We start from the raw sequence: 72,089 nt of genomic DNA on the forward strand, positions 1-72,089 counted from the left end.
AATGATTCTGCACATCTAAGCCAAGATTTCTATTTTAAGTTGACAGAGGAAGATTCTGAGAAAAGCAAATTGGAGTGCATTTTCCCAACTTTCCTTCCCCGTAGAATTAGCTACTACTTCACAAGTGCCCTCCAGGCCAAATATTATTTTGGGGAATGTATCATCACACATGAAGCCTTACTGGACCATGGTGTAAAACTCTTGCTAGCTCGATACTTAAGGGTGAGTGAACCTGTTGGCAAGAATGGATGAGGGCAGGAAAAGGGTCATATGATATCCAGGGTATCAATATTTTTCAAACGGTCCTCTGAAATAAAAACAAAACAACCCAAAACAAATGGTCCTCTTTTGTATTATGAATATCCCACTCAGAAAAAATAATGAGAATTAACTTTCCCTTCTCTGGTTGATAACAGAAACTTCCACTCAGTGGTAAAATTTGGGAGAGAAGGAGGAGAAGGAGTCACTCAGGGAGATAAAATGTCTTTCAGTTACCTTCTTGAATGAAGAAGTGCAGTTACTGAAAGGAGCATTATGTGATTGTGAATTACCTGATATTTTATGCAACATCTCTCCCTGAATGATATCATGCCACCCATGGATTTATCTTACCTATGTAAGTTGATTATTTCCTCAAACTCTAAAATCTTCTACCCAGACCTGTGTCCCCAGCTCCAGAACTCAACTGCAATAATTAGTTAAGGTATCACAAACTCAGAGTGTCCAAAACTGCAATAGTTTTTCCAAGTCACCTGCAAATATTCCCTTCTTCCTGTACACCTAGGTGACCATTACATTTAAAATTGAAACTGGAACACTATTGAGAATTAAAGGATGTTCTCAAAAGTGTCCTTTATACTATTTCTACCCTTTTAATTTACAGCATGCATTCTGAATTTTCTAAGTAAAATAATTGATAGTTCTCACTCCCCAAAGAAAGGACTTTAGGTCATTTTAATTCCTTTAACCTTACAATTTTCATGCTAATTACTCAGTTTAGGGTTTCTATCTCCTATGTTTACAGGCATGGGGAACAAAATTTCATAGGTGATTTTCTTCACCCATTCTCAATGCCTAATTCACAATGCCATTGTTTTCTTGTACCTGAATTTTACATATACTTTGAACACCACGATATCATTTTAATTATTATTATAGAGTCAATATCCATTTATATTTACTCACGAGATTATCTTAATAGACTTCTGAGAATTAATTTGTTTCAAAGCTGAAATGCAGTTCCCTCAAGTTTCATCCTTACTCATAAGGCATGCAAGATTTTGGAATTGTTACTCAAAAAATAAGAGAGTTCACCATGGCACTCTCACTCCTACTTTGTAGATATTGAGCACCAATTCTTAGTCACCTTAGCCCTGTGAAGCTGTTAGAAGTGTAACTTAAGCTCTTGTCTCTCAATTTCCCCCTCTACCCAAATGGAAAAGGAGATGCCAGCTGCCAAGTTCAGCCTCCCTGTTACCCTGGTTTTTCTGAATTAACTGTTCAACCATTGCCAGAAGCAGAAGAACCATTTCTTTATGTTTTAAATTGCTTTCTGTGGTAGCTTTAAAGATTTTATTTTTATACTATAGTTTTAAGTAAATTTGCTGGATAGGAGATTTGTTTTTATTTATTTTTCTCAGTATTTTGTGTATGATATTTGCATTTCTTCGTGTTTTATAAGTTTTTGGGAATCACCTCTCAGTGTCCCTCTTCAATTCTCAATATCTTCTTCTGGAACTCATATTAGACACATGCTGGAGATGTTTGTTTGAGCTTCTTTATCTGTCAACTCTTTCGTTAACTGTGCTGAATTTTGCATGATATTCTCTTAACTATATATTCCTATATACTAACTCTCTCTTTGGTTTTGTCTTATAAACGGTTGAATTGCTCTATTGATATATATATCCAGTAAAATATTTTTTATTTCTAGAATCTTTGTGTATTTTACAAATGTAGATGTCTTTTTCCATAACATTCAATGTTTGCTTTATAGTTCATATTGCTTCATTCATCTATTTGAACTTTTTTGACAAACATTTCAATCGCTTTCAGGTTTCTTTAATTTTCTAAGTTGTGTGATCATAATTTTCCTGTTGATTTCATTCATACTTTCTCCTGACATTTAATTATCCTTGAATGCTTTTAATCCCAGGCAGGGACCTTATCAAAATGAGTCGTTTTTCACATGAATGTGTGTACCCTGAGTTATGAAAGTTCCACACATGGCTGCTTTGCATTTGATCTACATATTTAACTAAATCGGGGCCAATTTTCTTGGTAATTATTCAGCTTATGGTTTCTAACTCCTAGTTTACAGGCATGGGGAACAAAATTTCATAGGTGATTTTCTTCATCCCTTGTCAAGGACTATTTGTGCTCCACTTGGGCTAGTGAGAGGAATATTTTTGGTTCCTCATTTCATTGAAGGTTTCCCAGTTGGTGTTCAGAGCTTTGTTCTAGTTTCACACATTTATGGAACCTGTGGCCTCAACTTCAGTTCCAGTATGGGTGTTAACACTTGAATCCCTTAGGTGCATTCTGTTCTGGTATATTATGGGACATTTTTCTAATTTACCATTCATTGCTATGGCTTATTTTTCCCTCCTACTTCTATTACCACCATCCTGATTTATCTTCCTTGCTTTCAAATTTTTCTATGTAAAAAACATTTGGGATGGAATGCAGTAAGAATTGGACTAGATTTTAAGCACTTTTGTTTGGTGTGAGTTGAGAGAAGGTTTTCCTATGCTTTCTCCCTGTTCTTGACAAATCTTTATTCCTGTGCAATGTTTTCCTAACCAGGATGACATCTCTATCTTCTCTTTGCCTCAGACCTTATCTTAGCCATTTCCATTATTTTATCTGGTGAAGTTAGATACAGTTCTTCCTGAAGGGTGCTTGCAAGTTTTTAGTTACCAACCAGGGGAATGAATAAGAATCCTCCAAGATCCCCCAAATCTAACTGGGTTTTCCTTAAAATACCCTTCTCCACAGAGCTTTGCCTATGAGAATAGAAGTTCTACATTCAATCCTGTCCCACAGAATCTAGAATAATGACTGATAACAGATAGGCATTGAATATATATTATTGAAAAAAGAAATCAATAAATGAGAGAATAATTGAGGGAACCCATATCCAATTCTATATTTCTTTTCTTTTCTAATCTTTTTTTAGCCCCCTTCTCTGCCCTTAGGAAGGGATTCATTCTACTTACTGTCAACTGATCACTTCCCTCCCATTATATCATGAGTTCTCTCTACCATAGTTTACATGAAAACTGCTTTGTTAGTCAGAGTTGCTTTGAAATATAGAAGAGAGGCTTGAGAACATAGCAAACTCTTGTTGATGCCTGGTTTCAAAACTATCTTCTGTGTTTTAAATCTGTTCTGTGACATTTGTTCTAAGTAATTGATTCTACTTGGCCTCTGGGACAGTAAACTTTATTTTTTAATCTTAATGCTACAAGGACCTCCAGAACTGGGGAGGATGTTATGATTTACTTACCAGTGAAAAGTCCACAGTTAAATATTTTTGAAACATTATTTCTATTTCAATGAAATTAAGAAATTGTCCAAAGTTAATATAATGAGGGTACCTACTCCACAAATCATGATAATCTTGAAGACGTTAGAAACTAAACTGGATTTTTTAGCCTTCAAGGTGGAATTCACCATGTGTCCTAACAACTTCTAGTAAAATCTAACCCATTCTCCTTCACTAGTTTTTCTTAACTTTCATGCATTCTGCATACTTCTCTCTGAGCACTAATGACAATATGTTACAATTATTTGCTTAAAGGCCTTTCTCCTCTTTTTGAGTTGAGTTCTTTAAGGTTCTAGTTCATCAGAATTTTGAGCAATCCTTGCAACACAGCAGTGTTTAATTATGTTTGAATAGGTAAGATACTAGCTCACCATCTTTCTCTCCTTTCCTCCTCCCGAGCCATCTCCAAGCCCTGTCTTCTCACTTTTCCTTATCCACTGTATTAAGCAATAAGCACTGATGTGAATGATCACAGAGCTTGCATCCCCTAAAAGAATCCCCTAGCCTTTAGTGAATCCCCATTTGATAGAATGAGTGGAACAGAATGCTCGATGGGCTAATAGATTCTTGCATAGTCAGTCTCTGATGTGCATTGCTATTTCTTGGCCCTGTTCCTGTCCCCCCACATACAGACTCTTCTGACAAGTAACAGGAATATAGAACAAATATCATTTTTAAAACGTGCAGTTGTTCCCCATTAACCAACTCTTCCTCTTTGTTGCAAGATGCATTGCATCCCTTGGGGCTGAGTAAAAACAAAAATCCATTGTTTTGTGCTAGAAAGGGAGCATGTTTTGGCAGGCCAAGAATACACAAACAATGAAGAGCCCTCTGAATCATCAAAGTTTAAATTATGGTAAAGTTGAGTTTCAGGGTTGAATGTATTTTATCGCACTGCACTTTGAAAGTCAGTCATCTGTGGATGGCATATGCATCCTTGAATTACCCACAATTTTCAATTAAGCAAAGCATGGCATTCCCCAGACATTACAAATAAACACAGGTTATTGTATTTTTAAAATTATGCCACTTTAAAACATTTTTCTACCTTCATCCTTGTAGCATCAAATCTCTTTTCATTTTCAATTTGTCTCCTTCAAACTAGTGCCCCTTAGGATGTGCTGTCCAAAAATGGAAAGCTTCTCTGTATTTCTGCCAAGCCTAATTTAATACCACTAAAACTTCCAGCAAGCATATGTGGGAGAATGAAAATGAAAGGAATTTTTAAAGCAAAATGTTTTTTATGTGCAGCTGTTTGAGGAAAGGATAAAGGATATTATGAACTTAACTTCCACTAAACCAAAAATAAAAATAATGCTAAAAATATGCAATAATCTTGAATGGTGAAAGAGTTTTGAACTGTTATCTAAAATCTATAGGTTAATTGAAAAACTATGTTTCTTTCTGAATGCAATATGGACTTGAGTTAATGAACCACAACATCCGTGATATGGCATTTTGTTCTGTAGGGTATATTTTAAATGAAGGTTAAACAAATAAGGACTCCCCATACTGCCTCAAGCAAAACTAAATTGTTATTAGGTTTTGCACAGCAGGAGGTAAACATTCTTGAAATAATTGGATATGATAGGATATTATTCCTCTTTTACAAACAGTCACACAAAAAATATCTTATTTCTTCTAAATTGGTTTAGATTTGAAAAAGGACTATGATCAGATCTGTCCCATGGAACAGAGCCACCTCTTTATAAAGAAAATTATAACATTGTAAAGTAGTACTGATGTAGAAGCTGAGGAAATTGCAGTAGATTTCTACATGATAAATGTAGGAATTTCTTTTTTAATTAATCCTGAGTAACAGCTTTGACTAATCAGTAGATATGATTATGAATGTAAAGGTATAAGAAAAACATTTTTAAATTAAAAAAAAAAAATCTTATACTCCTAAACCAAACCATCATTGTCATGAATTGTTTTTGTTTTTTTTTTTTCTTTTATGGGGGGAAATAGGCATGGAAGGGGGGCAGGACTGGTTAATGACAGGTAGCGTCCTTGATTAGAGGTTGAGTAAATTGTCATATGTTGATCATCTAAAAAAATTAGGGTCCTTAGAATTCATTTTGTCTAATCTTTTATACTACAGATAAAAAAAAAAAAAACTGAGATCCAGATAGTTAAAATGATTAGTCTAAGTTATAAAAACCATCAGACAATCACTTTTTCAAGAGCAGGACCTCATGTTCATAAATAGAAACCAACTTTAACTTTTAAAAAAATTCATATAAAAATTTAATGAAATAAAGCTTAATCGATATTTCAAAGAGATACCATGAAAGTACTTTTGGATCTTGCAGAATACAAGATGTTGTTTGGTTTATATTGATCTATCCACACTGGTGCTTAGGTCATCGTATCTCCAGAGCAAGCTTCTTTTTACATTAAGAGAAAGCAAACATCTAAGAACAGATTGTATTTAACAGATTGCCTATATTCTGGACCCATAGGATCAGATGAAAAATAACTAATCAAACTCAGAAACGCTTATAACCCTCCCAATAACCTTCCTCCTAGATCCCTAGGATAGCTTTTGGTGTCACATTGGTACTAGGGGATAACAGTAACCCTCTAACATTTCATTCCCTGACAACAAGGAAGATAGGCTAGGTGTGGAAATGGGCAGTGCAGAATTAAGGATTTGTAAGTGGCAGGAAACCAAGACCACAGAGCACTAGTAGGGCAAAAGATGTACTTTGGGAAGGAGTGAAGGCAGTGATGAAGTCCAGAGAAGACCACGGAAAATTCAGCTCAGTCTTAAGCAGCTTAGTGATCAAAGTAGAGAACCAATATGTCTTGAATGGAGAATATTTGGGAATGGCTTCCAAAATTCAGCATGGTGAAAAGTGGATTGAGATTACTAGATAAAATCTGTAAAAAACAAACACAAACAATGCTTGAGGGAGGGAGATAGGATGCAGCCCTTGAGAAACAAAAACAGATGGAATGAATCAGGGCAACAGACTAAGGAGTAGAGTGGTTGTGGAAACTTGGGAAAGGGAAAAAGATTTTACGAATATGAAAGCCATAGACAAAGGTGACCCAAATAGGAAGTCTGGCTTTTTCCTAGAACTTTTCATGGTCACTCCCTTTCCATTAAATGAGGTTCTTTTATCCTGGATACAGCTACCGCCATGCTATACTTCTGGTCCACTGTGCTTCCCAGGAGAGATGGTGGATGAGGGGGAGCTCATTAGAGTCACCCCTATTAGTTCTTTCTCAACTGTTAGATCTAATCAGGTGTTACGTTCCAATGATTTTAAACCCACAAATTTTTTTTTGCATCTTTGGCTCCTTTCCATTCAATAATTTCTTATTACCTTTTCTCTTTTCTTCCAAACTGATCTCCATTCCTCTACCATCTTTTCTTCTAATCCACTCTGCATGGCTTCATCAGAATTACCTTCCTGAAATGGAGATCTGACGAACTCATTTTATTGGTCAAACTCATTTGATGACTGTTCGGTTTGCTAATGTTGGCTTTTCGCAAAACACCAGAAATGGATTGGCTTTTATAAAGCGGGTTTATTTGGTTACAAACTTACAGTCTTAAGGCCACAAAATGTCCAGCATAAGTCATCAACAATCAGGCACCTTCACTGAAGGATGGCCAATGATGTCCAGAAAACCTCTGTTAGCTGGGAAGGTGCATGGCTGCTGTCTACTCCAGAGTTCTGGTTTCAAAATGGCTTTCTCCCAGGATGTTCCTCACTAGGCTGCAGCTCCTCAAAAATGTCACTCTTGGAGTGTGTTCTTGGGGCACTTGTCCTCTCTTAGCTTCTCAGGAGCAAAAAGCTGCTTTCAAAGGCTGTCTCCAAAATGTCTCTATAAGTTGAAGCTCCTCTCTCAGCTCTTGTCATTCTTCAAAGTGTCCCTCTTGGCTGTAGCAAGCTTGGTCCTTCTGTCTGAGCTTATATAGTGCCCCAGTAAAGTAATCAAAGCCCACACTGAGTGGGTGGGGCCATGCTTCTGTGGAAATTATCCAATCAGAGTTATCACCTACAGCTGGGTGGGTAGCATCTTCATGGAAACACTTAATCCAAGACTTACAATCTAATCAAAGATAATGGCATTTTGGGTGACATAATATGTCCAAACCAGCATGATGACTAACCACTGCAGAAAGAATAAAAACAAGGTCTTCAACCTGGAAATCGAAATATTCCACTTAACTGTCTCTACTTACATTTTATAATCCATCTCTCAAACAATCTGCCATGTGCTTAGGTTATACTGTTCCCTCACCATCTCTCTACTGTTTACAATTGATAACATTTTGTAAAATGTTATCCATTCTCTTGAGAGCCTTGTTGAATATTTCCATCTTTAATCAGGACTCTCAGATCACCTGACAGTGATAATAATGGTCATTAATAAAGGTTATGATATTCTCTCCTCCTGCCCCAGAGCACACTACTCAGATCTCTACCATACTAGGTATTACAACAGCTTACCACATATTAATATTATTTCTCTTCCCCTCCAGATGAAAAACTAGCTGGAAAATGAGTAGCCGGAGGTTTAGATCTATGCCAATTCCTAGGCAAAAGGCTAATGAGCTGATAAGATGGATGGGAACTTTGAAGAAGCAAGAATGAAATAGTGAGGACAATATAGTTTGAGGAGAGATACATGGATAAACTTTTAAAAATGGATCTAGGTGAAGAGAATAGATTGTGTTTCATTTGAATGCTCATGGAAAAGTTCCCTAATGTAGAAAAGGCTCTTCGTAAAGCAGATAAGATGACCTGCCCTACAGAGGTTAATCAGTCTCTATCTCTAAGCAGATTGTTGCTTTGCAAAATGGATTCTTGAACAAAGTGGCCCTAGTGGTAAGCGATGAAGGTTATTTACATTTTGGCTCCCCCTTATGAAGACAAATTGGGCTTCCATGCCCAGTTTTCATCTGCTAAAACCAAGCATGAACCTCTAGTGTGGTTCCATAACCCAAAGAGTGCAACCAATTATGTGGCAACTGATTTATAGCACTGAACCCCTTCCATTATGAAGAAAAATGCAGCTCTTTCAAAATTGGTTTTGCTTTCCCTGACCTTTATGCGTTAGTCAGTATTGCAGGCTTAGCTGTGTTGTGTTTTATATAACCCGGGTATAGATCTCACACCATTGTTACTGGCTTGTTTTCCTAGAGCAGCCATTACCAAGAACCACAAACGGAGTGGCTTAAAACAATAGAAATCTCTTGTCTCACAGATCTGTAGGTTACAAGTCTGAAATCTATAGGGGAGAATCTTTCCTTGTCCCTTCAGAGTTTCTGGTGGCATCCTTAGGTTTCTATGTCTGCCTCAGTTCATCGCATGGTATTCCCCCTGGTGTCTTTATCTATGTTTCCTTTTCTTATAAGGACAACAGTCATAATGGATCAAGAACCAACCCTACTCCAGTAAGACCTCATTTCAACTGAATTCCATTTGCAATGACCCCATTTCCAAATAAGGTCACAGTCACTGGTACCAGAGGTTAGGATTTAAACATACCTTTTGGGGGACACAATTCAAGCTATAACAGTATAACGGTTACTAACTAGTACACTCCCTTCATATCAAAATTGAATGGTAGATTCCCATAAGACTAACTGATATTATCTTCAACCCTGAAATGGTTTTTTCCTACAAAACAGTGAATTGTCCATTTAAGGCTAACTTTCTAAGAAATTAACTTTTCTGCATCTTGCATATTATAAAAAGCAACCAATTTATGGTGCTCCTTCACTAAAACCTCATAGCAAAAATTCACTGGTCAATTTAGAAGCCAAAATAGAAAGTATATGTGTAATATATGGGGTAGGGAAAAGGGTAGTTGATACCACAACTCTAATGAATATACCTAATGTCTTGAAATGTTGGCTTTTCACCTTTATGTCTCTGCTTTCTGCTAATATGAAGGTTTTATTACACTTAATCATGGATTCACTGAATTGGAATCTGAGACTAGCTCCTGAAGATTTTTAGTTTCTCATGGCACTAAACAGTAAAGGTAAAGGGATGAATTCCAGCACTGGTTGAAGTGATGGTTAGGGTGATGTCTGCTGCCATTAAATAGGAACAGGGAGAAGACTGGAATTGCATCCGTGGAAAGAAGGGGATACACTTTACTGAATATTCAAGGAATGCAACATAATGGACACATATTTCATTGTATGCTCAAATTCTCTTCTCCTTTCCTTTTCTTTGTAGTTTATACATTTTTTGTTGAAATATAATTTACATACAGTGAAATACACAGATCAAAACTGTCCAGCTTTGATGAGTTTTGACAATTGTATACACCTGTGTAACCACCACCCAAATCAATATACGGAACATTCCCATTACTCCAGAGGTTTCTCTCATGCTCTTTTTGATAAATCTGTCCATCTTCCACACTTATTACTGCCAAGCAAGCACTATCTAATTTCTAAAAACATATTTTAGTTTTTAGTATTTCTGGACTTTATAGAAATGGAACCATGCAGTAGATGGTTTTTGTGCATGTTTGGATTCTTTTGTTGAACATAAGGATTTTGAGACCCCTCCATTTATCAGTAAATTTATGTGTTTTTTTTTTTTTTTTGCTTCACTGAGTTTTAGTTCACTGTATAAATATACTACAACTTGTTTATCAGTTCTCCTGGTGATGGACATCTGAGTTGTTTCCAGTTTTAGGCTATTACGAATAAAGCTGCTATATACAACATATGCTTTCTTTTCTCTTGGGTAAATACCTAGAAGTGGAACTCATATAAACACCTGACTCCTCTTTGAGGACCGATCCATCTCCTAAATCATGTACTCATTTCAAGATATCTCAAAGCGTTAGCATTTGAATCTCTCTCCAAGGAATGCATCACTTGAGTAAAATGTCCCAAGGACAGAAAGCTGTTGGCAATGAGTTATTCTAATGACATGCCATGAAAAGACAGTGTTTTAGGTACTATAGCTTCATAATCTAGCAATGTTAGTCCCATGTCAATGCTCTATTTTTTTGGTAGCGTTTTTTAAAAATATATTTTTGCTTGCTTTTTCCACATAAGCTTTATAATCAGCTAGTGTAGTTAAAATAGAAATCTTCTTGGCATATTAGAAGAATTGCTTTGAATTTGTACTTAAAATTTGGGAGAATTGACATAATATTGGGTCTTCCTATCCAAAAATAGGCAAGTTGTCTTTTCTGGCTTTCATTACCATTTTTGATTTGGTAGATTACTGCAGATAATGTCCATTACTTTTTTTTCATTAAAGAAGTTGTGGGTTACAGAAAAATCATACATAAAACATATATCATCCTATTAATAACACCTTGCATTGGTGTGGTACATTTGTTACAACTGATAAAAACACATTTTTATAATTGTGCTGTTAAGTATAGTCCCAGGTTTACCTTAGAATTCATTGCTTGTGTAGTGCAATTTCATGGATTTTTTTGTAAAATTTTTATTCTATTACCGTATACATGAGCTAACATTGCCACTTTTAACCACATTCAGATATATATATTTCAGTGTCATTAATTACATTCACAATGCTGTGCTACCATCACCACCATCCATTACCAAAACATTTCCATCATTCCAGATAAGAACTCTGAACATTTTAAGACTTAACTCTCCATTCCCTATCCCCATCCTGTCCCCTGGTAAACTATATTGTAGATTCTGAATCTATGAGTTTGCGTATTCTAATTATTTCATATCACTGATATCGTACAATATTTATCCTTCTGTATCTGGTTTATTTCCCTCAACATGATTTCTTCATGGTTCATCCATGTTGTTGTGTGTATCAGAACTTTATTCCTTTTTTGACTGAATAATATTCCATTGTATGTATATCCCACATTTTGTTAATCCATTCTTTATTCGATGGACACTTATGTTGCTTCCATCTTTTGGTAATTGTGAATAATGCCACTATGAACATTAGTGTGCAAATATCTGTTCAAATCCCTAGCAGTTGGATTGCTGGATCATAAGGTGATTCTATACTCAACTTTCTGAGGAGCCACCAAACTGTTTTCCACAGTAGCTGCATCATTTTCCATTCCCACCTGCAATGAATGAGTGTTCTTATTTTCTCTGCATCCTTTCCAACACATGTAATTTTCTGTTTTTTAAATAGTTGCCATTAATAATGGGTGTGAAATGGTATCTCATTGTGGTTTTGATTTGCATTTCCCTGATGGATGATGATGTTGAGCACCTTTTCATGTGCTTTTTGGTCATTTGTATATCTTCTTTAGAGAGATGTCTATTCAAATATTTTGTCCATTTTTTAATTGGGTTGCTTGTCATTTGCTTGTTAAGTTGAAGGATTTATTTACATATTCTGGATATTAATCCATTATCAAATATGTGGTTTCCAAATATTTTCTCCCATTGTGTAGGTTTTTCTTTCACCATAAAGTAAATCCTTTGAGGTGCAAAAGTTTTTAATCTTTCATGATAAAATCCTTCAAGGTACAAAAGGTTTCAATCTTGATGAGGTCCCATTTATCTACTTTTTTCTTTTGTTGCTGGTGCTTTGGGTGTAAAATCTAAGAAACCACTGCCTAACACAATGTCCTAAAGATGCTTCCCTACCTTTTCTTCTGGGAGTTTGATAGTTTTAGCTCTTATATTTAGCTCTTTGATCCATTTTGATTTGATTTTTGTATATGGTGTGAAGAGGTAGGAGTTATGCTTCATTCTTTTGCAAAGGGAAATCCAGTTTTCTCAGCTCATTTGTTGAAGAGACTATTCTTTCCCAATTGAGTGGTATTTACCCCTTGACAAAATCAGTCAGTCATAAATTTGTGGATTGATTTCTGAGCTCTCAATTCAATTCCATTGGCCTATATGTCTATCCTTGTGCCAGTACCAAGCTGTTTTGATTACTCTCACTTTGTAATAAGTTTTAAGATTGGGAAGTGTGAATTCTCCAACTTCATTCTTATTTTTCAAGATGTCTTTCGCTATTTGGGGCCCCATACCCTTCCATATAAATTTGATAATTGGCCTTTCCATTTCTGCAAAGAAAGTTGTTGGAATTTTGTTTGGGATTATGTTGAATCAAATATTTAGTCTCCCATTCCATGAACACAGAACATCATTTCATTTATTTAGATCTTTTTTTATTTCTTTTAGTAATGTTTTGTAGTTTTCTGTGTACAAGTCCTTTACATACTTAGTAAGATCTACTTCTAGATATTTGATTCTTTTAGTTGCTATTGTAAATGGAATTTTTAAATGTCTCTTTCTAATTGTTCATTGCTTATGTATAGAAACACTACTGATTTTGTCCTGTGCCACTTTGCTGAATTCATTTATTAGCTCAAGGAGCTTTGGTGTGTATTTTTCAGGATTTTCTTTATATAAGATCATGTCATCTGCACATAGGGAAATTTTACTTCTTCTTTTCCAAATTGGATGCCTTTTATTTCTTTTCTTTTCTTTTCTTTTCTTTTTTTCTTTTTTTCTTTTTTTTTTGTCCAATTGCTCTGGCAAGAACTTACAGTGTTGACTATCAATGGTGATAGAGGGACTCCTTGTCTTGTTCCTGATATCAGAGGGAGAGCTTTCAGTCTTTCACTATTAAGTATGATGTTTGCTGTGGGTTGTTCATATATGCTCTTCATTATGTTGAGGAAGTTTCCTTCTATTCCTAGTTTTCCAAGTGTTTTTTTGTTTCTTCAAGAAGGGGTGCTGGATTTTATCAAATGCCTTTTCTGCATCAAATGAGATGATGATGTGTGCTTTTTCCCCTTCATTCTGTTAATTTGGTGTATTACATTAGTGGTCTTTCTTATGTTGAACCACTCTTGCATTCAAGGGATAAATCCCACTGGATCAGAGTATATAACTCTTTTGATGTGCTATTCGATTCAGTTTGCTAGTATTTCATTGCAGATTTTTGCTTCTATATTGATAAGAGATATTGGTCTATAATTTTCTTTTCTTGTTGTATCTTTACCTGGCTTTGGTATGAGGGTAATGTTGGCCTCACAGAATGAGTTAGGGAAGAATTCCTTCCTCTTCCAGCTTTTGTAAGAGTTTGACAGGATTGGTGTTAAATATTTTTGGAAACTCTGGTAAAATTCCCATGAAGCCATCTGGTCCTGGACTTTTCTTTGTTGGGAATTTTTAATTACTGAGTTCAGTCTCTTTACTAGTAATTGGTTTGTTGAGATCTTTTATTTCTTCTTGAGTCAGTGCAGGTAGTTTTTTTTTTTTTTTTTTTTTTTTTTCTCAGAATTTGTCCATTTCATCTAAGTTATTTAATTTTTGGGCATACAGTTTTCATAGTATCCTCTTACAGTCTTTTTTATTTCAGTGGGCTCAGTAGTAATGTCCCCCTTCTCTTTTCTGATTTTCATTATTTGTGTTCTCTCTTTTTTTCATTGTCATTCTAGCTACAGGTTTGTCAGTTTTACTGATCTTTTCAAAGAACCAATTTTTGGTTTTGTTGATAGCCTCTATTGCTTATTTGTTCTCTATTTCATTTATTTCCACTCTAATCTTTGTTATTTCCTTCTTTCTCCTTGCTTTGTGCTTTTATAGTTCTTCCAGTTTTGAGGTAAGTCTCTGATTTGAAATCTTTTTTATTTTTTTAATATAAGCACTTAGAGCTATAAAGTTACCTCTCAGCACTGCTTTTGCTGCATCCCATAAGTTTTGTTGTGTTGTATTTTCATTTTCATTCACCTCAAAATATTTCCTAATTTCCCTTGTGATTTCCCTTTTAACTCATTGCTTACTTAAGAGTGGGTGGTTTTATTTCCACATACTCATGAATGCTCCATTTCTCCATATGAAAGAAGCTATTGATTTCTAACTCCATTATATGGTTCATAATGATACACTGTATGATTTCAATATTTTTAAATTTATTGAGAACTGTTTCGTGACCTAAGATATGGTCTATTTCTAGAGACTGATCCATGTGCACTTCAGAAGAATATGTATTCTGCTGTTATTGGTTGGAAGAGTTCTATATATGTCTGCTAAGGTCTAGTTAGTTTAGGGTATCATTCATGGCTTGTATTTCCTTATTGATCTTCTGACTAGGTGTTCTATTCATTATTGAAAGTGGCATAATAAAGTCTCCTATTATTACTATAGAATCATCAGTTTCTCTCTTCAAATCTGTTAGTATTTGCTTCATATATTTTGGGACTCTGCTGTTATATGCATATATATTTATAATTGTTACATCTTCTTGTTCAGTTTACCCAGTAATCAGTATATAATGTCTGATTTTACCTGATATTAGTGTAGCTACTATAGCTGTTTCAGTCACCACTTGCATGGTATATTTTTTTCCATCCTTTCCCTTTCAATGTACTTTTGTCTTTGAATGTTAAGTGAATCTCTTGCAGACCACATACCATTGGGTCATGCTTTTTTATTCATTCTGGAAATCTCTGCTTTTTGACTCGAAAGTTTAATCCATTTACATTTAAAGTCACTACTGATAATGCAGAACTTTCTTCTACCATCTTGCTATTTAGTCTTTGTAAGCCATACTTTTTTGTCTCTCAGTTCTTCCATTAATGCCTCCCTTAATATTTATTTGAATTTTTGTGTTGTGCCGTATTGAGAGGCTTCTCATTTCTATCTAGATATGTTTTTTCATATATTTTCCTTGTGGTTACCGCAGGGCTAAATTTGACATCCTAAATATATAACAATTATAATTAGTTTTATACCAACTTGACTTCAATAATATACACATACACTTTTCCTATACCTTCCTATTCCCCCACCTTTTTTAAATACTTGTTACCATTTATATCTTTGTACATTGTATGTCCAAAACCATAGATTTATCATTACTTTTTTTTAATCATCATTTTATTGAGATATATTCACATACCACGCAGTCATACAAAACAAATTGTACTTTCGATTGTTTACAGTACCATTACATAGTTGTACATTCATCACCTAAATCAATCCCTGACACCTTCATTAGCACACACACAAAAATAACAAGAATAATAATTAGAGTGAAAAAGAGCAATTGAAGTAAAAAAGAACACTGGGTACCTTTGTCTGTTTGTTTCCTTCCCCTACTTTTCTACACATCCATCCATAAACTAGACAAAGTGGAGTTTGGTCCTTATGGCATTCCCAATCCCACTGTCACCCCTCATAAGCTACATTTTTATACAACTGTCTTTGAGATTCATGGGTTCTGGGTTGTAGTTTAATAGTTTCAGGTATCCACCACCAGCTACCCCAATTCTTTAGAACCTAAAAAGGGTTGTCTAAAGTGTGCATAAGAGTGCCCACCAGAGTGATCTCTCGGCTCGTTTTGGAATCTCTCTGCCACTGAAGCTTATTTCATTTCCTTTCACATCCCCCTTTTGGTCAAGAAGATGTTCTCCATCCCACGATGCCGGGTCTACATTCCTCCCCGGGAGTCATATTCCACGTTGCCAGGGAGATTCACTTCCCTGTGTGTCTGATCCCATGTAGGGGGGAGGGCAGTATCATTACTTTTTAAACATTCACATTTTTAGTACCTGTAGGAAGCAAGAAGAGGAGTTACATACCAAACAAAACAATAGTACCGGCATTTGTATTTAACCAAATGGTTACTTTACAGGAGGTCTTTATTTCTTTATGCCACTTTGAGACACTGTCTAGTGTCCTTTTCTTTCAGGCTAAAGAACACCCTTTAGCATTGCTTGTAGGATAGGTCTAATGGTGATGAACTCCCTCAGCTTTTGTTTATCTGGGAATGTCTTAATCTTGCCTTCATTTTGAAAGAAAGTCTCCAAAGATATAAAATATTGGTTGGCAGTTGTTTTCTTTCAGTACTTTTAGCATTTTACACACTGTCTTCTTGCCTCCGTGGTTTCTGATGAGAAACTGGAACTCAATCTAGTTGGGACTCCCTTTCTCCTCATCCTTTGAATTTGACGGTTTAATCAGTATATGGTGGGTTCTGATTTATTTCATGTTTATCCTTTTTGGCATTCTCTGGGTTTCTTGGATGTGCATAGTCACATCTTTTGCTAAATTAGGAAGTTGTCTGTCATTATTTCTTTGAATATTCCTTCTGCCCCTTCTCTCTTACTTCTGCTTCTGGAGCTTCCATAATGCATACATTCATAGACTTGAGGGTGTCCCAGAGATGTCTTAGTTTTCATTTTCTATAATTTTTTTTTTTTTCTGCTCCTCATCCTGCTCATTTCAAATGTCTTGTCTTTGAGTTTGCTGATTCTTTCTTCTGCTAGCTCCAATCTCCTATTGAAATCCTCTTGAGAATTTTTCATTTTTGTTATTGTGGTCTTCAACTCCAGTTCTGTTTGGTTTCTTTTTAAAATTTCTATCTCTTTACTAAGATTTTCATATTGCTCACTTATACTTTTCCTGTTATCTTTTAGTTCTGTGTCTGTATTTTTCTTCATCTCCTTGAGCATTTTTAAGATAATTTATTTTTAAGTCTTTGTTATGTCCACAGTCTCATCTTCATTGATGTTTTCTGGATTTTTATCCTTTGCCTTTGAATGGGCCATCATCTCCTGTTTCTTTGTCTTGTACTCTTTGTTGTTCACTATACATTTTAATATTTTAAAATATTACTCTGGAATATATTCCCTGAGATGTTGGTTTCTTGATTTTGTAACCAGCTGGTGATACAACAGATATTTTCTTGATTGTCAGCCATCCTATTAGGAAAGTCTGCCCACAGGGAAAGCAAAATGCAGGGTCTGCCTTGAATTTTCTGATCCTGTGTCTTGTCCTGGGCTTGTTTGTTGCTTTGGGGTTCCCGTTTCCAGGAGTTTGAATGCCCTCTCCTTTTCCCAGGAGACAGAATTTCTCCCTCTTCAGGGTGTTTAAAACAGGCAATCCTTTGCCCCAGGACATCAGCTCCAATATTTTCTTTCACAGCTTTTGTTTTCTTCTTAAGCTGCTTTTGCCCGGAGGGCAAATTCTGGGAGGGGAGGGGCACAAAGAGGAGTTTCCCTAGTCAATCTTTCCCTGCTGGAACAAAGCCAGGGACACAGGGCATTGGCAGGGTGCAGACTGGCTCTGAACTGCCCTAGGGAGAGGAACAGGAAGGCAGCCAGGAGCTTCTTTTATGGCTTCCCAAAGCAGTGCTTTCTTGAACTGTCTGGCAAATGTAGGCCTTGAATTTGTACCCTGCAGCATCTTTAAGTCTCCTCAGCCACCTTTTTCGGGGGCGGGTAGGAACAATGGCCGCCCTCAGAGCCAGGCCCCCAGCAATCCATAGTAGCTAATCAAAAGCTGTAGTCAGTGATAAGCTGTGTCCATCCCTAATCTTGGGTAAGTGGACTTCTGTGTCCTTTTCTGTCACCAGTGAGTTAGCCAGTGGCTATACCACACAGCAGCCTGCCATCTGTGGGGGATGGGCACTGCTAACTGCCCCACCCAGAGAGCAGTTTGCTAGAAGTTGGTACTTCACCAACCTCTTCTTGGCGTAACATCCCTGGGTTCTCCAAGCAGGTCCCCTCTCCCAGCTGCAAACCTTCAGGAGCTCAGCTGAGGGAATGCTGTGCTACGTCACCAGTGCGTGCCGTCCCTCAAGGGAAGCCCTGGGCCACCGGGCCGTGCCACGGTGCTCTCTCAGCTCATTTCAGAATGCAGAATGTCTGAGGCTGTCTTTACTGCAATGCCTTGCGGGCTGAGAACAGCTGAGGTTTTCTCCACAGAGAGAGAGAGAGACAGACAGACAGAAAACTCCCAGGTTCACCCGTCAGCCAGAGATAGCACCCGATCCTCTGGGCTCCCTATCCTGAGACAGATATGTCCCCCGACTCTCTCAAGGTCAGTTGTCACCAAAAGCCTCTGTCTGCTTGTTGAGGATTCACTGTCTGTATTGAGCAGTTAATATTAAAACCTCACTTGGGTCTGGGCTGAGAAAGTGCACGGCGCAGCTTCCGTGAGGGAGGGGCTCTCGGCTCTAGGCTCTCGGCTCTCAGCGCGGGTCCGCAGTTTTACTTACAGATTTTATGCTGTGATCTCAGACATTCCTCCCAATTCAGGTTGGTGGATGATGAGTGAACAGTCACGTTTGTCTCCCCGCTGTTATTCCAGGTTATTTACTGGGTTTTTGGTCATTTATGAATTGTTCTGGGGGGGACTAAGTCTTCCACTCTTCTCTATTCTGCCATATTCCCAGAATCCCTAAGCTGCTTTTCTTTTGATATTCAATATTAGATAGTTCAGAATTTGGGAATCCCTGACTTAGATATCAGACAGAGGGTCCAGGTGTTGAGAGAAGAAATTCATCACAAGGAACAAGGTGTTTATGCTGGTGATCTGGGATCAGTGCCAAGACCACAGTTATTTTAGGGCTGGACTAGTGCCAGAGAAGTGGAAGATAGTGGAACTCTTTCTCAACTAGCTCCTTGTCACAGTATATGCCACTGGGAGGATATTGGGAATGTGAGTGGGTATCTATGTGTGTCTGTGAAAATCCTTTCTGCTTAACTCCTTCTCCAATCTTGGCTTGTACTGAAATGGTGACTGGGTTGGTTACATCCTCACACTGGGTTATAGCTTCTGGGGTTTCACCCCCTGGAAGCCCAGAGATTTTCAGGCTATCAGTTTCTGGTTTCTTTGAAACTAAGAGTTCATTTCTCAGCTTATCTTTGTCCTCTTGAATTTACTATAAGCTGCAAGTAAAAGCCAGGCTACTTCTTCTATATTTTGCTTGGAGATCTCATCAGCTAAATATTCCAGGTCACCCTTTCAAATTCTGCCTTCTATCCAACACCAGGACTCAATTTTACCAAATTCTCTGCCACTTTCAAACAAGAATCACCTTCCTTCCAGTTTGCAACAACATATCTATCGTTTCTGCTCAAGGCCTCATCAGAAGTATCTTTAGAGTCCATATTTCCACAAACAGTCCCTTCAAAATAGTTTAGGCCTTTTCTATCAAGCTCCTGACAATTCTTCCAGAATCTTCCCCTTATCCATTTAAAAAACCATTCCAACATGTTTGGTATTTGCAAATTCAGCAGCACGAGCACCCCACTTCTCTGGTACCAAAATCTGTTCCGATTTGCTAATGCTGCCAGAATGCAAAACACCAGAGATGGATTGACTTTTATAAAAGGGGGTTTATTTGGTTACACAAGTACAGTCTTAGGACCATAAAGTGTCCAAGGTAACACATAAGCAATTGGGTACCTTCACTGGAGGATGGCCAGTGGTGTCTGGAAAACCTCTATTAGCTGGAAAGGCACATGGCTGGCATCTGCTCCAAAGTTCTGGTTTCAAAATGGCGTTCTCCCAGGATGTTCTTCTGTAAGCTGCAGTTCCTCAAAAATGTCACTCTCAGTTGCTCTTGGGGCATTTGTCCTCTCTTAGCTTCTCCAGAGCAAAAGTCTGCTTTCAACGGTTGTCTTCAAACTGTCTCTCATCTGCAGCTACTCTCTCAGCTTCTGTGCATTCTTCAAAGTGTCCCTCTTGGGCGTAGCAAGCCAGCTCCTTCTGTCTGACCTTATATAGTGCTCCAGCAAACTAACCAAAGCCCGTGATAAATGGGCGGGGCCACACCTCCATGGAAATTATCCAGAGTTTTCACCCATAGTTGGGTGGGGAAGATTTCCATGGAAACAACTTAATCCAAACATTCCAACTTATTCCCCACTAATATATCTGCCCCACAAGATTACATCAAAGATAATGGCATTTTGAGGGACACAATATATTCAAACTGGCACACCAAGGAAACCAGATGCCTAGACAACAGAAAACTACAACCTACACTAAGAAAAACAAAGTTATGGCCCAGTCAAAGAAACAAAACTACGCTTCAACTGAGATACAGGAATTTAAACAACTAATGCTAGATCAATCCAAAAAGTTTAGGGCAGATATGGCAAAAGAGATGAAGCGTATAATGAAAACACTGGGTGTACATAAGGTAGAAATTGAAAGTTTGAAAAAACTGGCAGAATCTATGGAAATGAAAGGCACAACACAAGAGATGAAAGACACAATGGCAACATACAACAGCAGATCCCAAGAGGCAGAAGAAAACACCCAGGAATTGGAGAACAAGGCACCTGAAAGCCTACACAAAAAGAACAGATAGAGAAAAGAATGGAAAATATGAGCAACACCTCCAGGAACTTAAGGATGAAACAAAATGCAAGAATGTACATGTCATTGTTGTCCCAGAAGGAGAAGAGAAGGGAAAAGGGGCAGAAGCAATAATAGAAGAAATAATCAATGAAAATTTCTCATCTCTAGTGAAAGACATAAAATTACAGATACGAGAAGCACAGCATACCCCAAACAGAATAGATCTGAATAGGCCTACACCAAGACAGTTAATAATTAGATTATCAAACATCAAAGATAAAGAGAGAATCCTGAAAGCAGCAAGAGAAAAGCAATCCATCACATACAAAGGAAGCTTGATAAGACTATATGTGGATTTCTCAGTAGAAACCATGGAGACAAGAAAGAAGTGGGTAATATACTTAAGATACTGAAAGAGAAAAACCACCAACCAAGAATCCTGTATCTGGCAAAACTGTCCTTCAAATATGAGGGAGAACTTAAAATATTCTCAGACAAACAGACAATGACAGAGCTTCTGAACAAGATACCTACTCTACAGGAAACACTAAAGGAAGACTGCAGACAGAAAGGAAAAGACAGGAGTGAGAGCTTAGGAACACAATTTTGGGAGATAGTGGCACAGCAATGTAAGTATACTGAACAAAGATGACTGTGAGCATGCTTTAATGAGGAATGTTAGGACCATGTGGGACACCAGAACGAAAGATGAAAGATAAAGACTTGTACTGTGTAACTCAGTGAAACCTAGGGTGCTCAACGATTATAATAAAAGGTACAAATATGTTTTTACATGAGGTAGAACAAATGAATGTCAACATTGCAAGGTGTTAAAAATAGGGTGGGATTGGGGGGGAAATACAATCAATGCAAACTATAGACTATAATTAACAGAGAAAAAATACATGTAAAAATTTAAGCAATAGAATTGTGTATAAAGTAAAAATTTAAAGTTCTTCCTTTCTTATAACTCAAACAAAAGGTAAAAAAAAATTGTCCATTATTAAAAATTTTGGGACTATCCTTTCACAATTCATTCGCTTTCTATATAAAATGTTTAATAAACATGGGCAAATCCTATAGGTAACATCTGGGGCATCTCTCTCTTTTTCTAAGTGTATCTTGGGCAAACCTCCATCTTAATATATATACTATATATTATATAAAATTTGTATATATATATTCATATATATAAAAATATATATGTATTTATATATATAAATCATTTTTTAGTGGTTGCTCTATATTACACTATATTTTTTGTGTTTTTTACTGACTTAAGTACTGAGCTGTCAAAATTCTAAGTAAGGTATTAGCTAAGTATCTTAATTTAATGTTCACCATAGAAACCATTAAACATTCATAAAAAGTTGGTAATGTTTGAGTATTTTCTTACGAAAAGCTTGAGCCTATCATGCTTTTGGTTCTATAATCACCTCTCTAGTCTCATATCCCAAATCTCTAAGACTGAAGTGCAAATACACAGATTCCAACAACCAATCAGAGGTTCTCTCTTCATAGTTCCAGGTACCTGATCCCATTCTCAGCTAATTTCCATCTGATATTCTGTGACTCTGACCTCTGTTCTTCCTCTTGCCCATTGTACTTAGTGCATGTACTTGGTATCTCCAGTATTTGAAGCTTAATTCTCTGTAGAGGATTATGACTTGACTTAAATCCTTGTATAAAGTCTCCATACTATGGTGGGTAGAATACCAATCACTGACACTTCACTAGTCTGAAATCTCTGCTAGACTAGTCCTTATTTTCCTGTGGAGGAAAAGTCAGAGAGATTCAGATTTCATCCGGGGCCATATACAATTCAGCAGATGTAGAGTAAAGCTCAATTCAGGGATTTAAGAACAAGGGTTAATATAAGGTGCCTTAGTGTATTAAAAATAATAAAGCTATTTTAAAAGCTTTCTTCATTGAAGGACTGATTTTTTAATAAAAAATGTCAATATGATTTCATTGAGATCAATAGATATTTAAAACTAAGTGAGTTTTCAGCAAAATGATTTTTCTAGAAAGAAGAAAATTGCTTTGGCTAATTTGTCAAGGCTTCCTTGAATAGGTGAATCTTGAACAGTGTTTTAATGCTGAAGGAATGGTTCCAGGAGGTACTAGAAGTTCCTTCCAAGGAATAGGTATGGAGGTATGATAATGTTAAGTCTTGCGTGTGTATTAGTGTCTACTTTTCAGTGTGGCTTTGTAAGTTTATTTCTCTAAAAGGGAAAAGTCTGAACAAATAACTGGAAGAAGGAGCTAAAGCTGGAGTGAGTATAAAAGAGGAAAGGTGCTGCAAAGTTTCATGATCTGGTTATCTTGGTGAGTTTTTTCATTGTTTCATATTGTTCAGATGCCTGTTTTGCCCCATGTATGACACTTGCCATACTTTTTTTTTCCATGTAAAATCATTTCGTTAACTTCTTAAGGAATTACAATGAACAGAAGCATTCCTAATACTATTTTATAAATTGAGAAACTAGTCAAGTTCAAATGTGATAAACCACAAAAATATTTTTTCTTAAAAGTAAATCCATGACTAAATAAAACTCAGTATAAGTGATTCCTGGTCGTCTTTGAGAGTTCTGTATCAGTAGTTGTAATATGTGGTATCTCTCATATCTCTATCAGGAAAATTTAAGGATCTCCCTCCTTGAATTGGCATGGCTGCATATATATTTATTTGAATGTTAAATTAGTAAATACTTCAAAATAAAGTTCTATTTTTCTCCCAAAAGCAGAAATAGTTAAAGGTTATATCCTGAAACTAAGGTCATATTGTGTCCTAAAGAAGTAAAATGCTATCCAATAAGCATCTAATTTCCTGTCAAGATTCAGTATCATAGTTAACATTCTACTTATAGATACTAAAGATTGAGGGGAAAATGTGTGTTATTTGATCTTTCATTTTTCTTTAAAAGTCTGTTCCAGGTTTTTGTTGTGGTGGTGTTTTGTTTTGTTTTTCTTTATTGCCAAAAGAAGGCCAGGTGATATTTGTTCTGCTTGTGTGGCTAATGAGATGTCTGATATACCAGCACTTTCTAATGAATATTTTTGAAACAAACAAAAAATAAGTAAAATGACACTTTTTATTATAAAGCATGCATGTTATGAAGTATTCAACATCAACATCTCCATGGAAAGAAGTAGATTGTTTAAAACACTAACATAGTTTTTCTCAAAGTACCAAGAGTTTAAAATTGTGGGTGAACATCATCTAAGGAAAGGCAGCGTCACAACAGCCAGGGATGAATATGATCTCTAATCTGTTTCAGACACAATATATTCATGAAATGTCTGGCACTAAATATGAACCTGGCCAACTCTTCAGACCTTGCCAATCTTTACTAAGACTCCATCGGCCATTTGGGATGATTGTTATGTCTGAATACTCCCAAATCAAAAGATCTAGTGAGGAAATTTAGGAATTTAGCATTTAGGAAGGTCTTAAGCCTTTCACAAGCAAATTTGCTTATCAGAGATCTGACATCAATCATCAACTACATTTAATAAGAGAATTTTACATAGCAGTTTGGAAGACTCATTGCCATTGCTACTGATGAGGTCCACGCTTATCTACAGATCCTTTCCTGGAAGACTTGGAATTGTAGCAAAGAAAACTATTTACAATTTTTAGTACATCCACAAATAATAACAGATTCTGAATTTGTATTCAAAGTTGGACTTTTTCCATCTTTTTAATCTATTATTGATTCAAGGCAAATTGTTACATGAAAAATATTCAATTAGCATTTCCTTTTTGAAATGTTGTTGATAGTTAATGGCTATGTCCTATGGTAAAAAGCTTGTATTTATATAAATAAATCCACATATAAATACTTTCTGAAATCAAATCGGTACTTTCTTTGTATTTATATCATCATTTTATCAATTTATCAGTATGCAAAAGCTCTCTTAATCTACCTCCATTTAACTGACTCCAAGATTAACCAATGTGATTCAAACTAACTGACGTCTTTGACGCCCACTCAGGACTAGTTAGCTATGCTCTACAGCACATCACCTATTCTCCCCTTAACAATTAGGTTGTGTCAAGAGGGGATTGTTTTTATCATTATGCTTATCAAGAGGGTACTCTGTTTATTCTGAAACTTGACTCCATTAGTTGTATTTGCATTGTAATGTTATTTTAATTAATCAAATATAAATATAACTCATGAAATAACTGTGAGAAAAAGAAAACTGCTGTTTCTATAAGAGCTAAGTTAAAAGATAGTTTATGCATGCTATTTTGTGAATACCTTTAAGGGTTTACTTCAACTTAAAGAGACAAAAATTGAAAATTGTACACTATGCACAATTTGGTTAATGAAAGAAAAACTACATAATACTCCATTCAACATACATTTCTGATTGTCAGTTGGTCCTGATTCTTGTAGATTAAAAGAGGCAGCTATGGCATAACAAATTCCTTTTTTTAATCAGAGATGAAATAAAAATGTAAGAGACCTCAGTTGTTTTTAATTCCATGTAATGACACTCCAAATAGACCAATTTAATATAATAATTTAACCAAGCACTGGCTTTCATTCCTAAACCTACTATCTTTTCTATTTTCCCTTCCCTCCCTTCCCCTCCCCTCCCCTCCCCTTCCCTTCCCTCTTTCTTTTCCTTTCTTATCACTTACTTACTTAGTGTTCTAGTTTGCTAATGCTGCCAGAATGCAAAACACCAGAGATGGATTGGCTTTTATAAAAGGGGGTTTATTTGGTTACACGGTTAGAGTGTTAAAGCCGTTAAGTATCCAAGGTAAACACATCAGCAATTGGGTACCTTCACTGGAGGATGGCCAATGGTGTCCAGAAAACCTCTGTTAGCTGGGAAGGCATGTGGCTGGCGTCTGCGCCAAAGTTCTGGTTTCAAAATGGCTTTCTCCCAGGCGTTCCTCTCTAGGCTGTGGTTCCTCAAAAATGTCACTCTTAGTTGCACTTGGGGTATTTGTCCTCTCTTAGCGTCTCTGGAGCAAGAGTCTGCTTTCAACGGCCGTCTTCAAAATGTCTCTCATCTGCAGCTCCTGTGCTTTCTTCAAAGTGTCCCTCTTGGCTGTAGCAGCTTGCTCCTTCTGTCTGATCTTATATAGTGCTCCAGTAAATTAATTCAGACCCACCCAATGGGCAGGCCAACACCTCCATGGAAATTATCCAATCAGAGTCATCACCCACAGTTGGGTGGGGTGCGTCTCCATGGAAACACTCAAAGAATTACAATCTAATTAACACTGATAGGTCCACCCACACAAGAATACATCAAAGATAATGGCATTTGGGGGGACATAATACATTCAAACTGGCACACTTAGTTTACATAATCTCATTCTTTATCCAACATCCCAAAGTTCTTGATTTAATCATTTAAATTTGCATCATGAGTTTAGATGTTATGTAAAGTTAAATTATTATCCAAAATATGCTATTCCCAGTTCTCTGCCATAGTTAAGGATAGCCCTAGGTCCATGCAAATATTCCTGGCCGAGACTAAATATAACAGGAGAGTAAATATCTAGTGATGCTCGTATTCATTTATTTGAAAAGGACAGTTGAAAGATTTCCACCCTAGAACTTAGTAAAGAGGTTGAATTATCTGTAATTTGGCTGTGGAAAATAGGTAGAAAATGATAAGATTATAGTGCATGTTGGATAACTGTTATTCCTGTTTTCCTTGCTAAAACATCTGTGGGATACAGATCATGTACCTTCAGGTACTTCCTAGAAGGAAATGTTGAATAAATGGGGAAATCAGATATGATGGTGTGTTTTAATTTTCTCCATTTGTTTTTCACAAAAATTTGATTACTTATTTGTCTCACAAGTACAACTTTTTCTCTTTTGGAATTAGCCACTTAATAGCTTTTCACCATATGGACAGATTATTTTTACAATCTCTAATCAGAATTGTTTTAAGAATTGAGTTTTGGCTTTGCTGTTTTTATTATATTGTTTGGTGTGTTATGAGATGGGAAACAACTAATGAGGCTGACTAAGGAGAGCTTTCATGTAAAAAGAGGTTCATGTAAAAAGAGGTAAAAAGTAAGTGAGGTAAATTTTGTAAATGCCATTGTTTATACAGCCAGCATGAAAATAAAATTCCTTTGGTAGAAGTTTTTCAAGGCCATAAGTTTTACACCTTATGTAACATTTCCACATGAGGACAGTCTTTCTGCTTTAGAGTGCTGATAAGTGTTCTCTAAGGAAAAGCTAATAGACTACACTCGTGCTTTCAGGAAAAAATCCTTTATATGTTTGGATAAAATTTAACCTTTTACTAAACATGATTTGTACTCTAAAAGTTAAAAAGACAAAATTCACATAAATGAAAAATATATACTTTTAAAATTTATTTTAAAAATAAATGATATAGAAGTAATAAAGGAAGTATAATGTAGTACAAAAAACCAGTTGAACTTTAAGACTTAAGGAGTGGTAGTCATGTAGTCAGAAATTACTGCCATTGAGAAAATACACACATGGAGTACGTGCATTTAATCTATCACATGAGACAGCTGCTTAGCTGCAGTTTCCCCTTGCCTATTCAAATCATGAGAAAAATCAAGTTTTAGAATTAGAAAGGGATTTAGAGATTTAACAGAATATTTTTCACTCAGAATAGGTATCACCCAAGGTAGAAATAAACTGAATAGAATACTTAAGTAATGCTGTCCTTGTTCCTGCTCGAAGATTACCAAAGACTGAAAGATCCCTACTTTGTAAAAACCATTCATTACATGGTTCATTAACACTCATTTTATAACATTTTTCCTTACTCCAGTGAAAATTTGTTGGCTGCAACTTCTTCACACTGATTAAAGTTTAGGTCCTAGGCAAACATTTGGGTACCTAATTTATGCAAGGTAATATATCTTCATATACATTATATATATATATATTATATATATATATTATATATATATATATATATATTAGAAAGGTGGGCAAATAGTCCAGCAGATCTGCTGGAGCAGCATTCATAGAGAAGAGGAGATGGGATCAGAAGGTGCCTGGGTCCTACATTGCCCATTATGCTCTGGGGCAGCAGCAGGTAATGTAGCAGGCTTGGATGTCAGATTCTAGAAGGGCAACCTTGACCCTTGGCTTGTGGGAATTTAAGCTGTATTATTGCTAAAATCTTTACCCTTTTCCCTTTGTAATCAATGGCATGGATAATGCCAACAATCAGTCCTATCCCACCACTGTATTTGAGGTGGGGGGCACAACTGGCACTGCCCTTTTTCTGAAAGGATAGAAATCAGGGTCCAGGTCCAAGGTTACAGCAAGATACAGGACATCAGTGCTCATGATCAAGGATCTGGGGGCTGTTGACCAGAGTGATTATCTTAAATACTGGGAACATTACCTTTACCCATAGACCTTTGTAGGAAGCTGGCTTCTTTTCTCTGAGACAAGCCTGAATGGAATAAGTTTTGGAAATTTTATAAACTCTCATTTTCCTATGTGTCTTCCTTTTTCTATGCTAAAAATTCAGGTTGTCAAGGCTTTGAACTCCTTGAGGGTGAGGATCACTCTTCATCTTCTGTATCAAACACGCTTCAATTTCATAGTGTTGATGTTTGTTGAATGCATGGCTGAGTAACCCTAACACAGGACATTGTTTCTGCAGGTTCTTCTTAACATGATATTTTATGGAGGCTCCTCTCGAAGTTGGTGCCCAGACACTGCAACCATCCTCCAGGTCTGTGTGTTTAACTTTCTTTGATATTGCCATATGTAAATTAGTGCAGTACAAAAGTAGAATTCTTTTTTAGCAACAGAGGAACACTGTTGGCTCATCTTGAGTTTGTGGTCATATAAAATCTTGGAACTTTACATGAACTCTTGTCATTCCAGAAGGCCAACCCATATATTACATTCAGAAGAAAAAAGGTCTCATCTTTGAGCAGTTACATCCTGTACTTACAAAACTGTCTTTTAAACTTAAAATGGGGCCACATGTTTTCTCTATTAAGCTTAATCTTGCTGCTTTCAGTTCATTTCATTCTATCAAGTTCATTTTGCATTCTAAATGTATCACCCTACATATCAACAACTCCACATTGCCTTTTGCAAATTTAATATGCATGTCTCTATGTTTTTTATTTTAAAAATACTCAGCCGTTTAGGATAGCGAAAGTCCTGTGGCATGCTACAATCAACCAGGTTTAACATGGATGCACTCATGGATGCAAAATTACTGGATATGCTTTTGTAAAGCAGCTATGAATTAGGGCAAACCATGTATAAACAAGAACAACATGAGAAATGTGGCAGCTATGATATTCCTTTGATCTTTCAAACTAGCAAGAATTCTTTATCCAGCAAAGCTCTCCTTCAAAATTGTGAGAAACTTCAACACGACACTCTCTCCTATAGATAGATCATCTAGACAGAAGACCAATAAGGAAACTGCGAACCTAAACAATGTGATAAATGAATTAGACTTAACAGACATATATAGAACATTACATCCCAAATTGCCAGGATATACATTCATCTCTAGTGCTCATAGAACTTTCTCTAGGACAGAGCATATGCTGGGACATAAAACAAGCCTCAATAAATTTAAAACATTTGAAATTATTCAAAACACATTCTCTGACCACAATGGAATGCAACTAGAAGTTAAAAACTATCAAATATCCAGACACTTACAAATATCTGGAGGTTAAACAACGCACTCCTAAACAATCAGTGGGTCAAAGAAGGAATTGCAAGAGAAACTGCTAAATATATAGATGGATGAACATGAGAACATGATATATCAAAACTTATGGGATACTGCAAAAGTGGTATTGAGGGGGAAATTTATAGCTCTAAATGCAAGCATTAAAAAGGAAGAAAGAACTAAAATCAAAGAACTAATGGAACAAGTGGAGAAGCTATAAAATGATCAGAAAACTAATCCAAAAGCAAGTAGAAGAAAAGAAAGAACAAGGATTAAAACAGAAATAAATGATATGGAAAATGAAAAAAACAATAGAGAGAATAAATAAAGCCAAAAGGTGGTTCTTTGAGAAGATCAGCAAGACAAACCCTTAGCTAGACTAACAAAGTCAAAAAGAGAGAAGACCCAAATAAATAAAATAATAAACGAGAGGGGTAATATTACTACAGACCCCGAAGAAATAAAAAAATCATAAGAGAATACTATGAACAACTCTATGCCAACAAACTAGATAATTTAGAGGAAATGGATAATTTCCTGGAAACACACGAACAACCTAGACTGAATAGAGAAGAAAAAGAAGACCTCAACCAACCAATCACGAGTAAAGAGATCCAATCAGTTATTTAAATAGCTTCCTACAAATAAAACCCCAGGGCCAGATGGAATTCCACCAAACTTTCCCAAAAGAACCGACACCATTCCTACTTGAACTCTTTCAAAAAATTGAAGAAAATGGAACACTACCTAACTCATTTTATGAAGCCAACATCACTCTAATACCAAAACCAGACAAAGAGGTTACAAGAAAGGAAAACTATAGGCCAATCTCCCTAATGAATATAGATGCAAAAATTCTCAGCAAAATATTTGCAAATCAAATTCAAAGACACATTAAAAAAATTTATATACCTTGACCTAGTGGGATTCATCCCAGGCATGCAAGGGTGGTTCAACATAAGAAAATCAATGAATGTAATACAACACATTAACAAATCAAAAGGGAAAAAATCAAATGATCATCTCAATAGATGCTGAAAAAGCATTAGGCAAAATCCAGCATTCTTTTTTGATAAAAACACTTCAAAAGGTAGGAATTGAAGGAAACTTCCTCAATAAGATAAAGGGTATATATGAAAAACCCACAGCCAGCATAGTACTCAATGGTGAGAGACTGAAAGCCTTTACTCCTAAGATCAGGAATGAGATAAGGATGCCTGATGTCACCACTATTACTCAACATTGTGCTAGAAGTTCTAGCCAGAGCAATTTGGCAAGACAAAGAAATAAAAGGCATCCAAATTGTAACGGAAGAAGCAAAACTCTCATTAATTGCAGATGATATAATCTTATACATGGAAAGCCCTGAGAAATCAACAACACACCCACTTGAACTAATAAACAAATTCAGCAAGGTGGCAGGATATAAGATTAATGCACATAAGTCATTAATGTGCCTATAGTAGAAATGACATAACTGAAGAGACACTCAAGAAAAATTCATTCTCAATAGCAACTAAATAAATTAAGTATCTAGGAATAAACTTAACCCAAGGATGTAAAAGACCACTACACAGAAAATTACATAACTCTACTAAAAGAAATAAAGAGGGACCTAAAGAGACGGAGATATATTCTGTATTCATGGACAGGAAGGCTAAATGTCATTAAGATGTCAGTCCTCCCCAAACCGATCTACAGATTCAATGCAATTCCCTTCAAAATTCCAACAATCTACTTGCAGACTTGGAAAAGCTAGTCATCAAATTTATTTGGAAGGAGAATATGCCTCAAATTGCTAAAAGCATTCTAAACAAGAAAAACAAGTGGGAGAACTACACTGCTTGACTTTGAAGTCTTCTATAAAGCCACAGTAATGAAAAGGTAGACCTATTGATCAATGGAATTGAATTGAGAATTCGGAGACAGACCTCCAGAACTGTGGCTGACTGATCTTTGATAAGGCCTCTGAAGTCACTGAACTGGGTCATAACGGTCTTTTCAACAAATAGGGCTGGGAGAGTTGGATATCCATATTCAGAAAATGAAAGAGGACCACTACCTCACACCCTACACAAAAATTAACTCAAAGTGGATCAAAGATCTCAATATAAGTGACAGTACTATAAAATTCCTAGAAGATAGTGTAGGGAAACATCTTCAATACCTAGTATTAGGAGGTCACTTCTTAGACTTTACACCTAAAGCACATGCAATGAAAGAAAAAATAGATAAATGGAAATGCCTCAGAATTAAAAGCTGCTGTACTTTGAAGGAATTTGTCAAAAAAGTTAAAGAGGCAGCCAACTCAATGGGAGAAAATATTTGGAAACCATGTATCTGATAAGAGACTGATATATAGAGAGAAATCTTACAACTCAATGACAATCGTACAGACAGCCCAATTATAAAATGGGCAAATGATATGAAAAGACATTTCTCTGAAGAGGAAATACAAATGGTTAAAAAACACATGAAAAAATGTTCATCTTCGCTAGCTACTAGGGAGAAGCAAATCAAGACCACAATGAGGTATCACCTCACACCAATAAGAATGGCTGCCATTAAACAAACAGGAGACTACAAATGCTGGAGAGAAACTGGAACTCTTATTCATTGCTGGTGGGATTGTATAATGATTCAGCCACTCTGGAAGTCAGTTTGGCAGTTCCTCAGAAGACTAGATACCGAGTTACCTTACGATCCAACAATTTCACTTTTCAGTATTTACCCATCTGAAAGCAGTGACATGAACAGATAGACAGCAGTATTGTTCACAATTGCCAAGAGATGGAACAACCTAAATGTCCTTCATCAGGTGAGTGGATAAACAAAATGTGGTATATACACACGATGGAATACTATGCAGCAGTAAGAAGGAACAAGGTCGTGAAACATATGACAACATGGATGAACCTTGAAGACATAATGCTGAGTGAAATAAGCCAGACACAAAAGGAGAGATATTGTATGTTACCACTAATGTGAGCTCTGTGAAAAATGTAAAATAAGTATCTTTTACTGTAGAATATAGGGGACCTAGAGATAGACAGCAGCTAGTAAAGGGGGAATGATAATCTAATAAAAACAGACAAGATATTGAGGATGATCTTAATGATAAGGGAATGCTCAGGAATGACTATGTTTCGGTATGGTAGGAGTGTACTGGAAGGAATGAAGTTATTTCAGGATATTTGTTTCTCCTATTGCTTTGCTTTGTTTGTTTGGAAATTTTTTTTTATTTGATAAATAACATAATTAAAAAATCTAGCATGATATCATATGTAGGGTGGAATGAAGGCTATGAATGATTTTGAAACTTAGACTAAAATTTCTACACTACCCTAGTCACATGTTTAGCTCAGTCCCTCCAGGTTTCAGTTTTCCTTATCTGTCAAATAGAATACTAGTATGAGAATTAAATGAGATGATATATTTACTGTGCCAAGGACAGCTTAAGATTCACAGTAAGAATGAATTAAGTGTTGGTTTTCTCCTTTATAAGGAAGGACATGAGGACATTTTCAAATGTGAACAGTATAAAACCTTATGCTGTTTGTTAATTACTTCTTTTTATTGTAATTGATTCCAATGCATCTGAAGTATATTGTCTTTTACATTCTATATTGTACTTTTTAAGTATTGGGATATTTGTGCATAGCCTGGCTTTGGGGCCTATTGTTTGTTCAGGTCCTCTGAGAAGCATATGCCAAGAAGGGATTAAATGTTCCAGGATATTATTAGGGAACTACCTGCATGGGAGCAAATGGGGAGGGAACTGGGAATGGCTGGGAGAGCTCTAAGACTCTACTGTCAGTCTGACACTGAGTGAAGCAGAGGGAGGAAAGATTACCTAGAAGTTTCCTAAACAGCCAGGTCTAAGAAAGTTAAGTAAGACCACTGGGGAGTTTTCCAACCAAAGTCCGTGGAGGTGTCTGTCTCCCAGGAGCAGTCCTGCTTTAGCCTGCCTGCCTTGCTCAGCCATTGGTGGGGAGCAGCCAGTGGGAAATACAGCTTCAGAGCAAATGCCAAGATGGAGTTCAGAGCACCCCAGGAATCTTTTAAACTAGTGGTAATTGGAGGTCTCCAAGGTGCATTCTCATGGCCACCACAGAGCCGCTTTGAAGAGTCTGGGCTTTATTAAAGTGGGAATCAGGTATAGATCATTGTCAGCTATACCCTAGCAAGCATTTTTGTATTAAAAACATAGCATTTTAAAGGACTTGTTACAAATGAGTATCTTCAAAATACAAAGATAATTCATATAAGTATTAATAAAGCTGAGTAAAATAAATGGGCATAAACACTGTATAAGGAAAAAGAAGGAGTAGAAGGAAGAGAAAGAGAACAATATTGAAACAAATACCACCAAAATACTATGATACCCAAGGCATTTATAACTGAAAGCGACCTTAAAAATTACCAGTTCAAACTGCTCATCTTAAAAATTAAGAAATAAGAGCAGAAGTGTAAAAAATTTGAGCGAGTTTGCACAGATCCTAGACTCTGTTCTTTCCGTTATATCACAGAAGAAGTGTACTTATCAAATGGAAAATTATAAAAGGGTCTGAAACATTGTAGGCAAAAATGACCTGGCAATTGAGGAACAAATTCTATCACTACCACAATCTCAAAAGGCAAATATGTTTAATATCATATACAATATTGATAGTCCAGAAAAGCGATATCATTGCCATTTTCCTCACAGCTGAAGGAGAATCTCAGGTGTAAGTCAGCAAAGGCTGACAGGCAGTGTTCTTGGATAAACCTGAGGCATAATATGAAAACCCGAACTCTGATTATCAAAGGACTTCATTGTGAAAGCAAAGCGCTTACATTGTGAAGGCAAGTACAATTCTACAAAGAGGCAAGATGAACTGCACAGCCAATATGAGACTACAGGAGAAGCAGTACCCTTTTTGGCATATATTCAGGACTATTTATATGCCTCTTTTAGAGAGGGGAAGATCAGTTTGCATGCCAGCACACAACCAAAGGATCAGTTTGGGAAAGTAGATGACTTTTTTGTTTTGTTTTGTTTTGCTGTTTTGTTTTGTTTTTCATTTTTATAAATTTATTTTGAAATAACTTTAAAGATATGGACAGTTACAAAAATTATATCATAATACAAAGAACTCCAATATACCCCATACCCACATACCCTATTTTTCTACCTTTAATATTTTGTATAATTCTATCTATATGTGTGTCTATCCATCCTTTACCTATCTATATATCTAATTATATATACATATACCTATTTTCAAAAAATTGATAGTAAGTTGCATGCATCATAATCCTCAAACATGTCATACCTCTATACATATTACTGATCCCATAGGGGAAAAAAGTGTCATAAGAATCTCTTATTAAAATAGAATCTATGAAAATAGATCTGCTGATAAATTGGACAAACTAGATGAAATGGACAAATTACTAGTAACACACAAACAACCTACACTGAGCATAGAACAAATAGAACATCTCAACAGACCAATTCCAAGCAAAGAGATTGAATCAGTTCTCAAAATTCTCCCAACTAAGAACAGCTCAGGATCAGATGTCTTCACAGGTGAATTCTACCATTCATTCCAAGAAAAATTAATACCAATCATGTTCAAAACCTTCCAAAAACTGAAGAGAAGGGGACACTACCTAATTCATTGTATGAGGCCAAAATTACCGTACTGCCAAGGCCACACAAAGACTCTAGAACAAAACAAAACCACACATCAATCTCTCCCATGAACATAGGTGCAAAGATCGTAAACAAAATACTAGCAAATTGAATGCAGAAGTGCATGAAAAAAAAAAAACAAGATTTAAGTGGATTTTATCCCAGGCATGCAAGATGGTCCAACATTAGAAAATCAAAGAGTATAATACACAACATCATCAAAAAGAAGGGAAAGACAACATGATCCTCTCAACGGATGCAGAAAATGCCTCCGACAAAACACAGCATTCTTTCTTGATAAAACACACCAGAAAGTAAGAGTAGAAGGAAACGCCCTCAACCCAAACAAAGGGCATAAATGACAAACCCAACCGAACATCACACTCGTAGTTAAAGAATGAAGCCCTCCCCTCGAAAATCCGGAACAAGACAAGGATGTCCACCATCACTACTGCTGTTCCACACTGCCTCTAGAAAACTCCAGTCAGAGCAGCAGGCAAGAAAAAGAAACAAAAAGCCTGCAATCGGAAAGGAAGGAACAGAATGTTCACTGTTTGCAGATGGCATGACCCCACATACAGAAAGGCACAAAAATAATACAAAAACGCTATTCGACCTAATAAATGAATTCAGCAAAGTGGTGGGGTACAAGATCAACACCTAAAAAACTTTACTGTTTCCATACACAAACATTGAATAATCAGAAGTAATCAAGGAAAAAGTTCCATTCACAAGAGCAACCAAAATAATAAAAAATCTAGGAATAAACCCAACCAAGATATAAAGTGCTTGTACACAGAAAATAAAAAAATAACATTGCTAAAAGAATTAGTGAAAACCTAAATAAGTGATAGAATATTTTGTGTTAACAGATTGGAAGAAAAACACCATTAAGATGGAATGAGTTCATGGATCTGTGATATTCTGTTATTCCTCAAACAGTATTGGGATCCAGGTTTAAGTTTTAGTAAAGACCAAGATCTGCACCAGTTAGAGGCAGTTGACCACTGCTGCTGGGGTGTGGGGTCTTCTGGGACAGTGGCAGGATGCAGGTGTGGAGGTGACCATGGAGGGCTTGGTGTCCAGGGTGCCCATCCTGGTACCTGAGGGTTCTCCATGTAGATCACATGTGGGGAGGTCCACATCAGCTCTTCAAAGGGCACGAGGATGGTGCAGGCCTGGAGCTGGAACTCGGGAGGTGGAAGCTTGGCCATGTCTGCATGGGGGCAACCTGAGGAGACGCTGTCCTCCCAGTTACACTCCATTATCCTGTGTAGGGCCTCTCCATAAAGACAAGGCAGGGATCGGTCATTGGCTTCTGTTTGGCGTCATGTATAGTCCAATGTAAGTCTGTCAAACTTATCAACATGTGGAAACACTGTCTCCAGCTCTTCTTTATGCCCCTCTTCCTGAGCCCCTGGGCAATTGATTTTGACAGCCCATGCTTCTTTTCCTTCCGTCTGGGATACTTCACACATTCAAGGGATTCCCAGTCCTGAATGAAGCTCCTGATTTCTTCATCACTTCAAGGAATATTTAGCTGACCTGAGGGCTTCTCTGGTTCTTGAGTGTCTTCTTCCTCCTTTACTTCCTGGAGATTTCTAGTAATTTCAGGCTGAAGCATCACTTCCTCCATTTTTTTCCCTGTTTTCTCCTGAGAATCTTTTTTTCTGCAGCCATAGAACCTAATCCAGGGCGGGAAGAGCTGGCACTTACAGTGTTGCAGAGATTCAGGTAGGTATGGAGGCCCCAAGTGTGGAAATGTGTTTGCTTCTCTGTGCTGTGTGGAGTCTCTCTAGATGACTTTTAAAAAGTCCATTTTAAAACTCTGTTAACAGCAAATATTTTTTAATCCAAATGTGCCTCTAAGGAAAGACTTTTTAATTACTTCTGGTATCCTTCTTGTTATTTAGACATGCAGTAAGCAATAATTAAAAAAAATAGTAATTTATATTTTGGAAACTCACCAAACAAAATATGAGGTATAGTTTTTCAAATTTTAAAATAGGGAATAATGGAAATCATTTGCTTAGGGATTAAGAGTTTTCATTTGTTTATTTTTCTTTATTAAAAAAAATACCTATCTCTATTGTTCTATAGTTTAAAATTTCTAACATCTGCAAATAGAGTATTTTTTTTCAGTTCCTAAGAATGAAGAAAGTTAAATATACTGATTATAATTGAGGAGACTAAGTATAATAAAAATACGATCTTCTTATGCAAAAGATGTAAATGGAGGGCATGTAAAAACAACAGAGACAAGTGATCCATAAATCGTTCTTGATAAGATTGTTCTAGATTAGTCCTGCTGAGTTTGCACACTCCCCTTTCCCCACCCTCATGCCCATCTCTCTCCACCCCCTGCCCCACCACAAGTCACTCAAGTCTTCAAAGGTTTATACTCCACAGCTCTTGACAACAGGAGATAAATCCTATAGCTTCATTTATCCCTACTAAATAGTTGGAGATTCTTATCACTTGACCCTTTAATATAAGAATTGAGCAACAAAAATTATTTTTAAACAAATATAGACAGAGACTTATTTCAAGGAAACTGTTAACAGTGTTCTGATTATTTAAAAGAGTTACAAATATTAGTACACAAAAGCCTTCATAAACTAATATTTAATTACTGTTCCATACAAAATTGAAAATTATAAGTTTTGATATAAATTAGGAGGAAAACATAAAATGAGCATTTTACCTTCATCCAAAATATTTCATACAATTTTAGGCACTGATTTCTATGATGCTTACTTGTCATTTATTTTATTTTACACTGGAAGATTCTTATTTGAACTCATAAGGAAGGGAAAATCTGGCAACAAGTCCAGCTTTTTTAGCATATCAAGCATTAAGAATGAGCATTTTTCATTGTTGACTCATTTTTTAACACCTTCAATTATTAATTTCATCACTCAGTAATACAGACATTTTAGCAACTTGCCTAAGGCCACATGGCAAAATCTATAGAAGGACTAGGAACCCACAAATTATTGACTTTTACTTCCTAACCCAGAATAATAGGCCACCCAGTTTCTGAAAATTTATAGACATTAAGAGAAGCAATTAAATTATCAGGAACCAAATGAAATTAATGAATAAAATCAGTTTGAGTTCATAAAGGAGGCAGTTTTCTGTTTCAAAAAGCCATTATATATTTATAACTAAATTTCCTTTTAGTTAACTTTGCAGTGCCTTCACATTTGGAATCTGGGGACTAAAAGTGATCATGGAGGTTAGTTACTCTATTCCCTTAACTCTATAAACAGGCACTTCACCAGTCCTGTGCGACTGATGTCCATATTTGAGTGACTGCTAGAGAAGAAGATTCCTGATCCCTCAGTTGAAAATCAGACTTGCCTTCTACACAGGGAGTTCTTATGTATAACCCAAACTGTCCTTAAGTCTTAAGAGTTATAGAGCAATGGGTCATGATTCAACTCTTTATTTCCAAAGTGAATCTCCATCTTTGATCTTACGTACTCTAAGAAACTTGGCAGTGTTTCCCCAATACTAACCTTCCCATTTGTCAGACCAGGTCCTATTTTATTTCTTTAAAGATTGATGTTGGTGACTTTCACTGCACACTGTCTGTTTTCTAGTCTTTCCATAGCATCGTCATGGAAGTAAAATATCATCATTTAGTGGGATTAAGTTACAGGTCTGACCACTGGTGGGTACTGCCACTCCTGCCTGTCAGGCACCAGCTATTTGCAGTGTCTGCATTTCCTGGCCTTCAAAAGTAGAACTCTGTAATTAACCTATCAGACTGATGGCTATAAGATAAAAATGGACATGAGGACAGATAAACAGGTCTGTGTTTTCTGCTTTAAGAAAATCAACTTCTTGTCTTGTGGCTTTAAACCTGTAAAACTGCCAAGGGAGTTTTATCCATTTTCTTATCTAGCAAACTAAAACTTTAGCCTTTGAAAAAATCTGCCCCAAGATAGAAAAGCTGGCTCAATTTCTGGTAATTCTTTCAGTGGGAAAAAGCCAGAAAATGTGTTAGTTTGGTTCAGGTTGTTGGAATTGCTACAGGAAAAATCAAACCGCCCTACAAAATTTATCAGATAATTATGTTCTATTTAACCACGAACTAACAACTGAGGACTTATAAAGGATTTAAGACATTTAGAGAAAAAAGAATCATGAAATTATGAATCTACTCTTCTTGTTCAAAATTATATTCAATTTTCCAACTAACTGAATAATTTTCTTCTTTTCCATTCCTATATCCGCAATTTGCAAGGCTAAGTGGAATGCGCAATGAACCAAGGAAGAGGCACTGTTGCAAGGAAGGGATTATAATTATAGTTGTGCCAAAGGTATCAACTCATGATTTTTTTTTCCTAAAAATAATATTTTCTGCCAGAAGCACAATATTTGGGCAAAAAATGGATAATGAATATGGTTAAACATTTTCATATAGGCAAAAATACAGTTTGGTATCATATATATATATATATATTTGAATGCCTATCACAGATTATATTTATGTATGTGAGCACATGCTATTAGAGTATTTTTTATTTCACTTCATTTTGAGTTCATTGGGGATAGGACTCATTAAATGCAAGGCCTTTAAATTGTATATGTGATATATATATATATATATATACACACATGCATATATAAATATAACATATTTATATATAAATATATACTTGCATGTTATATATTTATATTCATATATTTAATTACATATATTCACTATTTCCTTGAATAATGACTTCTTATTCATGGGTAATTTTCTTGAAAATATTTGGTGTGTATGCCTACCTGTGATTTCACAGCAAAAAGAGCCCTATAGATAGGCTAATATTTAGCCTATCCTATATATATATATTGTTATATTAATAAAAATAAGGCTAATATACAGCCTATAGTATATATATTATTATATGTAATAATGATGATACTCTTTGCCAATTAAGTCTTAATGATCCACCTTTAAGTGTGACCTTTACTTGGCATTATAGAATACTTTACTATGGTCCATGATGTCAAAAAGTTTACAATTTTTTAAAAAGAATATTTTCACATTCTCAGATCAGTACTTCCATGTGTGTTAGAGAATAAATGTTTCCTAACATTACTTTCTTTCATATTCTGTTTTGTGATTGGACTTACATATGCTTCGGGGAAAAAGATCACCAAACCAAATCAGTAGTTATGCATAATACTTTGTCCATGCTGTTACTTTGATGCATGTTTGTTTTGGCAAGGTTTGGGTTTCATCGTCATTTCTGAGGTATATTGTTCCCTTCCAATCCTTCTTTATGGAAGGCTTCTCTCTAACACTGCTCTGTTAGCCTCTGTGAACTGTACAAATGAACACACATCCAACTAGCCAGTTGGATAAAAAGCAGTATTTGCAGATTAGTGGATGTAATAGCTTTAAATGAAAAAAAAAAAAAAGATTTAAAACCTTAATAAAAGAGTTGAAATATAAAGCTAATACTTCAGTTGGAATCTTTACTACAGTGGAAGTGTTTTCAGAAAGTATATATCAAAATTAAGATACTGCTCTTTCAGCAAAATTTAACATCTTGAAACAGGTAGAACTTACAAGTATTAATTCTCCAGCATCTACTTTTGGATTAGGTAACTTTTTGTTGCTGACATAAAAGAAGAGTGAGATAAATGGCATCCTTATAAGAAAGGAAACCATCTGGAACCAGAGAGTATATACTATATAAGCCTTGCTCTATGTAAAAATGTCTTGAAAACATTAGGCTGAAGCTGGTTGTCCTTGGGCTATGCCCTGGACTTATTGGTTACTGGCTCATGGTCATGTCTGTTTTTCTGATTTCCTGATGGACTTTCTGCTCTCCATTCTACATAAACCACCAGACTGCACCCTCAGTCACATTTGAGAATGTTTCCTGAATGTGGTTTTTGCAGTTAGCTTTGTTTTTTCACTGGCAGGCAGTTCAATCCTAGCTAATCTTACCTCTTTTTTTTTTTTTTGGTGCTGGAATAGATTTCTTGGATTCAGCTCTCCCCTTTGCTGCTGGTTTGTTTAAATTTAAATATAGGCTGGCATTTATCAGGAGGAAGAACTGAACAAACCTTTGTTTAAATCTCCAAAAATAATTCTAAAGATCCTCTCTTATTTTGACTTAACTATATTACAAATGGAAGTAGGTTATGGATGACATTTTGCTTAAATTATTTTCTCACTTCTCATTGACAGTTTTTCCCTTATTTAGAAGGTAGAAAATATGAAATCTTTGCTTGCTATTCTGTAAGGGTATAGTTTTTGTAAAGGAAATAGATCTTGATGAATTTTTAAAATATGATGTTTTAAGGTTCTTATTATATTTAATAAGCACTATATAAAATATTGTCATTTTTTTGCCCCAATTTCTATAAAGGAGAAAGACACTAACGTAGAGTATTTGCCAGACAAAGTACTGGTTACTTGATAGGGATAATTTTCATCATTCATTTATTAGTTCAACAAATATTTATTTAGTGCTCACTATTTGCTAGACACTATTTGAGTCACTTGGAATAAATCAGTGAAAAAAGAAAAAAATAGACCAAAGCTTGCCCTTATGGAGTTTATATTCTACCTAGGGGTGGGGGTGGGGGAAGACCAACAATAAACAATAAACAATAAAATTATTTGGCATATTTGAACACAATAAGTGCTATGGAAAAAAGAAAACTAGAGCAGCATTTGGGAATCCTGATATGGGCACAAGTGATAACTTTAAGGTGTTGTCAGGTAGAACTCATTAAACAAGTGACACATGGTAAGAAGGAAGAACAGCTATGCAGACCTGAAGGTGGGAGTCCTCTTAGTATGTTTAAGAACCATAAATAAGGCCAGTGTGGCTAGAGTAGCATTAACTTGGGATTGGGGGACAGAGTGTGATCAAAAAGGTAACAGAGAGACAGATCTCATAGCCTGATAAGGTTCTGTGAAGTCATTGGCTTTAGTTCTAAATAAAATGTGGTGACACTGAAGGGATCTGAGAAATGGAAAACCTGATCTGACATGATCTGGAAGAAGTACTATGATTGCTCCTTTAAGTAGTCTCTAGAGTGCTGAGAGTGGAACCAAGGAGGACACTTAACATGATGTAGCCCATACCAGGGAGGTGGGTATAAACAGTTGAATTCTGGATATATTTTGAAGTTAAAGCCAAGAAGACCTTCTGATGGATTGAATATTGGATATTGGTTATGAAAGAAAGACATGAGTCAAATATGTAGAGCTGTGAGGCTACATGATATCACCAAGGGACTGATTGCAGAGTGAGAAGAGGACCAAGATAGAGCACAGCAAAATTCTATTATTAAGGAGTCAGGGAAAATAGAGGAGAAACATCGAAGAAGGTGTAAGTATATAACAGGACTATATAAAGGAATTGGTGATCTGGAAACAGAAAAAAGCATCAAAGCCGCAATAGATATCAATAGTTTTAAAAACACTGTAAATGAACCAGAGTTCAATCAGGGAAGTAGAATCACAATGAGTATTGTGGAATAAAGTATTTAATGGTTATGCAATCACAGGAGGAGCTGGGGAAGAGCCAAAAAAGGGGAGTTAAGTCAGAGAAAGTTTACCAACCAGTACTCCTGAAACCTGGTATGGACGAACAATTTGGAGCTTGTAGGGAAAAATCTGAGAAGCTAGTTACTTCCAGCTGTCATAGTAAAACTGCAAAGGACAGCTGGTAGAGAAGTTTATGGAAGGCTGCAATGTCTGCATCTGGTGGTGAACTTGAGCAGCTATTGTTCAGCAGAGCTGGTAGTAGGGACGAAAAGCTGCATGCAGAGTTGGGGAGAGATAGGGCAAGCCCAAACCACGGAAACCTAGTATCTGTTTCTCACTGTACCTGACCACTACAGTCTTCAGAAAGTAATGGATACTTCTCCAATTTTCCCTTCCCAATCTCATGAAAATTTCCCTTTTGACCAACCCTAACCCATAAACTCTAACCCATAACTATAAAGAGAAAGAGTATATGGGAAATGTAGTTACAGCTTAGCCAAGGTGACAAGACAGAAAACTACCACAGTCCACACCTTTTCAACTTGAAAGCCATATACTCCAGTTTAAATCATGTTTATCTTTCACGTAAAGACAATAGTAAAATCTTGTTCCAGTCTAATTCTGTATAACTATCCCTTGTGCAACTGAAAACATGCTAAGCCTCTCCCAAAAATAGGATACAAAATGCACATGCCACTTTATCCATCTTTGGATAAAGTTCATACCTCTTCTAGCTGAGCCATATTTTCCCTTGATATCCTGTGCACACTGAGATATAACTATAATCATATGAATGCATCTAACATTTTATCTTAAACATTAGTAAAATGAGGGATGGGAAGAAAAGAAAGAAAATGAAATGAATAATACACATATAAATATATTTCATGTCAAAGTATTAGGAAGAAGAACTCATAACTACTTCAGTTCTCATTTATGTATGTGGTCACAAGGTTTAGCTACTATTTATAATTTCCATTTTCTCCTGCCCATTCGATATTCTCTTTGTCTTCAGCAAGTACCTCAACCGGTTGTGGTTTTTTTTTTTTTTGCCTGGTAGGGCCACCCAAGCCTTCACTCCCGAAGGGTCTATTCTGTTAGTAATCCTGCTTGGACTGGGCTTTTATAACTTTTTATTTAATTTTATTACAGAACATGAGAAAATTAAGAGATATTTCAGCTGATTTCCTACATTCCAGCTATATGCCTCCTTATCCCCACTGTGTAACATCAATTCAATTTTCCTTTGGTAATCAGAATCATTCCTCCAATCTTCACAGCCACCCTCTTCTTCACCTCTTGGCACACTGGCATTAGAAGCTGATAGTGGCCGGGAGATACATTCAATTTCCAATTTACTATAATCACTGCTATGCCTCCAATCCCACCATTAGGAACTAATACTTCTAGACCAGCAGAGCTCAATGTTGTAGGGATGAAGCAAAAATTTTGTAGTGGGTAGTTAGAGGTAAAAGTGAAAGCAACCACTCTCATTTCCACTTCTTGATTCCCAGACCCGTGAATCCTGGCTTTGGGAGGATTGCTGATTCAGGGGATAAAACCAAATGCTAGAAAACATTACTCCATCTTACAATGTGCCATCACCTAGTGGCCTCCATGTTCCAAGTCTTCAAAAGGCCAAATTTTTCTAATATTTTGCTGTGTATGGTTTCTCCTCATAGGTAGAACTTAGTACCTGACATGTTGGGTCTTTCTGGGACCTGAGTCTGGTTATATGTCTAGGAGCACTGAGAGGTTCTCAGGAGGATCAGCATTTTGCTGAAAGGCAACAGCCTTAAATGAGGTCATAATATACTCTTCAGGTAAGGAGAGACTGGGTTGTTTCTACTGGCAAAGAGGCTCAGGACACTTCAGGTTTTTGATCCTCAGCTTTGTTGGAATCTTCCCACATGATACCATGTCAAATTTTAGGGTCTCACCCTTTCCTAATTGACCTAACTTTGACATAAAAGACAGTATAAATTTGGGAATTCAATTTGTACTGTGGTTTAGTTACCCACAGAATTAGACCTTGGGTTTGGTTTTCAGAAATTTTCACTCTTGGCTGTAGAGGATAAAAATTTCTCTTACAGCAGACTTAGAAGCTTTCTAGTCCTTTACTCATATCTTTAGTTGGGAATTTAAAAGCTTATTTTCTTTCTATATTCCCCAGAACACTTACAAGCAGTCAACTGATCCCATCACACTCCTTATTTTCTCTAAATGTTCTATGACAGCAACTTCTTGGTCACCCAAAGCCCAATTTAAGTAACTGTTTTGCTGCTGACCAACATGGATTACCAGTGTCCCCTTTGCTGTTGGCAAAAGAATCATTAATACCTTTAAATCTAATAGATCAAAGAGCCAATTCCACATTTCCATCCTTCAGGTTCTGTTACCCTAGGACCAATTCTTGTACAAATACCTACCAGAAATGGGTCAGTCAGGGAAGTAGAACTGTTATGAATGTTATGGTATAGGGATTTATTTTAGGGATTAGACCTTTCATAATTACCAGAGGATCTGTGGAAGTAAAGTCTGAAAAATGGAGATGAGGGATCAGAAAAAAGACTAACCAGCTTGTTCCACCCAGATTAGCCCCAAGACCAAAGAACACACCTGGCATGGAGTTACCCATGAATTTAATTAGGGACTCACAAAACAGAAAACATCCTGATGGCAGCAGGTCAGGAAAGTGAAGTCAGCACTCCACAATTCCAGAGAGAGAAAGAGGAGTGCCAGTGGGTGGGGGTGGGTGGGTGGGGTGTGCTTGTAAAGGTTTGTGACAACAGAGTTTCTCAAAAGATTTGGTTACAACAGGATTTCATGAGATTTGGTTACAAGAAGGTCTCCCAAGTTTTGGTTACTAATGGTGATTAGGAGGGAAGTTTTAATGCTTTTCCCCCTGGGGGAAGGGGCCTGTTGCCTGGTCGTGTAGGCAGCTGCGTGCATCTCACAATGGAGGAGGGGGGCGGGGGTCCTGGGCCCTGGGTTCTCACACAGCTAAAGCACTGATATAGGTGGACTGGTTAGAGCTTGCAGGGGAATTCTGGGAAGTCAGATATATCCAGCTGATGGAGTAGGACCACAAAGGAAATCTGGTAGACAAGTCTGTGGAAGGCTGATGCCTTTGCATCTGGTGGTAGTCCTGAAGGTCCTTTTGGTGAACAGAGTTGATAGCTGGAGAGAAGAGCAGGGTGTGGTGCAAAGGAGAAGGACAACAAACTGGAGCACACAGACACTGCTATATTTGGCCTTTATTGAAACTACCCATGAAGATTTCCCGAGTCATGGATGCTCCTTAACAATGCCTTCTAAATCTCATGAATATGTCTCCTTTGGCCAATTTTAATCTGCAGTCATACAGGGAAGGTGATTTGGGGAAAAATGTTCCAGCTTAGCCAGGTTGACACCATAAAAAACTACCACATCTGTCAAGGAAGAAATAATGATCTTTCTGTTTTTTGAAAGCAGCTGACTTATCAAGTAAGTAAGATGAGGTCTGAAAATTAACCACTGGAGTTGGAAATTTGTGCATTTGTGACTTTAACAAGAGCAGTTTCAGTGGAAAAATAGAGGCAAAATCTAGATTGGCCTGATTTTGGCATACAAGGAAAAGAAACCACATGGAGACAATAAGTGAAGACATGAAGTCTTCTGAGGATTTTTGCTGCTAAGGAATGTTAGCTGGCAGTGAAGTAATGCCCAGTTAATTTTTTTAAGATGTGAGAAATAACAGCATGTTTATATGCTAATGCACATGGTTTAGAGGAAAGCATAAAATTAGTAGTGCAGTAGAGAACAAGGATACCTGCAGTGATGGCATTTAGTACCTGAGAAGGAATGGGATATAAGACAAAAGAGAGGAATTTAGAAAGTAGCAAAGATAGTTTATCTGTGATAACAGGTAAAAATATATATATATATACGTAGTACAGATACTTGTAGGCAAATATGATGGTGGAAGATTTCTACTGATAGCTTCATCTCTTGAGTGAATTATATATTACTCCATTTTCTGGTAACTTGGTTATTTCACAGAGCTAATAAAGAGCAGAGATAAAATGAAAAACTCAGGAGTTATAATTCGAAAATCTATGTTGTTCCTACAGTGTTGTCCATGAACAGAGCACCTGAAGTAAACACGTGCAGACTTTTAGTTGACTGAGGAGTAATTATGTTACCTTTCTTCTTTCCTAAGAGACCTTGGTTTTCTTTGAGGTGGCAAAGTGACTGGCACCAGGAAACTTACCATGATTGGTCCAGGGCAAACCTGACAGTTCTGTTCCTCCCTTTCTCAGCCTATTTTGCAGCACAAATGGTCTTGTTCCTATTTCTGGTCAATGAGACAAAAGTTGAAGTCTATTGAACATAAGGGAAGAGACTGGGCCCTCCCTTCCATATCTCTGAATTTCCTTTAGAAAACCTGTAAGTTCTTTTTCTCTTTGTCCTTATAAAACGTGTGTAAATTTAAATGTTTTTAAAAGGTTGAATGAACTTCTTGCAAAAGTCATCACACAAGATGGTTTCTTCAAGAAAGGAATTCATTTCTTTCTAATGCAATCAAGGAAGATTATTGTCCCTATCTGCCAGTTTTGGGGGAAGAAATTAACATAAGTTCCAGGGAACTTCTGGCTCTAACTTTTAAACCTACTTCCAAAATATCTTGAGAATGTGTAACTAATGGGGTGTGTTCATTTAGCTACATAAAACGGGTGAACTCTTTCTGTCTTTGCAATCTCTTTGCAGATTCTCTGTGATGGATCACATTCTGGTTTAATGCTTATTCAATGATAAAACTGTTTCTTTTTCTTGTACTTTTGCGGAAAGTTTTTTTGGGTTGGGAGAAGATTTTGTTTGTAATTATAATTTCCCAATACAAAGAAAAAAATCAACAACTTTGTGTATGTGTATGCATATATATATGAATATATAAGCATACACAAATACATGTTTTATATTTATATTTTGAATCTATAGAGCTAGGTATCATTTGATATAATCAGTCATGACTGTATCATAGGACAAATAAAAGTATAATATTTGTACAATTTCAATTTTAATATAACTTATTTTAAAACAATGTAATATCTGTATGTTGCATAAAACATAGAAAGAAGAAAATAAAATGCTGTTGTAACCCACTCACCCAGTTAGCATTTTGGCCTAATCCCTTTTGATAATTTTGATAGATAATGCATAATTCTTTTTTCTTTTTTATTTCTTGAGCAGCACTATTTATGCAGTTTTCATCCTTTTGTTTTAGTTTCTACTATAAGCATTTCCCTGTATCACTAATAAGAGTTTTTTGATTTGTTTTGTTTGTTTTTGGTGTGGCTGCATACTATTCCATCAAATAAATGTATCTCAATTTTTAAAAAGTATTCTCCTATTGTTAGTTATTTCTATAAGACTAAAGTCAGTACTGTCTTTGATTGCAATAATCAGAAAACAAGTCAAACTAGCTGACACCAAAGGAAAAAAAAAAATTCTTAGCTGATATAATTCAATAAGAACAAGTGATATAGTTTCTCATGATCCAACATTTCCAAAATACTTAAAATACAATAGAATACAATGAACAGGCCTGCAATCAAAACTCCCATTTTGGTAGATGAAAGTAGGAGAATAGTACACAGTGATTTCTGTTCCAAATCCCATAACATTTCCCACAGAGCAGTTACAGGAATATTCCATGTCCTGGCAGTTGAATGAGTTCCATGTCAAGCCAATCTTGTTCTGGTTTCTGCAAAGATCTCCCTGTTCCTTATACTACCTGGTCATATCTCAAGGGCCTTGAGGCAGAGAAAGTCCCTTTCTGAAAAATGCTCATCTTTATTGCTCATGTCTTATGCTGTGGATTTAGGAACCCAGAGATTGTCTGAGGGTTGGGTAGAGCTGTGCCAAGTCTATTTAGCCTCATGCAGGATTTCTCAGGCAAAATACCTCCCTCAAAAAATTAGTAGCCTTTTACTTTTCCTGTGGTAAAATTACAAAGGCTAATAAGCAAAGTTGAAGATAGTCAGGAACCACACATATTGCATCAAGGCTCTAGTTTGGGGATTTCTATCTCTTCCAGTAAGATCTTTGGTGCTCCTTGTAGCTCCTTCATGCTCAGCTAACTAGTTTGTATCTTTTCTAAGGAACTCTCCTTAGAAAGAAAATGCATACTTCTTTCCCACCAGTGTCATCCAAACCCTCAGTGCTGTGTCCAGTTGGCCTGGCTTTCATCACATCACAGGCTCAATTAGTCAGTAGCCAGGGTGTGGAAAATTTTGATCCCTAGTGGGATTGAGAGACAAGGAGGGGGTGGTATGGTTCCCAAAGGGAAAATCAGTTTACTGTTCCAAAATAACAAGGTATATGTAATATGCTTTCATTTGCTTTTTATCCTCCTCTTCCTCCTCTCTCCCTGCTCTTTTAGCAGTATATATTTTTGTGAATGATTTTTATTACTATACAGTAAATTAGCTTGTTTATTTATTATGCTTTACCTTATCCTGAAAAGGACTAAAGGAATACTTCTTAAAAGTAAAATAAATAAAAATTAATAAATAAAAAAGAAAAATAAAATATTTCAAGAGAATTAAGATAAATAAAAGACAAAAACAAGGTAGAAAATTATGATGAAACCAGGAGTTAGAATAGAAATTCAATTCATATCAGAGGGTACACCTAAATTTGACTCTAAAAGTTTTCTAGTGGTTACTATAATCAACAAAATGCAATTAGTGAAGAAAATTTGTGGTTTCCATGAGAACAAAAGTAAAGAATTGTTCAGAAAAGGGTCAATATTCTTTTTACCAAGACCAGGAATTCCTCCATGGGAATCTCCGAGAAAACACTTTACCATTAACAATGTACACATTCAGCCCCTTCCTTAAAGAAAATGTATTAATGTGCTTCATAAAACTGGTGCTTCTAAAGCCCCTCAAGATAAGCTCAGGGCATCATACAGAAATGTAATTGGTAATCAACAGTTATGCAAGCCAGTTTACCGTGTTCTGGGTCTCTGTACTATTTAAGTGCCTGGTTTAGTTCAGGAATAAAATGCAGAATACAGAGCAGGTTTCTGCTGGGTATAGTGCAGTGGGCATTTGTCCCTAGAGGCCCTCCACTGAAACAAAACAAAGTTCCATGGTCATATAAATTTGGGAGACAGTAAATGTCCTCTTAGAGATTAAAAATTTATATTAGTATATTAAACATTTTAAGAAAATTTGCAATAAAGAAACATTTTATTCATTCCTTATTTTATCCATTAATTTTTTCAACAAATAGATCTACTCTTTTCCAGAATCTGTGCTAAGTGCTAGGAATATGATGGTGCATAAGTCCAAATAAAGGCAATGCTCTCATGAAGCCAACAGTCTAGTGGAAGAGATGAACATCAGTGATCACATTTGGGAAGCTATAAATATAAACTGATGTAAGTGCTTTGAAGGGAATAACCCAGCACTTGGTGTCCACCAAGTGTTTGATGTGTACTAATCCCCTTCATCCTCTCAATAATCCTAGGAATTAGATACTCTTGCTATCTCCAATTTACAGAGGAGAAATCTAAGGCATAAAGCCACACAGCTACCACATGATAATGCTGTTTTCAAACACAGGCCGTCCAGCTCCAGAGTCCACTATTTTGCTTATCTATCATGGAAGATGGTCTTAAAGGACCATCAAAAACAAAGCAAAATGATTGAGACCAAACGATCTATATTTGCAGAAAATAAGATGTGGAGACATAGAGTTTGTCTAATAACTCACTTCCAGCAAAATGTCATTTGACCAAACCTAAATTTACATATAGGTTCCTGTTCCAACCCAGGTTAGTCCCAAGACCAAAGAACATGCCTGGCATGGAGTTACTCATGAGTTTAATTAGGAACTTACAAAACAGGAGACGATTTTTCCCCATGGCACACGTCAGGAGAGTGAAGCCAGCGTTCTGCCATTCTGCAGACAGGGAGTGAGAAGAGTGCCAAGGCAGGGAGGCTTATAAAGGTTTGTGACAATGGAATTTCAAGCGCGATTTGGTTACAACAGGATCTTGTGAGATTTGGTTGCAACAAGGTCTCCCGAGACTTGGTTACTAACAGTGATTAGGGGAGGGAACTTTTAATGCTTTTCCCCCTGGGGAGGTGGGGGGTGCTATTGCCTGGTCCTGTAGGTGGCTGCGTATATCTCAGTAATGGGGGAGGGGTTGGGGCCCCAGACCCTGGGCCCTCACAGTTCCACATATTTAAGCTTGTTCTGATGCCATAAAATAAATACATTTAAATGTTTTGATTAACTGTCATAATTAAGAAATAGCTCATCTTACTTAACTTAATTGCTGATTGATAGGAAATGATGATCCCAAATGGAAAGTTAGCCTATAATCATCTGTTTCTTACTTACCCCAGCACTTATTTTTTCTTTGATTTGCACACTATTAGTCACATTCTTTAGCCTCCATAGAGCTCAAGCTCCCCCACACTCTACCTGTAAAGAAAGAGAGCTCTGAAGGAGTCCTACTATTCAAATCTGATATAGAGTCCTTAGGACGTACCATTAGGTCTCTATTCCATGGAGTCAAGCTACTAGTGAGGCTAATAGCAGAAATATAAATAGAAATGAACCATGGATATATTTTCTTCTTTGGCTGTCTTCTGTATGATATATATTTTGAACCCATTCTCTTATGTGGAGAAAACAAAGACTGGCATTTATATTTTTCAAGTCACTTAAACAATCACCTCTTTCCTTGAATGATCAAGCAGGGACAGAATTGAACCCAAACAAAAGGTCAACGCGGGGTGGGTGGCAAAGGGATTCTCTTCCTCTTTCTACCGCCTATGCTGGTGCTCTGTTCTTCACTTGTCAATAGATTTTTGCATATTCCAGAAGGAAAGGACCATAGTGTGGTCCCAGGGAAAAGACTCTCAAAAACACTTACTGTGTCTGCTTCCAGTTAGCATCTGAAGGCAAAATTTCAAGAAGAGCCCTTGTGATTTGGTCCAGCTCCCTAAGTTGGAAGCTCAAGCAGAATTGGGAACTAAGTGCTGTATAGCAATAAATAGTAGATTTGCCTGGAACATGGTTTTCAACAAAAATGCAAATAAAATTTTGATTGTCATATTTTCAGCTAGTGGGATAAGTTTAAAAAAATAAGTAATATGAGAGGTTAGATAAATCTCAGAAACAAATTCCGTGGATACATTTTCTTCTTTTCTTCCCAAGTCAAAATTCTACCAATCTATATTAAAATATCAAGATTTAGAAGGTTTTGAAAATTGTCATGTAAATAAAATCATAACCATAGTGTTTTACTTGATTTCTAGTCCCCACATTCCTTAAATACTACCACGGATATTTTTCTTCCTCTTTTTTATTACAGCAGTTAGAGGTTTATAGAAAAATCATGCCATAAGTACAGAGTTCCTGTATATTCCCCCACACAAGGCACTTTTTTCTGTTATCAACATCATGCATTAGTGTAGTAACTTTGTTACAATAGATGAAACAATATTATTATACTTGTATTATTAAATATATTCCATAGTTTACATTTGGGTTTCCTCTGTGAGTTGTACGGTTCTATGGTTTTGTAAAATTTTTATTCTGGTTATATATATATATATATGTATATATATATATATAACTTAAAATTTCCCTTTTTAATCACTTTTAAATATACAATTCAGTAGTGTTAACTACATTCACAGTGTTGTGCTGACATCGCCATCGTCTATGACTAAAACTTTTCTATCACTCCAAACAGCTAAGCATTAACTCCCTATTCCCTACTCCCACCCTGCTGCGTAGTAATGTGCATTCCAGGTTCCCATTATATGAATTTGCATATTATAATTATTTCATATGTGAGATCATACAATATTTGTCCCTTTGTGCCTGGCTTATTTCACTCAACATAATGTTTTTAAGGCTCATCCATGTTGTTGCATGAATCAGATCTTCATTACCTTTTACAGCTGAATAATATCCCATTGTATGTATGTACCACGTTTTGTTTATTCATTCTTCAGTTGATGAATACTTGGATTGCTTCCATCTTTTGGCAGTTGTGAAGAATGAGTCATGGACAGATTTTTAATTCACTGTTTCATCTGTCTTACCTTTGACCCTGTATCTTGTAAAGATAAAAAGAATTCTGCTTCTAGCTATATGTCATTATCCAGTGCATACCAGAATCCTACCTTGTTCCCATGACCAAGCCACTCCCTTCAACTTCCTTTTCCTTGGTTTCAGGCTAGTTGCATTGTGTGATTCCTTGCCTTAATAATCTATTCTGCGTCGTGCGTTAGGTCCTCTGAGATTTGAATGTCACCCTAGCCTTGGCATTATTCAGGAAACCTGAATATTTTATAGTGGGCTGAAAATCTGTCTGAACTTTACCATAAAGGGAGACATTACTTTTATTATACTGAACCTGCCCCACCCTCAAAACAAACAGACAAACAAACAAAACAAAAAATCTGCTCTTTGGTTAAGAACATACTATCTCCCTCTTTCAAGGCTCTTTGCATACAAACATCCTTGAAAAGGTAGCGCAGACAAAGGAAGTCAGTGCTTCTGCTTTCAGAGATGCACAGAAATGAGAAAAAAACTCATGCAGAATTACCTTTCAGCAGTTGGTCAACTGGAGCATTCTTTGATTTTGAATCTAAGTTCTACTTTGATAAAATTCAGTCGTTCTTATAGGTAGCCAGCCCCCAAAATATAGATATTCATCTTGGTTTTGGAGGCTCAACCAAATTAGCTATTTCTCTGTAGCCCCCCCAATTTTTTTCCCTGTTCTGAATTGGTGAATCCAAAGCATATAATTCTGCTTTGTCACCTTGAGAACTCCATTCCATTTATAAAATAGTGGTGGTGGTGCTAGGTGATCAGGTAGCAGTACTGAGAGTTAGAATGTAGAGAGCAACTTAATATATCAGTTTTTTGAATTAGTATCCTTGGCACTAGTTCATTCATCCAACCTATATGTCATCTATATCTACTATATGTCCAGCACAAGTCTATGTATAATAGGAATGCCATGGTGAATAAAATAGGAAAAAAGTTTCCCTCTTAGGGAATTTATATTCTAGTACCATGCAAGGAAATATTGCTCTCTATGGCACCCAGAGAATCATTCTGTATCCCTTTTCTACTTTGCTTTTCTCTGTCATTACTATCGCCCCACACAATGCCCCCCCCCCACACAAACATACATATATATGTATAGATAAAACCTATATATAAAATACATATTTTGCTTATCATTTATCTTTCCTTACCCAAATATAAGATATATGAAACCAGGGATTTCTGTTTTGTTCAATGCTATATTTATAGTATAGAAAGTTTCATTTCTTACACATAGTATTTATTGAATAAATGATTGAATTGTTGAATTAATGAAGTAGATTCCCAGGGAGCAAATGCCTCTGTAGGAGATCTTCCAAGGGTTACTGAAATAGGGGGACAGGCAAATGGCAAAGGCCATTTGGTATCAGATGTGACATATCCACATATTAAAAGAAAAAAAACTGTATGTGAAACTAGAAACTTTGTTGGGAGCTATAATTCCTCTAACACTGAATAGACATGAAAATGGGGAAGTATAGTGTATCACTTTTAATGGCTCCATATTTATATCCATATATCCCAACTGGTGTGACCTGGAGAAAAAAAAAAAGTTTTTTTATATAAAAGTGTTCGCGAAACTTCTTATGGACAAAAAACAGATCTAAAATTCAACCAGCCATGCAGAAACAAGGTATTTTCTTAAAATATGTCTCGATATACATAGGTCAGGGTAAGCCCTCCATATTTAGTTTCAAATCTTGATGGAAAGCACTTAAAGGTGCATGAGAGGATAATTGTGCAAACATGCTTAATTAAGACTTTCCTATGCCAAGAATGGTGATTATGCCATTTCCAAATGATAGATTTGTGTTTTTAGCTTTTCCCTCACACATGCCAGCTCGCCTGAAATAGCAGAATTTGAGTCAAAATACATTTGCCATGCTACCAAAAAAAAAAAATGGTTTTAACTGGGGCCTTATAATTGAAAAGGGTTGAGGAAACAGGCTTACTTGCAATGCATACCTTTAGAAATAATATTTTAAAGAGTTGCAAAATAAGATAGAAGGGGCGAGTCTTAAAAATCAACCTGCTGAAGAAATTTTTGGCATTTCTGTAACTTGGCTAGATTCAGTATAAAGGAAAGATTTCAGGAAGCTGAATGCTTTGTATATTTTCATTTTACAAATAATAGTATGTGTGCTTTTTTAGTTTAAAAATCCCCATCTGCAATGGATGCCTTTGAGACTGTTATTGCCTGGTCTTGTCTGGATTTAGCAAGGAATTTTAATCCAAAAAATTTGCTTTGTAAAATCTTGTTCATGCCTTCTGAACAAGGCAGCAGCTGTGATGAAGCAGAAGTGTAATATTAGGAAGAAGTTAAAGAAACTATTAATAATCAGGGAAAGTTTCTCAGATCATAGGAAAAAATGATCTGATCTATTGTGTGATAGGTTTTATATTTAGCATTGGCAGCATGCATTATTTAAGTTTTAGACAATTAAAGAGAGAACACCATTTAAAAATATCTAAGGCCTCTAAATATTTTTAGGCAATGCAGTTTTTCAATCAATAAAAAAGTAGGGGCCATATATTAATATTAGGGAGCTCAACATAATAGGACTTCTCCCCAAAATCTCCCCATAATTTCAATCCCTTTAATTCATTAATGGGTACAGTTTTGGTTCTAAGGTGTTCAATTTATAAATGAATAAAGCAAAACAACTTACATTTCTTTTTCTAAGTTATACAAAAATCATTGGCAGAGAAAAAAACACAGTAGCCAATATATTTTGCAATATATTTGTAATCAAAGGAAGATCAGGAAACATAAATAACCATGGCTTTCAGACTTGTCTTTTCTTCATTAGGAGATGATGCCTGTTTATGACCATCACATTTCCGTATCTAGTCACCAATAATTCTCTCTAGAATTCAAGTCACTCCTTATTAGTTACTTGATGGTTTAAAGAAATCATTTAATTCTTTAATTTGGTCAGACTTTCAGAGTAGCACACATATACTGCTAGAAAAGAGAAGTATTTTCTCAAAGCATGCTGCTCGAGTGAATCCATGTTTATTAGGTAAATCATGAATCACCAAGAAAAGCTCAATAAGAGACTGCCTGAGAGTTGTAACTAGTAGTACTCCTCCATTGCCATGCAAATTTGACAATGTAATTGCCATCCTCCTACCAATGGATAGGGTTTTCTCTTTAACTTGGGCTACTGTTGGGAAATAGTGGTGGGATTGGCAAAAGAAAGATGTATAGACTTCGGAAAGATTCTATTCTAAAGCTGTACTTATGGCTACAGAATTGAAAAAGTAAGTCTTTGGGTGGTGGAAAAACAAAAAGCTGTCTCTCCATACCAATATCCAGAATATGCGTTAATATTTTGGTAACTATTTACAACACCTATTTGTGTATATGTTATCATTTAATCCTCATTGAGCTCCTGAAGAAAGGTACCGTATGATCACCATTTTCTACATGAGAAAATAGAGCAGGAGTTTATTTATCTTGACTTTGTTTCAGATACTTTAAGTCAATACACTCTGTCTCAAGACCACAGGTTCCAAGTGATTATCTGGGGAATAATGGGGAGTACACTGCACCCTCACCCATTCAGAGGTTATGGATTAATTTCACTTGGGCTACTTTAAACTACATGTATTGCCCAGAGTGTGACAGAGAGGCAATTCCATCCAAATTTTATTACTGCCACATGGAACCACTACATATTAGTGATGAGAGAGTGTACTTGAAGTGTACTGGCATGCACTTCTACAGGAGCTCTTGTTCCTGTTTCTGTCATCTTGTGCCAAAATACTTTTCTCTGCCATTTTATATATTTTGCCAAAAGAGATAAGTTAAGAGTAGGGGAATAAGGTAGGTTAACAGAAAATAAGGAAAGCGAGGATGAGAAGAAGGTATAGAATGTGAGCAAATAAGAATGCCAGGTAGCCCTTTTAGATACTGGAAACTTGTTTTCCAATGTTTCTCTTACCACACACAATGGTGGCATTAAAACTTTCCTAGCTCTCTCTGTGCCCATTGTAGGGGAATACCTTCTCTTCAGAAGAGCACACCAAGGGTCAATGAAACACATTACTTATCCAAATCACACTCCAAATCACCTAGGACTTTGACGCTTGGTTGACTGTTCTCTCATTTTCAGTTCTTATGATGACACTTAGGACAAGCAACCTCAGTGCAGATGACATTTCTCACGTTTGCTTCATATTTGTTTTCTAACACTTCCATCTCCTTTGGGCAGTCACTTATCTTGCAAAATGTGAAAATGGGCACAACCTGAAACAAATCTACTTCGGATATTTAAACTTGTACTTTTGATATCTAAACTCTGTGACTTTCCTATTTATTTCTTCCAAATCTACCCAACTTTAAAATTTATTATCACCTCCTATCCCTGACTCCTCATCTCCACATTTTTCATCGTCTTGCGGCAGCATTTCTTTCCCCATCCAGCCTACACTCATGTACTTCAGTCATTCTTCCACAAGCATCTGCAACATCCTTTCCTATTTTGTTGTTTGCTGTGTCCACACTACATAACTGTAACCATGCATCTATTCCACCACTTCATTTTCTGCCTTTACGTTTATGTTATCAAGATTATCACAGCCATCAGTTTATGGTCTTTAAGCACATTGTTTATCAACACAATCATACGTTCTGGTTGACTACCTCTCCCTGGCCTCTTATCAAGGATATTAAATACCCACTCTCCTCAAGTCCCAAATCCCACACTCTCCCCATTCCTTACACCCAGGAAGATAAACTTGCTGCCTATGTCACAAATAAAATGTAGAGGAACGGCTCCGGTATGGTATCCTGGCACCATGCACATTTCCAAATAGGCCATGCAGGCAAAGGCTTGAACTGCAGCTGATGTGTCTTGGTGGAGTTCCTTGTGATGCTCCCACAACACAAAAAGGGTGGAGACCGGTGAGGTTGCTCTTGGCCCATCTCCCATCCCCCATCACCCCTCCCCTTAGAGACTCTTCCGACACAATTTTTCACTGCCTCCCAGGTTCTAATGAGATATGGAGCTTTCTGCCCTTTCCCACTTCAGAATGGAGCTGCTGCATTTAAAACAAAAGCAAAAACAACCAAAATCTCAGCTGCAGTCTAGTTTTGGTGCTGTTTTTTTTTGATCCTTGCCCTTCTTTTGGACAAGAGCCATGGGGAACTGACACCTTCGACTATTCTGCCTTTCACTGGTTAGTAATACACTGAATCTAAAAGTGGCTCATTGTATCTTTTTTAAGCTAATCAAGCTTGACCTTGGCCTTGCCTCATCTTGTGTGTGCTTGATGGAAAATGCAGACACCCCAGAGTCAATTTCCTGAACTCCTAGTTTAAAACTTTTTACATACCGATACATTATTTCTCCCACATATTCTAACTCAGTGGTCACTTGCATGCAATGGAAGAAACAAACATTGCTCCTGAAAGAGAAATGTGTTTGTTCCATTCTTGTCCTGGATACTCTTTACTACAAGATTAGGGAATAAATTTTCCAAGCTCCAATAACCCCTCTTTTCTCATTGCCTTTGCTTTGTCAGTCTCTTCTAAGTTTGTGTTACGATATCCATCTAAGGATGGTATTTTGTAGGTGGTCTCTGTATTCTTTTTAATTAGTCTTCAGCTTTTCAAAGTGCATGAATCCTTTGATTTAGGCTCTTGAGATCTCCTAAATGGTAATTTCATCCAGAGTAAGAAATTCAAAAATAGAACAAATTAAAACAAATTCTCATTTGTGGCCATGTTTTACTTTCCTTTCCCTCTTCCTTCTTTGCTCCTATCTTAGTTGGCTTTCCTAAGGGCAGTGTCACAGCCTGAGGAGGCTTTACCAGTCAAAAGACCAAAGAAAACGCCCAGCACCTGCTGAAACATGAACTTTATTTAGGGCTTACTCACAGGGAGGCAGAATTTAAACGGCTTTTCTCTCTCCGGGCAAGTACTGCTTTCATAGGGAAAATCGGCTGCGCCATTCAGAGAACAGCAAGCCCTTTTATATGGGTTTTACACAAAGACATTCCTAAGGGTGGGGGGAGCACAGATGTGGGAACAGGTCACTCTGACCTGGGGGGTGGTGCAGGAAGGACTAGAAGAACACTTGAACAATTACATTTTGCTCTTTTTGTGAGACTAAGAGTCTCTTTTCCTGCCTGCTTCCCATAAAGTTACATTTGAAGGTCAATTTACCCTTTTTCTCCTTACTGGCTTACAAAGACAATAGGGTAAACATTTAGCTGCCTTGGTCATGCAGACTGCTGTGCACCAAAGATCTGCAGGCCTGTTTTGCTCAGGCCATGGCTTGCCACAGGCAGCAACAAAATATCTTTTTTAAAAGGTTTCAATTGTACTTTGCTTCTTCAATAATGCTATATTTTAATGGGTACACAGTGTTTTTACTTGGAATCAATTATGAGTTGGTTTTGAAACAATTTAATATCATACCAGCTGAGATGATTCCTGATCTCTCCATTATTTTGGAGTGAGTCAGGAGACAGTTTCCATTCTATTCCAGTTTGTATTGCTGTATATGTCCATACAGCAACACATCAAGTGGCTCCTCTAGGTAATGCAGCCTTGCCATATGTGTCACTGAAATCAGGTGCACATTTCTGGTGGCTCTGCCTTGCCATTGTTTACTGAAAGCTTCAAACTTTGGAACAACTCCGCTTTTTTGGCCAAGGGAAACATCATGAAGTTGTAGATAGAATTGCGGCAATGTAGCTGCTGGCTTGGTGCAATTGCATGCTGGGTATCCTTGCCAAGAACAATGTATCTTTAACCTCCAATTTCACAATATCTGAGGTACTCAAATGATTTCAGAATAAATGAATTAGCATAGCATAGAAACAGTCTTTTCAAGAAACAAGGAGGTAGCTATGGTTTTGGTACATTTTTTAAATGTCCTTCTCCTTGAAATACTTTTCTTTCTTTATTTCAGTAATACCCCATGAACATCATTTTCCTCCTGGGTTTTCCTTTAATTCACAGACATTAAATGTTTCTTTGTTTTCTACTATTAAATGCTAATAAGCAGCAGGTCTCTGTTCTCTATTCACTTAGATATGCCCTTAACAAACTTGGGAATCTCATACATGCTACTGTTCTCAGAGGTCACTTGTAGAATTATGCCATAAAAGTCTCATCTCTGGTCTAGATATCCCTCAAAGCTTTGGACACTCAGGTGCATTTATTTACTGAGCTTCTCCACATTGAAGCACAGCATTACTGAGAACATTGTGGAGTGTTCTTTTGAGAAAAGCCAGTTAAATGTACCTCTCACTCACTGTTCTTCCTTACTTTTAGGAGTGATATTTCTTCTAGTTTCTGCCTCCTTTAAGGAATTACTATTATTATTATTGGCCAGGTATTGTACTGGCAGGAGTGAGTCTGATACAATGTTCCTCGCCATTACCATGATTAGGACTACTCTAAGAAAATTAACTGGTCAAAATATATTGCAAAAACACATCTGTGGTACACTACATGGAACACTGTGAAACAGACACTGAACAAAAGAAATCTATCTATGTAACACTCTCCTGAGTAAAGCCCCTTCTTTTTTTTTTAATTAAATTCAGTTTTATTGAAATATATTCACATACCATACAATCATCCATGGTGTACAATCAACTGTTCACAGTACCATCATATAGTTATGCATTCATCACCCCAATCCATTTTGAACATTTTCCTTACATCAGAAAGAATCAGAATAAGAATAAAAAATAAAAGTAAAAAAGAACACTCAAACTATCCCCCCCATCCCACCCTATTTTTCATTTAGTTTTTGACCCCATTCTTCCACTCATCCATCCATACACTAGACAAGGGGAGTGTGATCCACAAGGTTTTCACAATCAGATTGTCAACTCTTGTAATCCACATTGTTATGCAATCATCTATAGGAGTCCAGACTACTGGGTTGGAGTTTGATAGTTTCAGGTATTTACTTCTAGCTATTCCAATAAATTAAAACCAAGAGGTGCTATATGTATAGTGCATAAGAATGTCCACCAGAGTGACCTCTCGACTCCATTTGAAATCTCTCAGCCACTGAAACTTTATTTTATTTCATTTTGCATCCCCCTTTTGGTCAAGAAGATATTGTCAATCCCATGATGCCGGGTCCAGATTCATCCCTGGGAGTCATATCCTGCGTTGCCAGGGAGATTTACAGCCCTGGGAGTCAGGTCCCACATAGTGGGGAGGGCAGTGAGTTCATGAGGTGGCTTAGTAAGCCCCTTCTTTTTACAGCTTATGTTACTGAATAAGAAACAGAAATTCATAAACATGGAGGAGACAAATTATATTCTGAAATCTGCTTCTGAGTTTATGAAACACTTTAGTCAAAGAAAGTTAAGATATATGTACATGAATATGCATATTTCATAGATTTATAGAATTAAAGGAATGTTTATGAATAGTATAATTATGCATAATCATCTATTAAAATTACTTAATGTTTGAAACTAATTAGGTTCTAAGGAACCTAGATGAAGAAAAAAAACAAAAACAGACAAATAAAAATAAGAAAATATTCTGTAGGTACAATTTTTAAGCATCACATTCTGGATATTTGAGATTAAGAGATTCCATTCTAAGTGGGCTTTATTGCATATGAATAAAAATAATAAGAGTTGTAAGTACCTCATTTCTCTTTATTTTACCATGTACTTACTTTAAATAAAGACTCAGTGGTTTATGCTATTTGCTTCAACATATTACTGTTTTCTTTTTTATTGGGAGGAAGTTTTGGATTGGATTATCGTAAGATCTAATTTTAACTATTTATCTTGTATCTGCCCCTCTATTTTAATAGGTTCCTAGGTTCACTGAAGAGTTAGGACCACAGCACAAATTTGACAATTCGGGGGAGGTTGGAACAACATACACAAAGACTAATATTTATGTATTCAAACATTTGTCAACATGTCCTATCACATGGACAATTTTCAAATAGCTACCTGAATTGGGAGAGTAATATGGCTATACATATCAGATTTGGCCTTCTGTTGCTTAAGAAATGTTACTATATGGCCAAAATGTTTTAAGATCTGGATTTAATTAAAACTATTAATGTCATTTTCAATAATAACATTAGTGCTTTAGTATTAGCTGTTATAGATGGAAAGAAACTTAATAGTTTGTAGGTCATCTTTTTCAGGTTGCAATTTGGTAGCATGGGGAAGGATAGCTCTGATATTTGTCCCCCTCCCAATATTAGCTCTTGTTGAGCATTTTTTGAAATATGATTGGACAGAACGTTCATTCCTCAAACAGTGATAATTCTAAAATACACAAATTATCTCCTAGATAGATAAGATATTCATTGAAATTCAGAATAATGAACATATTAATATTAAGTAATTTCCTAAAAATAGGTTTTATTTAAAAAGAAAGGGATAAGTGTACTAGAAACATAAAATTAACAGAAGAGTAAAAGAAATTTAAAAAAATCGGGAGTCAGTTAATATTTTACCTAGAATAGAAAAGAGCTAATATTTTTGAGTGAATTACCTTATTTAATCCTCATATCAATCATGAGATAGATACTCATTTACCCAGGCCTAGAAAATTTAAGAATTATTCCCAAGGTGATAAAGTTGGGAATTGAACCCAGGCCTATAGACTTTGACATTCCTGCTGTTTCCATGACATATTTTGACATCAGCCCATGCCTCCATTATGATTTATAATAACATATGATACATTTTTAAATGGGGAAAATATAGTGTTTTAATAGTAAGATAATTTGCATAGTAATAATATTTATTTATTTTTTTCTGGGTGAATTTAATAGACTGAAAAAATAAAATTTACAACTATCCTGTGTTTGTTTGCAGCTTTTGCAATGCTGATGACTATCCTAACCATACGTAGGTTACTATCCTTTCTTATTTTAAAAAATCTTTCTATTTTGGTAGAGTTTTAGATTTACAGAAAAGTTGTGAAGATAGTTCAGAGTTCCCATATACCCCACACCCAGTTTTCCCTACTGTTAACTTCTTGCATTAGCATGGTACATTTGACACAATTAACTAGCAAATATTAATCCACTGTTATTAACTAAAGTCCTTACTTTGTTCTGATTTCCTTAGTGTTTTCCTTAATGTCATTTTCCTATAATGGGATCCCATTTAGGGTACCTCCACGTCTCCTTGGGCTCTTTAGATTTTCCTTGTTTTTGATGACCTTAACGGTTTTGAGTATTGGCCAGGTATTTTGTACAATGTTCCTCAATTTGTGTTTGTCTGCTGTTTTCTTCGTGATTAGGCTAGCGTTATGGGTATTGGGTTGGGGTGGGACAACCACAGAGGTAAAGTGTCATTTTCATCACATCATACCAAGGGTAGATGCTATCAATCTGACTTAATGACTTAACACTGTTTAATCCTCCTAAAATGTTAGTAGATTTCCCTAAATGACCGTCTGAACTGATTAGGGGAAAGGTTTTATGGTTAAGTGGAATGAGCTTTATGAGTAAAAGAACTCTGGGAAACTTGACCCAAATCCTCTATTTGTTATTAATTAATAAATTAAACTAGTATGGTATTTAAATCTCTGTAATGCAGATAACTCATCTGAAATGAATCTTTCTTAATTTGTGTTTTAATGATCAAATATTGGTCATGAAAATATATTAAAGCATAAGAAGAACTGGTCAAATTTTACCTGTATTTACTTACCTCTCACTTTTAATGCTCACATCTTTCTTCCTAAAATTAAGGATGCTATTCTCTTTTTGAGATAAACTAAAGAGGAAAAACAATGTAATTAGCAAAATTATCTTAATAAGATGTGTATTTGTGGAAGTTTCTCAGTTTTACAGAGGGAAATATTTTCAATATTAAAAACAATAATTTAAATAATCTAAAACCAGTTTTATATTTCTTTTTTTTAAATATAGAAATGATTATATATCCTAAAATAAAGTGATTATATTTGTAATTTGAAATTTACAAAACCATAATGACCATGAAATAAAACAACAGTGGTTTTTAAGCAATGAGTTTCTAATATCTTTATAAGTTTATTTTTTTTATACTGTGGTATTGGATTACTGTTACTGGATATACAGCCATTTCCATTTTTCTGTTTGCTTTTGTAGTAGCCAGTGGTAGTTAAATATTTGGTATGTAGTTGTTTTCCTTCTGTTTCAGCTGAAAATACTCTTATATGGGGATCTCCCTGTAGCCTACTAACTTAAATAATTCATTTCTATATTTATTTCTTCTTTGATGTTGGCCTTACATCACCATTGAAAATGAGATTTTCCAGTTTGTTGCCTTTTTTTCTTTTTACAAGTCATATTTCCACCAACTTCAAATTATTTTACTAAAGGAAGTGAGTGTAGAAAATATGAGCAAACTTCCATTAGGTACTATGATTTCCATTTGAATTTGAGCTGCTTATTAACCAGCTTTGTACCTTGGTCCAAACACTTGGCATCTACTATTACATTGCAAGTTTGTTGTGGAAAGTATATGTCACTTAATGCATTTCCTGTCATATTGCAAATGTTTAAAAAATAATAAAATAATTGGTCTAGCAATCAAGGACTTATTTCTAGGGTTAGGTCTAAGAATAAACACAACTTCTTCAACAAAGCAGTTAGTCTCATTGGTGAATTAAACAAATAGATGGATTAGTTAATAAGACTTTTTCTCAAAAATCCCATAATTCCATAAATAAGCTTAAGCATATCTCATTTCAACAGAGGCCATAGAATAAACGGTACACCTTGGAGAAGTAATAATTAAAATTAGACTTTTCTTTTATAAGTAAGGGATTTCAAATAATGGTGAAAGAAACATTATGCATTTTAATTTTTTAAAACATCATACATTATTTCAATGATAGATAATTTCTTTAATTGGTGAGAAAACAAAATTGATATTTTAAATTCAGGATTATACTGATTATATTAATTTACTTGTATATTTATATTTTTAATAAAATCAGAAATACAACTAACCCCAATTTCTGTGATCTTGGGCACTAGTATTATTTAGGTCTTATTTAGCTTCTTTTTAAAATTAGAACAGTAGTGGTATTGTGGAAGTTTGGGGAAATCTATCCTCATACATGGATAATGGGAATCTAAATTTGTATAATTTTTATGAAATCCAATCTGGCCATATCAACAAAATTAATTACAAAATGATAATTCTACTTCTATTTCTTGAAAGTTTTATGGAGAAAGAAAATTAAAAAATATGTCATAGGATATCTATCACATCTTTATTGGTTACAGTAAAATTTTGGAAATACATGAAATGTTGAAACTGGGAAATCATTCCAAAATTAGGGTACACCATTATAATTAAACACAGACATCTTTATAGAAAAATATTTAACATCATGAGAAAATGCAGAGAAATATAAAAAAGGGATTGAAAATATTAGGTGCCATATGATAAAATTTTATTTAAAATATTTTTATGTTTATATAATTATATGCACTTACATAATAAAATATATTGGATGCACATTGCAATGTTCCTATAAGTTATCTCTAGCATGTTGGAATTCAAGTTATTTTCTTTTGTTATTTTCCTACTATAATAAATGTGTTGCTATTAATAATTAGGAAAATATTTGATATATATATTTTTTAATGCAGTAAGTAGGACTAGAGGACTCCTAATGCTTTTCTAAGCCATAGATTTTTATGGTTTTAAATTAAATTAAATGGATCATTGCAGGTTCACTGTCAAGTAGTAAATGCTCCATTGTCAATTTAATGGTCAAAGTACCCCAACACATTATAGAATGGAATGGCCAACTGTTTTATTTATAATAATATTGAATATTTATAAAACAGAGAAATCAGATTCCCAAAGAAATTATTTTACATGATTAGAGCTCACATTCAACTGATATGTATCCATGCAGCTGTGGTGTTTGTTTACAGCTGGCTTCCATTCTGATTGATCAGGGCCTGGTTCCAGTTGTTGAACATTTTGAGCATTACATCTGCCTATGGTAAATATGAGTTACCTATTCAGTGTCAATAACAACTCAAAAGTTATTGAGCATCTTGGTGGATAGTGTTTTCAATAACCCTTTTTAAAGTAGCAGAAAGTATGTTTATTGGGAGGACTCAGAGATAGTGAAGTTCTGGCTATGTTGATTAAAAGGTACCTATGGGACATGTGGTGGAATGTATTTTCTAAAATGGCCACAACAATATTTCCAGTTGCACATTTTGTTCCAGAACCCTGCCACCAGAAGGTGAAGCCTATGTCCTCTCCTCTTTAAGATGGATGGGCCTTTATGACTTCCTTAGCTAACAGAATATGGCAGAAATAATGCTGGATAACTTCCAAGCCTAGTCATAAAAGGCAATGCATTTTTCTACTGAGACTTTCCTGGCACACTCACTTTTAGAACCCATATGCCAGGCCGTGAGGGAGCCCAGTCCACAGGGAGAGGTTCAGGTAGAGAGAAACGGAAGCCCCAGCTGAGCTCACAGCATTAGCCTTGTGAATAAGCCATTTTAGAAGCAGATCTCCAGCCCTCAGACGCGTTAATCTAGGTGATCCCACCTGAAACAAAGAAGGAACTACCCCATTGGGCCCTGCCATAATCACAGATTCATGAGCAAAACCAATGAGTGTTGTTTTAAGCCACAAATTGGGGTGATTTGTTACATGGCAAAAGAAAAGGAACACAGGAGATAACTGGCTGCTATGGCCCCAATTAAAAAAATGTGAGAAGTATGTTATATAATGCAGAAAAAAGAAAAATGCAGCAAACCAAAGTCAACTGAATCAAAGAAGTGAAAACATATTTTTAATGTGTTTTGAACATGGAAAAATCTTAATCTGACTAAAGGATTAGAGAGACATGAAAACAGGCATCTCTATTATTGTGACCTTTTAAATTCTTTTCTTACTGAAAAAGTGGCAAGTACTAACAGAGTTGTCTAACATTTACATCTGATATTCTTTCAAGTTCTTCATAACGTCTTCCTCTTTGAGACCCCTATCGTCTTTCTTTTCTTTTCTTTCCCTAAGTAGATGAAATATTTTGTAGGCCAAGTCATATTTTAAAGATGTGTTTCCAGCTACCACCCAGGAACCACAGCAGAGACTGAGAGTTAATTTCCCAGTAGACAGTGAGAGTTTACAAAGCTGGAGGATCTCTGCTTATAAAGTTGACTTTTCACAGTAATCACCACTCTGTCAGTCTTGCTCAAGTTCAGGTCCCTGGGATTCCCTGAGGAAGGCCTGTTATGGCTCCAGCTGCTGTGATGGCTTGACAGTGTGGCTGCCCATTTGTGGAGAGGCAGTAGAACATGGTGGTTAAGGGTGTGGATGCTGAAGTCAGAATAGCTGGGATTGAACCCCTCCAAGGATAAGCTATGTGACCTTGGTAAAATCATTTAACCTCTCTGTACTATGGTTCCCTCATCTGTAAAATGAAAATTATAATGGTTCCTTATACATGGGGGTGGTTTGGGTTTTTAGATTAAATAAATTAATGTAAGTAAAGTTCTTAAAATACCACCTGGAACTGAAGAAGTATGATTGGTCAATGAGCCAGAAGACATTCTTGACCCCCTCCTCACTTGCTGCTTTTATTATCGATTTTGGAAATCCAAAAATTCATCTCAGCCTTTCTGGCATTTAGAGGTAGCCATGTGATCTACAGGAGGCTTCAGGAAGTTAATTGCTGCCCTGATTAAGAGGACAGTTGAGGTTTGTGTTGCCTTTCTTTCAACCTATAAAATTGTCACAGTGGCTGGAGCTGCCGTAGGGAATGGTCGAAACAATAACTAAATCCTGGCCCTAACATCATTAAGATGCTCAGTCAGCACTGGCAAATTTCTACCTCTAAAATAAGAAAAATAAGCCCTAATTTGTTGGAGACACAGCCAGTTCAGTCCTAACATACCTACTACCACCATTGCTGTGAATATTACTACTACTTGTTATATCCTTAGCTGGGTTTTACTAAATACCAGGCACTCTGCTGTGCATTTTACATTCATTACCTCTAATTCCCAAATAAAGCTGTTGAGATGGATATCATTATTTCATTTCAAAAATGAGAAAACTGAGGCTTAAGGAGGTTACATAAAATTACCAAAGTTTTATAGTTAGTAAGTGAGGGAGTAGTATTTGAACAAAGATTGCTTTATTTTACCAAGCTTGTAATGATTATGCTATTCAGTTGCCCTGTAGATATAGGAAGAAACCTAGATGCAGGGAAGAGGAGCATCTGAAATTACTGTTGTAAAATTAAATAGCAAAATATTCAGCAATTAAAGAAAAAGGAAAGTTTTTAGCTAAAATTATTTGTGTAGTATCTGAATTGATCAAACTGCCTGGCATTTATTCAATTTTTAAATTCTCTTTGCTTATAGCAAAATAAGAAATTGTTGTTCCACATCCAAGTTGTGCATTCAGTCTTTAGTGAGAGAAACCAAAGTTTGTATCTGAAGGCATTTTCTGTAGCATTTGTGAATGGGTTAGTGGTTGAAATCCACTTCCTAATTGTCATGTGTCCACCCACCCACCACTATTGTTATAAACTTAGTGGTAACTCCAAGGTCTGGTATGCTAAGAGGAAGCACTATTTTTTCAGGCTTGGTATTTATGTTTTCAGCAAAAACAGGGTAGATTAATTCCATTGTAACAGAATCTATTTCCATGACTGCTTATGTCAAACATGCTACCCAATTTTGTGAATAGGCCCATAAGACTATAAATTCTTACCTTTGTAGGCTACAACCTTTCTAAAAGAAATCTGAACCTTGATGATATCTGTAAACAACTGAATAGAAGTCATAACCACAGCCCAAAATAAGCAAACATAGGAAACCATTGGGGAGGATGGTGAGGTTTAAAACAATAATAAATATGCTCACTTTGCTACTAGGAGATAAGTTAATAACAAAAGCAAGTATAAAATTCAATATAATGTTTCTCCACATGGTTTTTTATTTTTCTTTCATAAGCAAATTTAACTCTTTTGTTGTTGAAATACCTAGAAATTTTTGAATCCAAAAGCAAAAGACATATTGACAATGAAAATGTGTAGAGATGTTTTGAGTAATATTGTGACCTTGGGTGATAGAGATCATAAAAATAATTTTCCTTAGTATGAATTTGTTCCTTTTGAAAATTTAAGCTTTGATTTATTATAAACATATAGAATTTAATAAAGATGCAAAAAAATGTAAATTTCTGCTTATTTGTCTACATTTTGCTCACTTCTTTTATTCATTCGTCCTATAATTACGTATATGGCCTCTACACTTATACAAAGTGAGAGAACTGAACAGCCCCAATCCAAGCTCACCCTTCTCATACAGGAAGGAAAAAGAAAGGAGGAGAAATGAGTCATACAAATTGGGAAATATAATACATGCAAAGGTGTCAAATATAAGAATGACACAAATAATAGCTGCAGGATTTGGGGGAATGGGGAGTTCCCTGGGAGAACAGAGGCAGAGACCCAAGGACCAAGGACAAATGGGTAGAGGAGGGGTAATTTCAATGGGCTTGAATTATGACCAGATTTTTGTGGAAACAGATGGGGCACTTACAAATTTGGGGAATCAACTTCCAAATTCCAAATGTCCTTTGCCCTGATGCTCTGGATCCATCCTTATGTCAGCAGCTGTGCCAAAAACACGTAACATAGCAGATGGTTATCCATAGAAAGCCCTCTTTGCAGATTTGGTCCTTGCCTGGCATCTGGGAACTAAGCTTTTGAAAAGTTTGATGTACTGATAAGGTTGTTTTGCCAGAGTTACTGAAAACCTGCTTTCCTTCTGGGAATTAGCTATCCCTGGTTGTTTCTGCCTGAGCGATCAGCTTCCAATAAAACCTTGAATGGGGTTTCCTGGGCAGATACATTGTTCATGTGTGGTTAGGTTTCACTGATGGAGATCAGGCTCTCTCAGGGTGGCCCCTCACAAGAGGAAAAGCACAGGATGCCTATGCATGAACTCCTTCAGACTTCACCTATATGTTTTCCCTTATTGATCCAGCTGTGTATCTTTGCTATGTCGCCGCAAGTAGAGCTATAAATTGAGTTCTCTGAGTCCCTCTAGTGAATGGCCAAAAGGGTGGATGGTGCCAGGGACTCCTGAAACATCAACCCACCAGCTCCCTTCATTTTTCAGTCTTTTCAACCTGGAATCGAGGCCACATTTAATCATTTCAGTACAACTCACTTTCACTTTCAGAACGTAAGGGGTTATGTTGCTGCCCTACTCACAATCCTTCAGTGGCCTCCTATCACACCTATCATCTACTGATTCCACCCAGTTTACTCAGGTTTCCTGTGCAGTGTCTCTTTTGATTGTCATGCTCACTCATGCTCCCTCCCAATTTCTCTAAAACACCACTTTCTAAAAAATTTGGGATCTTTGTAATGCAATTAATTTAGTCTGAAAGATTCTCCAATGATCCACCATGCACATAGTTGAATAAGTAATTTTTTTTCATCTCTGAGGCCTTAATTTAAGTGCATCCTTTCAAAGAGGGCTTTTCTGACTACACAACCTCAAGTAGTACCTTCTCCTTTCTGTCCTTTGCTTTCACAGCACCCTGATTATTTGTTTGTCATTGATCACAGTTTCTAATTATATATATACATATTTTTTTCTTTTTTACTTTGTCTTTGCCATTAGTTTGTAAGCTCCATGAAGACAGGGCCCTGTTTAACATTAATAATCACTTTATACCTAATGCTGAATCCAGTAACCTAGCACAGAGAAGGAATTTAATAGTTATCAATTTTTTTATTGAAATAAAGGTGCTAGATGTGGCTAGTAAAGTTTTTGTCAAGGTTTCCCAGAGAAATAGAACTGACAGGTTATGTATATATTCACAAAGGTTTCTTATAGGGATTGGCTTCACAACCATGGGTATTGGCAAGTCTGATTTCTGTAGGATTGGCCACAAGCTGGAAACTCTGAAGAAGGTGAGGTTGAATTCCCCAAGAGAAACTAGGTGGCTGAAGTGGAGATAGAAATTCTTCTTTCTGCTTCTGAAATCCTCAGTTCTGACTTTTAACACCAATTGATTAGATGAAGAGATTCCCCATGTTGCTGAGGACAATCTCCTTTGTTGTTTTTAGATGTATTCAGCCATAGAGCAATTAACTGATTGCAAAATACCCTCACAATAAACATGAGGCCAATGCTTGCTTGAACAAACTGTACATTATCAATCCAGGTGCATCAGGATAATGGGGAACATGTTAAGACCAGTGAGTTCCATGATCATGGCCCCATCGCTGCACTTCATTTGCTGTGAAATGAGTCTCTTGATGAGAAGCAATGCTGTGTGGAATAACGTTACCCTGGATAAGGTATTCTCTAAGTCCATGGATGGGAGTTTGGCAGAAGCGTTGTGTGCAAGGGAGGCAAATCCATATCTAGAGTAAACGTCTATTCCAGTAAGAACAAAATGCTGCCCTTTCCATGTTAGAAGTGGGCCGAAGTAACCAACCTGCTGCTGGTAGCAAGCTGATTACCTTGGGGAATGGTGCCACATCAGGGACTGAGTGATGATTTCTGCTGCTGGCAGATTAGGCACTCAGCAATGGCTATAGCCAGATCAATCATACTGAGTGGAAGTCCATGTTGCTGAGCTCATACATAATCCCCATCACTACCACCATGGTCATTTTTTTCACGAGACCATTGGGCAATGGCAGGAGTGGCAGGGTAAAGAGGCTGACTGATATTCACAGAACAGGTCATCCTAGCCACTTGATTATTAAAAATCCTCCTCTGCTGAGTTACCCTTTGGTGAGCATTCACAGGAGACACAAATATCTTCATGTTTTCACCCATTCAGAAAGGTCTATGCACATCCCTCTCTCCCAGACCTCTTTGCCACCAATTTTCCAATTTTGTTCCTTCCAAGTCCCCGACCACCCAGTCCAACCATTGACCATAACACTAGAATTTGTATACAAATGCACATCTGGCCATTTCTCTTTCCAAACAAAATGAAAAACTAGGTGAACTGCTTTAACTTCTGTCCACTTAGAGGATTTCCCTTTGGCATTGTCCTTCAGGGATATCCCATAAGGGGCTATAATGCTGCAGCTGTCCACTTTTAAGTAGTGCCTGTATATCGCACAGAACCCTTGTAAACCAGGCCCAAGTTTTCCCTTCCTCAGTCAACTGGTCAAAGGGAACTCCTTAAGAGGCCATAGCTGCAGGATGGGAAAGAGAAGACAATGTGGCAGAAGTGGAGGCATGGGCATTTGGACCACTTTCTTGAGTTACTTACTTATGCATTTAGGGTCTGTTTGAGCTCAGTCTGGTAGATCATATTTCCATTTGATAATGGATGACTGTTGTGCATGCCCAACTTTATGATTTGGTGAGTCAGACAACACCCAGTCAATGATGGTCAACTCAGATCTCATGGAAACTTGGGGACCCATTGATTAGCATTTGGTCTCTGCTAAGGAACAGTAGCAGACTATATTGTCTTTCTTAAATGAGAATAGTATACCAAAAGAGGATGG

The sequence above is a fragment of the Choloepus didactylus genome, chromosome 5 (genome assembly GCF_015220235.1).
Source record: "Choloepus didactylus isolate mChoDid1 chromosome 5, mChoDid1.pri, whole genome shotgun sequence".
NCBI lineage: Eukaryota > Metazoa > Chordata > Mammalia > Pilosa > Megalonychidae > Choloepus > Choloepus didactylus.